The sequence below is a fragment of the Anolis sagrei genome, chromosome 4 (assembly GCF_037176765.1).
Source record: "Anolis sagrei isolate rAnoSag1 chromosome 4, rAnoSag1.mat, whole genome shotgun sequence".
Taxonomy (NCBI): Eukaryota; Metazoa; Chordata; class Lepidosauria; order Squamata; family Dactyloidae; genus Anolis; species Anolis sagrei.
Window position 1 is genome coordinate 218,785,240 of NC_090024.1, and position 72,089 is coordinate 218,857,328.

The window sequence follows — 72,089 nt, forward strand, 5'->3', positions numbered from 1 at the left end:
TGAAAAAGTTTTGGGCATCAACACTACAAGTCCTTGTTCCTGGTTGTCAATTGTATGGTAATGCCAGAACTCACAATGCTGAATTTCCCCAGTTCTCACTCTCTCTTTTTATCAGCAAAGATAATAACAAGTTGACTCCAGGGATCCCATGAATCATATTAGTTAGCTTTTGAGCCGATGACTTTGCTGTAGCTGTACCTACTTCACAGGATTTTGTGAAAATCAAAGAGATCAGATGAAGATACTAGCTATGCACAATATATTTAGTTCCTTCATAGAAAAGTCAGGATACAAATATAATCAAGAAGCAGCAACATTTTGCAAATAAGAAGCATGCTTCACTTTAATACAGTACTGTCAATGTTCATGTTACTGCCATCATTGCAACAAGAGACAATGTGTGCATATAGGCATACACTATAACCACACCAATTGCAAATATTTACAAGCTATTTACAAGATATGTATTATGGAGCCAATTTAACCACCCATGGTGTAGTTACCCATACAAAAAGACTAGCAGTCAATTGCAACCCTGGAGACACAGCAATACCAAACAATGCACAGCAGGACAGAAGCAAAACGGTGTGTATTCCCCAGGCAATTCACAGTGGGGAGTCATAACATGATTCAAACTGCAGTTCAGCAAATAACAATGAGGATAGTAGTCATGCTGATCTTGAAAGCTGTCAGGGAACATCTTTAGTTTGGCTGTTGAGCTATTTAAGCCATGGTTCGTGGTATATCCCACGTTGTCATCTGGGTAAGTACTTGTGAGTTGCGCTGTTTTATCCATATAATTCATTAAGGTAGTTGCTACATGTCATAATTATATGCACCCCAGATTGATGGCACAAATTTGGTTAGTTTCTCATTTTCACAACAAAGTCCACTAGGAATGGTCATAGCTCAGGGGAAGAGCCCATCCTTTGCATTCAGAAGGGTCCATGTTGAATACTGGTGGTATCTCCAGCTAACATAATTTTCTAGTAGAAGAACAAGGAGAGAGCTCTACCCAAAGGGCTTGCAAACTAACTGGAAAATTCTTGAAGACATGCCCCAAAAATAACACTTTCAGTGTGTGCTGAAGAAATTATCAGTTGAAGAAGATATGGGGTGGAAAGAATATTCTTAACTATTTGTCCCAAAGGAGGAGAACTATTTACTCAACTGCGAGGAAGAATAATATGTGAGAATTTTTCATATTTTCTCCTGATATTCAAATATCCTGAAAAGAATACAAGTTTTTCTGTGCAGAAAACAGTTTCAGATGCAGGAAAACTGAAGAGAAAAAGAAACTTGTGATACATCTGTTCTCAGCCCATAAGGGATGAACCTCTTGAAAACTGGGTTTGCTTGTCTCACGTGATCTAGATAAGCAGTGAAAAGATTGACCTTTTAGTAGAATCTATTATATCCCGGTTCTAAATTATGGGGAGAGCCTAAGGTCCCTTCTATAGTGCTATATATCCCAGGATCTGATCCCAGATTATCTGATTTAAAATACATTATATGAGTCTCCACTGCCAGATAATTTGGGTTAAGAAGATTATCTGGAATCTGATCCTGGGATATAGGGGTACTGTGAAAGGGTCCTAAGTTTACAAACCTGACCTTTCCAGTAACATTTAGGCCCTTGCCCAATCTCCTAGCATGGAGAACCGTGATGCCCAGCCAACAAGAATGTAATGGGGGTGGTGGAGCCAAGCAAGAGCTGCCATATTCTCTACCCCTCGTGATTGTAATGACGTAAGGGGTGAACACTTAATGGAAATTACTTATGTGGCTGAGAGGAAATTCCATTGTTGTTAGGTTGCATGCACCCACAGGGGTGTTTCATGGCTCCAGAGGATGAGGGGAGGAGGAACCAGAAAAAGAAAAAAGAAAGATGGAAAGAAGAGTCGTTGTCCATTTTTCCTTGAGGCATTGGGAAAATGTTGTCATTTGTTCCCCCTTAGATATTTTAAATCTAGAAGAGATCTTAAAAAAAGAGTCATTTCCTGCTGAAAAAAATGTTTCTTCTAAGCCTAAAATGAGGCAAAACTGTGGCATGTTTAGAGGATGTTCAAGGGCAAAATTTGATATTTTTCTGGTGGTTATGGCCTTCCAAGATCCGCTATATTGCCCTCTAAATCCCAGGAGCTGCTAATCCCCTACTAAAACATGAAACAACATCTTGGCCACCATTGAAGCTAATTTAATGTTAAAGAAATCCAAAATCAAATATTGGATCCAGATGGCCAGAGGGTAACATTAGAAATACAACATGTTCTCTATTTATTTCTGAAATCGCCACATGACCTGTTTATTTCAAAGATTTACTTTTCCTTGCCACTGATGGATAACCATTGAGATCTTCTTGTTCTGTAATGTCATGCTCTGAGCTGTCATGGGAATAGTCTTTCATGGTACTATAAAAGACCGGGGCATTGAACTGAGTGGTACTTTCAGTTCTCTTCCTTTCACATTTACATAGCTTTTTGAAGGCAGCTCTAAATTTTTGAGACATCACATTGTAAATGATGGGATTAATGGCACTGTTCAGGTAGATGCAGAGCCTGCAGAAGAGAACAAACCAAATGTTCAGGTAAGGAGGGTCCATGAAGGAGTTGACCACCACCAAGGTGCGGTACGGCATCCACAAAAGGGCAAAGAGGATCACCACCACAGCCAGCATCTTTGTCACCTTGAAAATTGTAAACAGAGAAACAAAACAATTAATTTTATATTTCCTTCAACTGTTTGAAGATACATTAAATAGGCAAAGGTAAAGAGAGAAATTTCCTAAATTAACAATTAGAAGTTTTTTGAATGTTGGGCTATGACCCTGGGAAACCAGGGTTCAATTCTGTACTCAGCCATGGAAACCCAATGAATGACCTCCTTTGGCAAGGCATGCTCTTTCAGTCTAAAAAAAAGAGACAAACTGAACAAATTATGTCACAAAAACCCTATGAAATGTTTGCTTTAGAGTTTCCAGAAGTCAGAAATGACTTGAAGGCACACAACAACAATCAATAACACACCAAGCAGAATCACATGATAGAAAATTTAAGTACCCGTTATTTTTCTGTTGGGAATGGACAAACCAACGCTAATCATTCCAAATTGGGTGAGAAGTTCTAGTCTCCACCACCCAATTGCCCTAAAATGTATTCTCCTCTCCTCTCCTGGGTCACCACAAGTCAGAAATGATTTGAAGGCATAGAAAAACAACAACTAAGGTAGAGGAAAGAAAGCAATGAATACAGAGGATGTTTTCCCACCAGTGTTATAGAATAGAGGTTATTGTCTGCCAATTGTCTGAGTTGCTCCTACAGATTCTGGGGAAATGTAGTTCATGGCCTTTGAAATTCTCAGCTAGAGATGCTTTCTGCTTCTCTGAAATATATTTCCCAGCAGATTGGACGATTGGTCTCCATTCTATAACTCTGGTGGGAAAACACCTGGAGAGCACTACAGAAAGTTACTCTCAACAGAATTAGACTATTTGTATTTATAATTTAGTACACACACCATATGATTTTATAGAGATCAATAATCTAGCTGAAATTTGAGATAAATTTCTATATTACATCTTCAACTCCTGAAGGCACTAGATCTTGTTTAACCTTGGAAGTTAAGCAGCATCAGCTATGGTAGTATTTGAAAAGTAGACTTTCAGGAATTATCATATGTTGCAGGTTTGATTCAAAGGAAAGCAATGGGGAACCATCTCTGAATACTCCTTGTCTAAAAAAACATATGAAATGTATGGGTTCAGCTGGAGGCAAGAGGTGACTTGGAGGTTTATCCTATAAGCATCATTCACCATGGCCAGTGATGAGGAATGGGAGGACATTTGAAGTCCATATATCTGGAAAGCAATGGTTTATACACTGGGCGACAAGTATCAGATCATTTTGGGGGGGGGGGGGTACTAGTAAAAAAGGAACATAAACACAGGCAGATTTAAATGCAACAGAGAAGAAAAAAGGGAATCCACAATCTAAAACATGCTTGCTAATGATTAAGCACCATTGAGCTCAATGGGATTTAGTTCCAAGTGACAGTATAAAGGAAGATTCAAAAAATCATATTATGTTTTTGTCTTATTGGATCTGTGGGTTAAGGCCGGAGGCAGATACACGAGTAGAATCCTTTAAGGGAAATATGGGAGCTTAAAAACCCTGGAATGAGAGATTGATCTTTCCTCAGATTTGTTCCATTAATTATCAAGGCATTGTGGCTTCCTGTATAACACATGGACAAGGCAATTTCTAATCACAGAGATTTATAGTTGCAATATGAGTTATAGTTAGGGAAGTGCATGTCAAAACTATGGAGATACAGAATATAATTTAAGACCATCAGTAGTATAGTAGGACATTTTGACAAAAGAACAAAAGCTTTTCAGTGGCAACACTAAGGCTTTAAATTGGTTCCATTGGCAATCTTGTCTTGCTCCCTCTTTACTATTTTTTGGCACTGGTGAAATCTGTTTGCATTTAGAGTGTGCAGTGCCTTATGCAAGTTGTTTTCTCTTTCTGGAAACATATGCTCTCAATTGATTTCTGCTACAAAGATTTTCCTTTGTTTTATTATTTGATAATGTTCATCTTGTGGACTGCCTTGGGGATCTGTAACATGCCAATAAGTGGGACAGAGATATTCTTAATTAATTTTTTTAACTACCCAGAGCAACAACTACAAAGTTTGCCCAAGAGGTTAAAGTGATTTGTCTAATTTCATGCTGGCTGGAAGAACACAATGACTATCACTTTTTTCTAAATGCCAATTGTCAATTTTCTGCAGTGGGATTGTATCTCCCTTCTGATTAACTTTTCACTCAAGTTAATTGTGTTTCTTTTGTATCATGTAGTTGCAAGTTCTTTTTTCACTTCTCCTTATTAAAGCATCCTGAGCTTCACTAGGCCGTGGAGCAATGGCTTCAAAGTACAGAAAAGGAGATTCCACCTGAACATTAGGAAGAACTTCCTAACTGTGAGAGAGCTGTTTAGTAGTGGAACTCTATGCCCTAGAGTGTGGCGGAGGCTCCTTCATCGGAGGCTTTTAAACAGAGGCTGGATAGATATCAGTCGGGGGTGATTTGAATGCGATTTTCCTGCTTCTTGGCAGGGAGTTGGACTGGATGGCCCACGAGGTCTCTTCCAACTCTAGGATTCTATGATTTCTATGATCTCAAAGACCTGCCATTACTGTCATCATTAGTAACATCCACTCTGTCATTGGCAACTTTTAGATAACTAGAAAACATCTTTATCAACAAATCATCCTATGTCTCTTTGGGAGTGTCTATACTGTAGAATTAATGCAGATTGACACCTCTGTCTCCAACCATGAATTTATTGCATATTGATCAAGGACTTAACAATGTGTATTTTTTACAATACAGTCGTCCTGTTTCCACGCATTCTATATCCATAGATTCAACTCTCCCCCTCCCCAAAAAAATAATAATCCAAAAAGCAAACCTTGATTTTGCTATTTTATATAAGGAACACAATTGTACTATGCCATATCAAGTAGGCTTGAGCGTTCATCAATTTTTGGTATCCATTGTGTACTTTGGAACCAAATCCCAGCATACAGTATATGCCAAACATTGTGTTTTGTGAAACATATTTTATTTAAAAGTGAATTTTATGTGTCTTCACAGATGATGGGTAAACCAAGAGAGCAGTCTTCTTCTTATCTCTTTACTTTGTTTTTAGACAGCCTAAATTCAGACATAAGATCTCTCTTTCCTTCTAAGCTAGATTCTGGTAAATGCCTAAATAGGGTCCAATGATATGACCTGTGGCCACCAGTAAAGTAATTTCACTTGTAGTACCTTTGAAATATGATTTAATCGCACTTTGTTAGCCAACATTGATTAGTTAAAGCTTGTTGTCTCACTTGTAATTTTGTCTCCAAAGTTAGCTTCCAATTAATTCCCTTTTCTAATTATAATTGTATAACTATATTACATTAAGATTGTAACTTAAGATGTAATATAATGTCACTCTTCTATGCAATTTAATTGTAATTTTGTAGGTTTTTTATTACTCTCATTATATGATGGACAAGAAATTTCATATGGTTTCAATGCTGGCTCATTATTTACCTACTTATGCTGCAGGGGTTGGAGCAACAAGAATGTGAACACAGAAAATGGTTGTTTCATACCAGAGGGCAATGCCCTGTACACCTGAGATTTTTAAAAGTAACTAGCAGATGGAAAAGTGGAAAATTACCTTTAAAATGACAAGTAAAATTGTATGTTAATTACTTTTAAAAGGTAATTTCTCAAGCTTTGCCTCCTCCTGAAGCAAGAGTTCAGTGAAAAAAGATATTTTCAAGCTTTCCATTTTAAAAAAGACAAATTTGAAATAGTTTTTGCCCATCATTCATTCATTGCAATAGCTTCATGAAAATAAACATGGAGCCCCCGGTGTACGCAATGGGTTAAACCCTTGTGCTGGCAGGACTGAAGACTGACAGCTTGGAGGATCGAATCTGAGGAGAGCACAGATGAGCTCCCTCTGTCAGTGTCTGGGGAGCGGCTCCCCATGTGGGGACATGAGAGAAGCCTCCCACAAGGATGGTAAAACATCAAAACATCTGGGTGTCTCCTGGGCAAAGTCCTTGCAGATGGTTAATTCTCTCACTGAAAAGAAAAAAAAAATAGTGGATACTGGTCTTTTTAGGCCAATTCTCTCAAACCAGAAGCAACTTGCAGTTTCCCAAGTTGCTCTTGAGACAAAAACAAATAAAATGAAATAAACAGAATTTCTCTTATCATTTATCAACCTTCTTTTCGAGTACTTGCAACGTCTACATATTTTCCTTCTGAGTTGGAAACAATTTCCTACTTCATAAGATCTGCAGGATAGAATTCCATTTTCATGACATGGATTTTTCTTTACCTCTATAAGAGTGCAAGAAACTTCGGTTATGTCAAATAGTCCTGCCATCAAATTATAGCAACAGAAAGAGGTAGCAATTCTATTGTGCCTTCAGGGCACACACTGACAATTGTTTGAGTGGATCCCCCAACTTTCGATATCTTCAAGTAATTCAAGTGCAGCTTTTTAGACATAGTCAGAGAAAAGTTTCCAAAAAGTTAAAAGGAACTCATAAGACTCAGCAGCTTCCCATGGTCTGCTGCCCTTGATGTGTGTGCTCTCTTCTTGTTTTTACTGGTGACAGGTCTCTGTATTTTTCCAAAATGACGGGAAAAATAATTGTTGTGGAACAACCAAAAGAACAGTCTCTTAAACAATTTTCAGTGCTTCAGAAATGGATGCCTGAGTTGTTCTTGACCATTTTTCAATTACGTGAAGGTAATGCAGACTAGGATGGGGAACAAGAGAAACAGTCTGTATCCTTTCCAACTATCCTTTTTTTAAAAGCTGAGAAATTATTGTGGATCTCTGATGTTGTGCTCTCCTAAGCCAAAAATGGCCCAGGAAGGCCCAAAAATGCGGTGAGAATTTTCCCAACCTTTATAAAAACCACTTGGGACTACAAGATCACTGTCATGTCCAGATAAATTAAATTTACATCATGTCATTCAGACATCCTTCCTCAGGCAAGCATCCCGAGCTCTGAGGATTACCTCGGAAGAAATCCCACTGGAGCATTGCAGCGCACCCAAATACCTGGGAGTCACCCTGGACCATGCTCTGACCTACAAGAAGCACTGCCTGAATATCAAGCAAAAAGTGGGTGCTAGAAACAATATCATACGAAAGCTGACTGGCACAACCTGTTGAGTATGCATGCCCGGTGTGGAACACATCTCACCACCCTAAAACAGTAGATGTGGCTCTTAATGAGACATGCCACATTATCATGGGGTGTCTGCGCCCTACACCACTGCAGAAATTACACTGTTTAGCCGGTATTGCACCACCTGACATCCGCCAGGAAGTAGCAGCCAATAGTGAAAGGACCAAGGCAGTGACATCTCCAGCTCTTCCCTTGTTTGGGTATCAGCCAGCACATCAACGACTTAAATCAAGACATAGTTTTCTAAGATCTACAGAGACACTCGCTGGAACACCTCAGCAAGCCAGAGTCCAAAAGTGGCAGGCTCAAACCCAGAACCTCAACCAATGGCTGATACCAAATGAGAGACTCCCCCCTGGGCACACAGAAGACTGGGCAACTTGGAAGGGGCTGAACAGACTGCGCTCTGGCACCACAATAAGCAGAGCCAACCTTCAGAAATGGGGCTACAAAGTGGAATCCACGACATGCGAGTGTGGAGAAGAGCAAACCACTGACTACCTGCTGTAATGCAACCTGAGCCCTGCTACATGCACAATGGAGGACCTCCTTGCGGCAACACCAGAGGCCCTCCAAATGGCCAGATACTGGTCAAAGGACATTTAATCAACTACCAAGTTTGCAAATTTTGTGTTTTGTCTGTTTGTTTGTTTTGTTGTGTTATAAATGTAATACAATTGTCTGGCTGCCCCTGACACGATAAATAAATATCCTTCCTCAGACATGAGTATAATACCAACAAATTTACTTTGTAATTTTTTTTATGAAAGCAGGCATGGTGTGTGCAACCATTTAAGGTTTTTGTGAGGCTAAAACAATCTCCAATATTTCCATAGTTCCCAATGTAAGGGATCATGAACATTACCAGGCAACAATAGATAGAGATCCACTTGTTTCCACTTTTGTTGCTCTCCCTGAGGACTACACACACTTTTGTTATCCCACTATCTTTCCTATGTGCCTTTCCTATTTTTTTTGCAAATATATGGAAGAACATGCATCCCAAAAGCAATAAGTGCAGTGGAAAAGTTCGACAAGACTCCCTATGGAGGAAAAAAAAAGGGAAGCCCCTACTGCTCTGTGGATGACAGAAGGATTTGGTTTTTCAACATTGCAGTCAGAAACCTCCAGACAAAACTTTTGAAAGTCTTACCAAATGTACCTTGTGGCTGCTCAACACAAGCACAGGGATAGACAAAGTGATGGAGGAATGAATTCAGTTCAGTGCATTTATTGTTTACTATTTCAAATTAAATAGTGTCTTCCTCAAATACCCATTTTCTCCAAGGCTTCACAATAAATACACTTTTAACTAATTGCTCCTTTCTATTTGGAAATTATTTTTGGAATCTGGTGAAGTGAGTTAAGTAGACTAATTAAAACCAAGAAAGAAAAAGTATCCGCTTCAGAAAGCCTCTTATGTTGCTATGAATTTATCAGTGTAACAGCAGTAGCAAGTTGTTGTTGATGTTGTTGTTGTTGGGTGCCTTCAAGTTGTTTTTGACTTTTGGCAACCCAAAATGAATCTGTCATATAGTTTTCTTCTCAAGATTTGTTCAGCAGGAATTTGGTTTTCTGTCTAGTAGTTTGAAGCTGCAAGTCAGGGTGAGCTCCCACTGTTAGCTCTAACTCTTGTCAAACTAGCAGTTTGCAAACATACAAATGTGAATGTATCAATGAGTACCGCTTTGGTGGGAAGGTAGTAAAGGCGCCCATGTAGTCACGTCAGCAACATGACTAGGAGATATCTATTGACAACAGCCTCCTCGAGTTGGAAATGGAACAAGAGCATCTCTCCATGGCCAGAGTTGACTTCCTCCAGAAAGTTAGAGATGAAAGGGAAGTCTTTTCCTTTCCTTTGTGTATTTGTGAGTCATGTGTTATTTTCACTGTATTAAAGGCATTTGATGTTTGCTTATCGGTGTATGTTTTTATCTGTTCTAAGTCCCCTCCGGGAGATAGAGCAGACCATAAATAAAGTGTTGTTGTTGTTGTTGTTGTTGTTGTTGTAGTAAGGGTAAGAGCAAGTGATTTAACCATGGTTTGATACACACCTAGGTGCAAACAAGTAGCTAACCCCAGTGATTGCTATTGTCCTGTTCTTACTACAGTAGAGTCTCGCTTATCCAACATAAACAGGCCGGCAGAATGTTGGATAAGCGAAAGTGTTGGAAAATAAGGAGGGATTAAGAAAAAGCATATTAAATGTCAAATTACATTATGATTTTACAAATTAAGCACCAAAACATCATGTTTTACAACAAACTGACAGAAAAAGCAGTTCAATACACAGTAATGTTATTTAGTAAGTACTGTGTTTATGAATGCAGCACCAAAACATCGCAATGTATTAAAACAGCTGTGGATCTGGGAGAGAGGCAGATTGTGTTGGATAATACAAAACGTTGGATAAATGAAGGTTGGATAAGTGGGACATTACTGTACTTGTTTCCACTATGCTGCCTGGGGGATTTTGGACACTGGTTCAAAAAGTAATTTCCCAAGCTTTGAAAGAGGCAAGAGAGAGATGGGTTCTTTAGACATCTCTGTAAAGATCAGTGACCTCAATAAAGTGAGTGTATCAAAAGGATTTGCACAAAGGTATTACATTTCTTTCTTCTCTGACCTTGCTTATTTGCTATGAAAAAGTGACTTGATGTATTGCATGAGACTCAAACAGCCTTGTTCTTGGGTCTGCTGTTTCCAATGTGATAAGAGATTAAGAGAGCTGTCACTTGAAAAACGGAGTGGGCAAGATGAAGACCTTAAGAGAAACAAGGAATAATTTATGTTGTAGTGAATTTGTACTGGAGTGCAAAGACAGTGAAAAATGAAGCAAAATGAGGATCTAAGGTTAGAACGTCAAGCTTGTTCAGTGAAGCAAGCTGCAGAATGAAGAAGTAAATTAAAAGGACAAAGACTTCTTTAAAGAAATGACAGACTTCATTGTGATGAGAGGGACTACAAGATCATTGTCATGCCCAGATAAATTAAATTTACATCATGTCATTCAGACATCCTTTCTCAGACATGAGTAAAATACCAACAAATTTCAGGGAGGAATTGGACCGGACCCATCTTTTTATATGGAGGGGAGGAAGAGAAAATATCCCATATTATTTAGTCATATAAATTTCTATTTTGTGCAGCTTTGGACTTTTTCTCACCTAAATTAAATAACCCTAAGTATTTATTTATTTATTTATTTACAGTATTTATATTCCACCTTTCTCACCCTGCAAGGGACTTGGGGTGGATTACAATGCACATATACATGGCAAACATCCAATGCCAGTTAGACATACAACATATATAGACAACAGCAGAGGCAGTTTTAACATTCCAGCTGTGCCCAAGCTTTTTCCGGCTTCATGAGGGTATGCTGGGTTCTGGCTCGATTCCGGCCACAGGGGGAACTACTGCTTCACTCCATTGTGATACCAAGTGCTTTGATGGAGTACTTCCTCATTCTTCTGCATGCTGCTGGAAGGTTTTTATGGCATCATAAATTAGTTAAATTAGCCTCCCTGCATAAGCGGTACCTAAATTTCCTACTTGACAGATGCAACTGCCTTTCAGGCTGCATAGGTCAACAGCAAGCTAGAAAAATGGCAGGAAGCTCACTCCAACCAGGGCTGGCTTCGAACTCATGTCCTCTCGGTCAGTAGTGATTTCATGCAATAGCTCTCAGCTAACTGTGCCACAGCCCGGGGACAGAGTGACAGATTGGCACATAAAGTATGTAAATGAAAATCTAGGATCTCAAATTATTAGGGCTGGAGGCTGAGATAGTATCTCCTAAAAGTCATTATATATAATTTTGCTTAGTTGTTCCATGAGTGTCAAGTATGCTGTGGAAAAGCTATATAATCTGCTGCTTGGTGATTGCTCTTTCTTGCCTGAATGTCTTCCAGCTGATATATTGTTTAAAAGGTGTGATCTATTCTTTTAAGAAAGAATGAGGTTGCTTTCCTCTACACCTCCTTGTTCATGCCTTTAGTTCCTGACTTTCCCTCTCACATCTGAAGCTTCTTCCCACAAACAGAGCTCCAGGGATAGATCAGAACAACAACCACAAAAAGCAACACTGAAAGGTCAGATTTCTGAGGGAAATAAAAGCTTCCCTTGACATTTTCATGAGATATTGAAGAGACCTTTTCCTGGTTTTGAGGACAAGAAGGAGCAAAAAGGTAGTTGCCTTATCTACCCTACTCATAATTGTCAAAAATCCTAAAAGTCAAACAGTTGATCCAGAGGACCAGGGAAAGGCAGATATTCAAAGATAGTGTGTTAGAGAAGTAAAACAGGGGCGTAATCCATCTCAATGCAGGAAAAAAAGAGATTAAAACTTGTTTAAAAGCCACCAATGGAAAAGAGGATCTCTTCTGCTCATTGCTACCCGTTGCCATTTGATAGGCAAAATAGCAAAGATCAATGATAATGTGTTGTCGAAGACTTTCATGGCCGGAATCACTGGATTGCTGTGAGTTTTCCAGGCTGTATGGCCATGTTCCAGAAGCATTCTCTCCTGACATTTCATCCACATCTATGGCAGACATCCTCAGAGGTTGAGGGATCTGTTGGAAACTAGGCAAGTGGGGTTTATATATCTGAGGAATGTCCTGGGTGGGAGAAAAATGCTTGTCTGCTTGAGGCAAGTGTGAATATTGCAGTTGGCCACATTGATTAGCACTGAATGGCCTTGCAGCTTCAAAGCCTAGCTGGTTGCTGACCGGGGATCCTTTGTTGGGAGGTGTTAGCTGGCCCTAATTGATTCTTATCTGGAATTCCCCTGCTTTTTGAGTGTTGTCCTTTATGTACTGTCCTGATTTTAGAGTTTTTTTTTTAATACTGGTAGCCAGTTTTTGTTCATTTTTATGGTATATGGTAGACTCCTGCAGATGTGAGAGGATCCCTCTTGTCCTTTCTGAACATAGCATTTGCTGGATTTTCTTAGTGGCTCTGTAGATCATCTGTATGTTGTGTTTCTTCATCAGCTTCCCTATCTATGTGTTCAGTGTTTCCCTTGATGTAAGGTAATTACACTTTTCCTCTGTAAAAGAATCTGTGAACCCCACCTCCTCCAAGATGAACTGAACCACCTATACTGGGCTCTACAGGCCAATGGATACTCCACCACAGACATCAGAAGAGCTGCAAGAGCGAGAATAAGCCACGAGAGATAAGACAAAGATCCACCCAGAGGAAAAGTGTTCTGACCATACATCAAGGGAACCACTGGGCTGCATAGGGAAGCTGATGAAGAAACACAACATACAAACTATCTACAGACCCACTAAGAAAATCCAATAAATGCTATGTTCAACAAAGGACAAGAGGGATCCTCTCACCTCTGCAGGAGTCTACCATATGCCATGCAGCTGTGAAATTGGGACCCTAGATTTGAATTATGCTGATATAAGTCCACTGGCATAGGTTGCCAGAGGAAAAGGGATGCAATTGCTTGAAAGAAAGAAAGGAAGGAAGGAAGGAAGGAAGGAAGGAAGGAAGGAAGGAAGGAAGGAAGGAAGGAAGGGTGCATAATGATTATTTCTACTACTATTATTAATTATCAATTTCTCCTCAAGACTCGAACTGAATACCTTCAAGAAAAATAATAACTTAAGGATTTCTTCTCCGTCAAAGGTGCTATGAACTGCATACAAGAGACTCCAGCAGAAAAGTGTCTTGGTTTTGTGTGTTTTTAAATACCCCTCAGATTCCAAGATCTAAATTCTGACTCATTTAATTTCTCTGAATTTTACTTCTATCCTACTTCCATTTTTCTGTGCATCAATCAGGAGACTTTATGGACCTCACCACACTAGAGAATGAATCCACTTTAAATCTGGTTTCTGCCTCCTGCTGAATTCTAGGGTTTGTAGTTTAGTGAGGCTTTTAAAGTCTCCTCTCTAAACTACAAACCCCAGAATTCTATAGGAAGCAGCACCTGGATTTAAAGTGGATTCATTCTCTAGTGTGATGAGGTCCTATGTTTGGAACCCTGTTGGTGACATGTGTCTTTATAACTTGGGGTGCCACATATGGATATTGTATTGCAAACATTGTACAAAAAAGAATATTCAGTAACTCCTTGTACAACAACCCAAACCTTAAGGCAGCTGTCAAACTTCCAAGGTGTACTGCTATATTTGTTTACTGGCTTTCAGAAGAGAAAAGACAACTAGGCAGCATATGTATTAGCTATAGTTGCAGCCAGCTGCAGATGAGCTAATTCATCCCTTAAGTTTCAGCTGCTACACTGCTACATGTTTACTTCCTTTCTTTCATTTGCTAGTAAAAGGCTGCAGTAATGCCCACCAGTACTTGACACTGGTTTGATTCAGGAAGGAAGATGTATAATTTACTGGGTGGATTATTATGTCCCACATGCTCCATTGTAGGTTTTTGGCCTGTTTTCTTTCCAGAGTAAAATGCATTTCAAATGTATTGTCGAAGACTTTCATGGCTGGAATCACTGGGTTGTTTTTTTTCGGGCTGTATGGCCATGTTCCTGAGATTGTGCGGACCTCACAACCTCTGAGGATGCCTGCCATAGATGCAGGTGAAACAGTTGAGAATGCTTCTGGAACATGGCCATACAGTCTGAAAAACTTATAACAACCCATTTCAAATGGCAATTATTTTGTGCTGTCAACTTATTCAAACAACTTTCCCCATTACATATGGATTCATGAAGCACATTCTGGCATGCTGCATTTTAAAACAGACATGGGTTTTGTGTGCCTTTGCTTTTTAAAGAAATGCCCCATGTGTCTCTCAAAGGCTTGAGGAAATTTCATGATTTTATTGCAAGAGGTTTGATGAGATGCATGCACCCCACTTTCATTAGCTGCTGAATCCAATGTCATTTCTTTCCATCCCTATTCAAAAGTAGCATAGGAGGGCAGCGAGGACACCACAAGCACTGACTCACTGTGTCCTGGCTCATTGTGAAAAATGGCTGGGTCTAGTCTGCTTCTCCAATTGGAAGAACTCATTGTGAAACACAGATTGGACTGATAGACGACTCATTGGTATGTACTTGCTTCCCTTCTAATTTCCACCTTCAGCAATTACACGGGCTGTCAAGTGCGTTGTAAAGTTAATTAATCACCTGCTTTTAACAAATTCATTAAAATTAAGCAGTTTGTCAGAAATCAAAGCCTCAATAAGAGATGTCTATGGGAGTTCTGGAAAGTGGAGTACATATTCGCTTAAAAAAACCAGATCCAATTAATCATTCAGTCTTGGAAGGAAAATCTTTCAGTCCTTCATAGGGTAACCAATGAGAAGGATTTTTAAAAACAGAAAAGTATGTTCTTTAAAAGCAAGTTAAAGTTGAATCCTACTAAGTCATCAATTTGGTTGACTCCAAAAATATTATATAAATGGGAAATGGGAATGCCATAGCAATATATTTTGATCTTTGCGGACATGCTGTCTTGGATCTCTGAGCCTGTCCATGGATAAAGACAGACTGGAAAGAGAAGCTGTTGGTTTAGGCTGGATCTACTTTGCCCTATATCCCAGGATTTGATCCCAGATTATCTTCTTATCCCAGATTATGTGACATTGTAAACTCATATAATCCATTCAAAGCAAATAATCTGGAATCAGATCCTGGGATATAGGGCAGTGTAGATCGCGCCTTAGAATGTCTCCATAAACTCCAGACTTTGGCAGTGATTTGAACAAAGATCATGGTTGGAACTTCACTGCCATACAATGCAGTTTGAACTGCATTTAAATTGCATTGTATGGCAGTGTAGATCCAACCAATGGTTACTTGCCATATTGTATATATAGTAAAACACAACTTGATATCTCAGCAGTTCTTTTTCCTCTTTTATTCCCACACTTTACTGGGCCTGTAGTCATATCAATACACTAAACTAGATAATCACTTTCACCATTATTCACGTATACCTGCAAATCTTGGCTTGTATTTAAAATCTGTCTCCCACCTTTACCCTTTAACTACTCTTTGTAAGTATGATGATTGGAGGATTACAGGAATTGTCACCCTAAATATGCTAAAGGCACCAGTTCCTGTCTGATCTTACAAGCTAAAAAGGCTCAAGTCCTGGTTTTAGGACTTGGATGGGAGACTGCCAACAAATAACAGGTGCTATAGGCTATATTTCAGAGAAAGAAACAGGAAAACCATCTAAGCATTCCTTGTCCAAGAACTCCCTATAAAATTTGTGAGGTCACCAAAAGTCATCGGGCGACTTGAAGACAAATATATACACGGCTCAAAAAGGTACTTTTTTCCAAGCTATGGTCTGTGCTTTTTAGGCCAGAATCTCCCATGACCTTCTGGCAAACAAACTAGTTAAATGTGGACTAGGCAAAACTATGGTTAGGTGGATCTGTAATTGGTTAAGCAAACGAACCCAAAGGGTGCTTACCAATGCTTCCTGTTCATCCTGGAAAGAAGTGATGAGTGGAGTGCTGCAGGGTTCCGTCCTGGGCCCGGTCCTGTTCAACATCTTTATTAATGACTTAGATGAAGGCTTAGAAGGCATGATCATCAAGTTTGCAGATGACACCAAATTGGGAGGGATAGCCAATACTCCAGAAGACAGGAGCAGAATTCAAAACGATCTTAACAGATTAGAGAAATGGGCCAAAACTAACAAAATGAAGTTCAACAGTGACAAATGCAAGATACTCCACTTTGGCAGAAAAAATGAAATACAAAGATACAGAATGAGGGACGCGTGGCTCGACAGCAGTACATGTGAAAAAGATCTTGGAGTCCTCGTGGACAACAAGTTAAACATGAGCCAACAATGTCATGCGGTGGCAAAAAAAAAATCAATAGGATTTTGGGCTACATAAATAGGAGTCTAGTGTCTAGATCCAAGGAAGTCATGCTACCCCTCTATTCTGTTTTGGTTAGACCACATCTGGAATATTGTGTCCAGTTCTGGGCACCACAATTCAAGAGAGATATTGACAAGCTGAAATGTGTTCAGAGGAGGGCAACTAAAATGGTCAAGGTTCTAGAGAACAAGCCCTATGAGGAGCGGCTTAAAGATCTGGGCATGTGTAGACTTCAGAAGAGAAGGCTGAGAGGAGACATGATGGCCATGTATAGAGGGAAAGTCATAGGGAGGAGGGAGCAAGCTTGTTTTCTGATGCCCTGGAGACTAGGATGCGGAACAATGGCTTCAAACTACAAGAAAGGAGATTCCACCTGAACATTAGGAAGAACTTACTGACTGTGAGAGCTGTTCAGCAGTGGAACTCTCTGCCCCTGAGTGTTGTGGAGGCTCTGAAGGCTTTTAAACAGAGACTGGATGGCCATCTGTCGGGGGTGCTTTGAGTGTGATTTTCCTGCTTCTTGGCAGGAGCTTGGACTAGATGGCCCCTGAGGTCTCTTCCAACTCAATGATTCTATGAATCTTGCAACTTATAGCACTTCTGACTTTCCTGGTTCTGTTTCAATACATTCATCCAGCTCTTGCTGTTATGAACTTTCACATAATACAGAGCTGATATCTGCTTTCCATCGAGAGTATGTATCTAGCCATGCCTTTGGTCGTTGTCAGAAAGTCTGTTGTCTCTTTCTAATAAGCCCTCAAATATTTTAAGACAGCTTTCATGCCAGTTTTCTCTTCTCCAGACTAAATGTACCTTATAGTTCACCATTTGTTATATATGATTTCTAGAAATGTTTACTTCTTGACATGATTCTCTATCATTTGCATGGATCCAGGGTGCTTTTAGTTGAATGTGTCCATTGATTTCAGACCACGGAGTTTCAATCATGTCTGGTAAACAAAAACTGAGTCATTATTGTATCATTAAGTTTCATTATTCAACCCATTTTAAAAGCTTGGCATAGAAATTCTAAACTATTGCTAATGAAGTTAATTAAGACCAATTGTGGGTTCCCTTTTTAAGATGAGAGATGTAAAATTAGAACTGTCTGGTCTCTGCAGGATTTAAAGATCGTATTGTATTAGCACAGTTAACCTTATTATTTGGTTCCGCTTTTTTTCTTCCTCTTTTCAAATTAGATTGTTGCTGTTGTCCATTTAAATCAGCCCTTCTCAACCTTGTGTCCTCAGATATTATTGGGCTATAACCCTCATTGCCCTTGGCCATGAACTATGTTGGCTGGGGATTATGAGAACTGTTACTTAACATCTGGGAAGCCATCATTAAACAAGCTGATTTGTATGGATACTGAGTATTTATTTCCTTGTGCCCCCAGTCCTCAATATAATTTGCACAGCTTTGGGGCATTGGCTGCATGCTTAGATTCAGAGCTTTTGGGAAGGTTATTGATCCCAGGTTCATTATTTGCACAACTTTTTCTCACTTTCCAAACAATCAAATGCAAATTGGACAACTGCAGTTTTGAAGAGGTAGAAAAATATGGGGCTTGGGGATTTCACTGCACAGGAAAGGTCTGGACATAGTTAATGGCCAACTCCCTCAAATCTCCCAACTCCCTCATTTTATACCAGAATGTGAATCATTTTGCCCATTAAAAAGTGAAGTAGCTACAGGCATTGAAAAGTGTGGCTCTCTGTGTTTTGGCACTACAATTTCCAGCATTTCCCATTATTGTCTATATGTTGTTAGAGCTAATAGGTTTTACAATCATATATAATCCTGAGGTGTAAATTGTCCACACGTCATTTCTTCATTCTATAGAATGGTAATTTTCAGGCAAGCAACCATAGAAAGTTAACTTCTATGTTCTCTCCCTTTCAATGATTTGTCAACATTTTCTTCAATGACTTAGAACAGTGGCTCTCAACCTGTGGGTTCCTGGTGTTTTGGCCTACAACTGCCAGAAATCTCAGTTCATGTACCAGCTGTTAAGATTTTTGGGAGTTGGAGGCCAAAACATCTGGGGACCCACAAGTTGAGAACCAATGACTTAGAATGATGACAGAAATGAGTCAAATTTCAATAAAATTAAGAAAACCTCAATAGAGGCAAATGTCCCTGGTGGAACAGCGAGTTAACCCACTGAGCTGCTAAACTTGCTGACCAAAAGGTAGGCAGTTCGAATCTGAGGGGCGAGGTGAGCTCCCCCTATTAGGCCCAGCTAGGCCAACCTAGCAGTTTGAAAACATGCAAGTGTAAGTAGATCAATAGGTACCGCTTTTGCGGGATGGTAACGATGCTCCATGCAGTCATACTGGCCACGTGACCTTGGAGTTGTCTATGGACAACGCCAGCTCTTTGGCTTAGAAATGGAGATGAGCATGACCCCACAGAGTCAGGGACGACTAGACTTAATGTCAGCAAAATTCTACACAACAACCAAATTCACAGATACAGGCCGAGGATGCATGGCTCAGTAGTACTATGTGCAAAAAGCATCTTGAAATTTAATGTCATAAATTCAGTATGTACCAGCAGTGTGAGGCTTGCAGCAAAGAAGGTGAATGCCATTTTACCCTGCATTAATAGAAGCATCATTTCCAACTGAGGAACGTAGCAGTCTCACAATATTAAGTGCTGGTCTGGCTTCATCTGGAGTACTGTGTGCCGTTCTGGGTTCACTGTTTAAAAAGGATATAGACAAGTTGGAGCAAGTTCAGAGAATGGGAAAAAGGATGCTGAGACGTATGGAGAACAAACATATGAAAAAAGTTGAAGGATCCAGGCTTGTTCGGTTTTGAGGAGATAAAACTAAAGGGTGACATGATTGCACTCTTTACTTCACAACTGGCATGATTTCTGCTTCACCAGAGACCTCGTATAATGGTTTGAAATTAAAGGAGAGCACATTTTAATTGAACAGTAGTAAAAAGCAAAGTTCTTGATTCTGCAATGGAATGAGGACATCTTCAGAAAGAGGTTGGTCAGCTACCTGGTAGGAAAGGGATACTTTAACTGGTGATCTTCTATCAATCAGGGGTTATACTCAATGGCCCATTAAACCCTTTCCATGACATATTTCTATGCTTGTATAAATGCTGAACGGCTGGCAGTAAACAAGAATAGACAAGGCTGGAACTCTGAACAGGATCTAGAATATTTTGCTATATTTGTCTATATCTTCTTCGTTGTAAATCTGCTTCCTCATTTGGAGTTTGCACACAAGCAATAAGTCTCCCATACAGAATACACTTGTAGACACCATTATAACATTGAGATATATTAATTTTCATTTGTAAATGCTACTAAATATTTGTTAAACTATTTGCAGAGGACATTTTCTGCCATCACATAGTGGCATTTTCTTATCTCTCCCTGCTGTTCCAGAGCTTGGAAAGGTTACTTTCTTTGGGGAATGCCAATGTAAGTGGGACAACAGAAATGTAACAATGAGGGATATTTTTTCCACACCAGGAGTTACTTGAGAAACTGCAAGTCGCTTCTGGTATGAGAGACTTAGCCATCTGCAAGGACGTTGCCCAGGGGATGCCCAGATGTTTTGATGTTTTAACATCCTTGTGGGAAACTTCTCTCATGTCCCCGCATGGGGAGCCGGAGCTGACAGAAGGAGCTCATTCATCTGCGCTCTCCCCAGATTTGAACCTCCGACCTGTAATCTTGAGTCCTGCCAGCACAAGGGTTTAACCCATTATGCCACCGGGGTCTCCACAATGAGGGATAATGGAAATTTACAGAAACATTCTTTGCAAATTACAAGTTGCCATGTTTGAAAAATAACCCGTGAAAGTGAGCAAGAAAAAATATAGGAAAGCACAAAACATATTGTGTCAGGTTTTTAGAATAAATAAATAATGAGTATTAAGTGAGAAAAGAATATTTCGCTCCTTAAAGATTACTCTGATAAATGAACCTGTCTTTATTTGCCTCTACATGCTGGTTTACAATAACTATACATTGATCTAACCAATTTATCCTCGGAGCAAAATTCTATCCAATTCACCATTAAAGGCAAGCAATTCCAATAGATGTTTAGGATTGCTGGAGATCTTAATGAGCAAAGTATTGGACACTCAGATTATTACACTATTTCAAACAAAATGCAAGACAAACTGTATAGCTACAGCTGAACAGAAAGGGAGAATGACCAGAAAGACTTCTTCTAGTCCTCCCAGTTCTGGTCACTGGGTTGAAGGAAACAGGGGGGCAAGCAAATGGATTAGGTTGCTTATACTGAGGAAATTCCTTTATAAAGGAAAATACAAACTCTGTGGTAAAACCAGCCTCTCATTGTTGAAAGAATAGAAGAAGGTGACTTAACAAACTGAAAGCAGGGAACCTTCTTTCAAAAGAGAACAAGCACTCTGGTTACACCAACATGGTGTAACAACATAAAAAAACCTGTTGTATAAATCCGTTTACCCTGGGAGACACATTCTTACAATATGCCCTTCAAGGCTGCAGGAGCAGAGTTTGGAAAATGCTCTAGTGCCTTTGGGACATTTAGAGCAGTCCTAGAAACAAGTAGGCTAAATGACATGTTCCCTATTCCAACTCCCTAAGTAGGTGAGAAGGAATAATCCCCACCTTTGATTTTTCATATTTGTTTTAATTTCCCAAAAGGAAAATACACCTCTATGTGTGTTTGAATGAGATGTTGTGTGAGCATCCGTGTTTGGTATTTAATGACATCATCATCCCTAGGTCTAAGAGTTTTGCATCGAAACCTCATGTCCTGGAATAATTCTGAACTGGTACCCCTACTGGAGCAGATACCAGAGTAGTGTTTCCAAAATGCTGGTCTTCCTGTGTTTTGGGCTTCAACTCCTAGACTCCTTGATCATTGGCCAAAGTAGCTGAGGCTTCTGGGAGTTGTTCCAAAACACCTAGAGCTATCTGCCTGGAATGCAGACTTCCTCTTTTCCAGCTGCCTTCAACCTTGCCAAACATTATTGTCTGTTCTAGTGAGTCAAGTCTTATCATGATATGGCCAAAGTTTAGTCATCTTGGCTCTTGGATGAGATCACGCTTGATTTGCCCTAAGATCCATTTATTCATTCACACTATCACCAACACCACATTTCAAATGAGTTTACTTTCTTCTTATCAGCCTTCTTCACTCTCCGGAATTCACAACACAGAAACGGCAAATGTGATGGCGCAGGCAATTCTAACATTAGTATTCAATTATATATCTTTATACTACAGGATTTTGTCTAGTTAATTCACAGCTGACCTTAAAAGTCATGGTCTGCTTCTTATATCTTGACTGCATACTGTTTAATTACAGAAAAAGGCATGGAAAATCCTTAACTATTTTAATGTTTTCATCCTCTACTTTAAGTTATATAAATAATCTGTAGTCAACAATGTTGTTTTATTAATGTTCAGCTATAAACCTTTGCATTTTCCCCCTTAACTTTCTTTAGTAATTATTCCAGAACATTGTAATTTCCTGCTAGTAGTACGCTGTCATCTGCATACCTTAAGTTGTTGATTATTCTTCCTCTAATTTTGATGTCTCCTTCCTCCCAGTCTAACCCTGCATTTATCTGAAGAAACACATTGTCTTATATGAAACTATTCCCACCCATGTTTTCAGACCTGTAGAGAAGTCTCTGCCTCCCAAAATCTTCAATGGACTGTCTCATGGGAATGTGAGAGAGGAGATTCTTAGTTACTCTTGTCACACTAAAGTTCCCTTCCCAGAGAGAATGGGCTTCTTTCAGGGTAAGTTTCCAATGACAGATTAAGATTTTTTAAATATTATTCTGGTAGTGCTGGGACTTTAAAAATTAAGAGTGCACCTATACTTTAATTAATACACTATAATTAATGAAGTATGAAACCACTCATAGCTCACTACTAAGGCATCCTGAGTTGTAGTTTTCCAAGATCTTTAGCATTCTCTGCCAAATAGTGCTAATGCCTCCCTAAACTATAACTCTCAGGATTCCATAGTGTTGAGCCATGGTAGTTAAAATAGTGTCAAACTACATTCATTCTGGAGACCTGGGTGGTGCAGCATATTAAACTGCTGAGCTCCTGAACTTGCTGACCGAAAGGTTGGCAGTTCAAATCTGAGGAGCAGGGTGAGCTCCTGCTGTTGTCCCCAGCTTCTGTCAGCAAAGCAGTTCAAAAACATGCAAATGTGAGTAGGTCAATAGGTACTGCTGCGGCAGGAAGGTAACGGCGCTCCATGCTGGCCACATGACCTTGGAAGCATCTACGGACAATGCCGGCTCTTAGAAATGGAGATGAGCACCACTCCCCAGAGTCGGGCACAGCTAGACTTCATGTCAAGGGGAAATCTTTACCTTTACCTTTCACATTCATTCTACAGTGTAGTAGATGCACCTTAAGCGTTCAAGGGAAAGACCTTTGAATCAATGTGCTATACTCTTCATATTTCTTTCTGTTTAGTGGATACATTTTTATTTTATTTACAGAAATATTGACAGTTTTATTGTATTTTAATTTTTGAAAGTTTTTAGCCAGGAGACCATTTATTGGTATCTGTTTTAATTTATAAGCCATGTTGAGACCTAGGTTTGGGGGGAAGACAGAAAGCAAGCAAACAGGCAGAAAATATGAGTACAAGACTGTATAGTTTAAGCCACCAGTTCCAAGTTACTAAAAAGAAAAAGAAAAAAGCTGAAGATCCCCCCCTACTGGAAGCAAAATGCTATGGTGGCTCTTCTTAGATACATGCACATGCACACACCTCACCTACAATGTGGAGAGCAGAAGGTATTTTTAACCTTTTCTTTTTGCAGACTGTTTATGCCATTCAAAGCAATATGTTAACCTTTTCATCCAATACCCACAAGTTTTCTTTCACTATGGGAATAACTATACATTCCATTCGTATGGAGATTTCTATTGTAACATTTTTCAGACTGTGAAATGATGGGAACTTTGTTGTTTTAGGAGCCCCCGGTGACACAGTGGGTTAAAGTGCTGAGCTGTTGAACCTGCTGACCAAAAGGTCACAGGTTCGAGTCTGGGGAGCGACGTGAGCTCCCGTTGGTAGCCCCAGCTTCTGCCAACCTAGCAGTTCAAAAACATGCAAATGTGTGTAGATTAATAGGTACAATTCCAGCAGGAAGTTAAGGGACCTTGGAGGTGTCTACAGACAACACTGGCTCTTCGGCTTAGAAATGGAGATGAGCACCAACTCCCAAAGTCAGACACAACCAGACTTAATGTGAGGAGAAAACTTTTACCTACCTTAACCTTGTTGTTTTAAGCTGCAATAATTTTATGCTCCCAGGGTCTGGCTGAAATTCCATGAGTATGGTAGGTTTTCTCCTTAAAGATGCCCACAACTAACGTACAAATCTCAGAGATGGGGCTAACAGTTTGACTCCATTATCTCCTAATAGTGTGACAAATGTGTGAACAGGGTCACTCTTATTCATACCTGACCTTTATAGTATGTATCACTCAACATATGTCACTCAATGCATTGTCGGACTTCAACTCTCATGAGTCCTAGTCAAATGGGCAATTGTGAGCCAAGCTTAGAAAGCTCTTTTTGGACTACAAATCCCATGCAGTATGCTTAAAAAACTAATCTTCCCAAGCTATGATGGGGAGGGATGATTGTAACTGCCGCTCAACCAAACAAAACAAGCCATTCTTTGTTCGTATTATTGCTATGTTTTGATTTGTTTGCCTTTGGGAAGCATAACAGATGTACATTTTTGTGTTATTTTCCTGACATTTAAAATGTTGCTCTTTTGGTTTGTCTGACAACACAGAAGGCGATGATTGAAGAGACATGGAAATGAAAATGCAGCACACCAACTTAAACAGGAATCCCAGAATTGCTTTTACAGTGGATCTGCTTAAGACTGACACAGGTCATTATGAATTCTGTGTATTTGCACATATGTTTTTACAAAACAGTACAAATACAGCCTATAGTGAATGTTAAATAATAGGTGTGGAAGGGTTCTCATGGGCCAATCCCCTGCTGAGTTCAATATCTCCACCTAAAGCATCCTCATCAGGTAGCTGTCCAGCCTCTTTCTGAAGATGTTCACAAAAGAAATCCCTACTACCTTTCTAGGCAATTGCTAGCATTGCTGAACCACTGTTATTTTCAAGAAGCTTCTTCTAAATTCCAGTCCAAAGCTACTATCCTGTATTTTCAAAACAATAAAAATGGCCCTACCCTCTGAGGCAGCAAAGAATATGCTTTCACCGTCCACTCCGTAATAAGCCTTGAGGAATTCAAAGAGTGCAATCTTGTCACCACTCAGTCTTCTCTTCACCAAGTTCAACATGTCCAACTTCTTTTACCTTTCTTCATATATTTTGGTCTCCATTCCTAATGTAATCCTTCTTCCTCTACTCTGAACCTGCTGCAACTTGTTTAGGTTTTTCTTCAAATAAGGTGTCCAGAACTATGTATAGTACTCCAGATGTGGCCAGAAAACACTGAATATAGTTGGAATATTATTTCCCTCCACTTGGAAACTACATTTCTATTATTTTTTGCTGCAACATCACACTGCTGGCTCATAGTCAACTTATAATCAATAATATTTCCAAGATTTACTCTAAAATCAAGACAGTAAATACAGAACAACACTCAGAAAACGGGAATTCCACACAGAAACAATCAGGGACAGCTAACACCTCCCAACAAAGGATTCCCCCAGACAGGAAGCAGCCAGGCTTTGAAGATGCAAGGCTATTCAATGCTAATCAAGCTGGCTAATTGCAGCATTCACATTCGCCTCAAACAGACAAGAGTTCTCTCCCCCCCCCCCCCCCCCGGACATTCCACAGATATATAAATCCCACTTGCCTGTTTCCCAACAGACTTCACAACCTCTGAGGACGCCTGCCATACATGTGGGTGAAACGTCAGGAGAGAATGCTTCTGGGACATGGCCATACAGCCTGGAAAACTTACAGCAACCCATTCCCAAGATCCCTTTCACATGTAGTACTGCTGAGCCAAGTACCCTCCATCTTATGCCTATGCACTTTGTTTTAAGTGACCCAGCCTCTACATACTTTTGCATAATATACTAACCTAAATCCATTAACATTGCAGTTCAGTGAAGACGATGGCAAAATAATAAATTAAATAATATAACATTGTTTGAACTACAACATTAATATATCAAGGAAAATCCCAGTAAGTAAATGCAAAAATGGCTATAAACTAAGACACTTCAGTAGTTTTCCTAGTTCCAACAGACCTCATTACCTCTGAGGATGCTTGCCATAGATGCAGGCGAAACGTCAGGAGAAAAATTGCCTCCAGAACATGGCCATATAGTCCGGAAAAACCTACAACAACCCATGGATTCACGCCATGAAAGCCTTCGACAATACTTCAGTAGCTGTTCAGGAGGCCCAACCACACAGAAGATCCTTGATGCTTTATATATGTGTGAGAGGGAAGATTCAGCTCTCCTAAGGCAAGCCAAGGGGGGCTCGAATCTCTCTGCTCACTTTGTTCCATGGGCCAGTGACACAAGCACATTTATTACCCCCCAAAACCCCAATCTGAAAAGGCTCTTTCAAGAATGAAATTGGGAACCTTATTTATTTTATATGTGCATTTCTTAGGAAAGATATTGAGCTAAAGGCACTAATTAAACCTGAACAGATTTGGAGAGAGCCCAGTTGGTTCGCATCCTACAATCTAACACACTTCTAATCAGGCATGTAATTACAAATTATGCAGCAACCATAACTGCCTTTGCTCATACATTTCATGCACATACACAATTCTGTGTGTGGGGACAAAAGTACTTCTCTTTGATCACAAGCTGGAGAAGCTCAATGTCTGTTTTGGGCAATACTAGGTGTCTGTGGGGCATTCAACTATTGCAATTTTCATGCTGGAAAGGGTGGAGAAAAAGAGAAGACAATTATCTGGAAATCATCATTTCCCTTTTGTACTCTGTGCCCATATTTGTGTGGATTCATGCATAGCCACCAGATCCCATCTGATCTTGGAAGCAGGATCAGCTCTGGTTAGTACTTGGATTGGAGACTGACCAATGAAGACCAGGGGTTGTAGTCTATATTGCAAAAGAAGAAACTAGCAAAATGACCTCTGAGCATTCTTTGCTAAGAAATCTATGAGATTTGTGGGCAAAGTTCATTGTAAGAGCCACAGAGTGGCAGAACTTCAAAGGGCATAAAGGAGACTTTTTTTAGAAAGTGGAGTTGGGTAACAGAAGGGAAAATAGAGGTAGAATAGAAAAAAGGAAGAAAAGCATGCTATGCAATGAACTCAACTGGCTTTCAGATCTGCCCATTATTGGTCCCCCCTCCCCCACACAAACAAGTGTACTTATAAATTTTAAAGCATTCAGTGTTGTCTTTTTGATTGGCATGACTGAGGCCCTCATTGTTACAGTCCTTGTATAGTGTCCAAAAATCAGTTGGCTATAGTATTTAAAATACAGTTCATGCATTTGTCAACATCACCTTAAGCAGGTCTTTTGTAGTACTAGTAATTCAAGATTTAGCCTCTGTGAAATATTTTGGATTACAAGAGGACTATATCATAATACATGGATGCTGAGAAAAACCATTCCACTCCAACTACAGTGGGGATAGAAGCTAAACTATAGGGAAATAAAGAAATCCATGGTGGGCAGATACCATAGTGCCTGCTAATCAAAAAGTCCTAAGATTTTGATCCCTGGCTCTACTACACTTTGGATGTCTGCCATGAGATCTTGCTTTGTCCACTATTGGTTATAAACAACCTTTTCAATTGATCAGAAGCTCTTTCTGTAAAAAATAAAATTATATTTTTTCATATAAACAAAGTCTCTTAAAGGATCTAGTGACAGTTTGGTATGCTATATTCTTTCATTTTTTTGTAACATAACCTCCAATTTTAAAATAAATCTCCAGTTAAAAATTGATTATGGGTTGTTTATTTACAACAACAACTAAAATCACTCTGCATATCAGGAAATCCAGCTAAAAATCCCACTTCTACTTATTTGGTGGCTCTGGGCAATCCGCTCACTGAACTACAATTTGCAACAGGGAGATAATACAGAATAACCTACCTTACATTGTACTTGAGAGGCAATGTGGAACAATATTTACAATGTTGGTCAAATCTCCCATGAAAGCTCATTGAATAGCCTTGGGTAAGCCTTCCTTCCCTCCTTCCTACCTTCCTTCCTTCCTTCCTTCCTTCCTTCCTTCCTTCCTCTCTCTCTCTCTTCTCCTTCTTTCTAATTCCCACCATCTAGCCTACTTCAGAGTAGATCAAAACACCCAAAAGGGACCAGATCCTGCTGATCTTGGAAGCTAAGCAGAGTCAATGAATACCAAGTGCTGTGGGCTATATTTCAGAGAAATGAATCAATATAAACACCTATGAGTATTCCTTTGCCTAACAAAAGCCTATGAAGTTTCTGGGGTTGCCATGAGTCAGCGGGCTTCTCAATCTAGTTAGTTCAAGGGGTTGTGTAGCATGTTAGAGACTAACTAAGAGAACCAAATTGATAGACAAAGCTTTTCTAAACTGAGCCTAATTCTTCAGATGCAATACTGATATTTCAGGCTAATGTGGGAATGCTTTTAAATTCTAGTTTGTTGCCAGTACTTGGTAATTTTTCAAAAAGTGACAAAAACAGCCTCATTTGTTTTTTCTTAAGAATTCTGCATGGTTTCTCAGGAACACCATGAAACAGCACTTATGTGACATTTTCCTTTCATTCAGACCTCACACTCTAACTATGAAGCATAACTGTAAAGGCTATGAACTCTAAAAATAACATTATTTCCCATTAAGTTAAAATCATAAAGTGATGAAGTTGCACCTTTGTTGCCAGGGAAAAGAATTACAACTAGTTTATTTACAACTAGTTACTTCCAAGGTGACCTGAAGTGGATACAAACCATTGCTATCAAATATATAGCTTAGCTTCCTTGTTCAAAGGCAGCATGTGGTGGAGATAAATCTGCACTGGGAATAAAACCACAAGTTGGGTATTGACATAACTTTTCATTTAACATTTTTATAACACCTGTCTGGGCAGAATTTGGGTCTTATAGTGGATCTTAAAGCAGCAATGCAGTTTTTCACGGCTTTAGAAGGCAGGTCCAATTTTGTGCTGATGTGGAATGTAAGGGTCAAAAGTACTTGAAAACCTATCCCAAATGATTTTAACAGAGCTATTAAACATGGTGGACCAGATTCCCTAAATAGATCTAGCACCTTGGATAGCTTCTTTAAAACTCAGACTAAACACATATCTATACTGATGAAAAATATCTCATGGGCAACACATTTTCCCTCATTGGCAACATCATTTTGAGATTGCCATAACCACCCAGACATTTTCCCCTGTGGAACTAATCTTACTGTTAATGGGTGAGCCACATTTTGAGTCCTTTGCATAATTTTCAGCCACATGGCCGTTTACACTGTGCTCCCCTGGCCCCATCTTGCATGCACATATACATGTGCTAACACTGATATACTGATATGCAAGAACCTACACATATGCACCTTCTTTTTAAAAAATCAAACTTGGAAAGAACCATTTTGTGGTGGGAATGTTCATATGTGAATCGTTAAGAATGTCATGTGTCAGAATTGTGGGGCCTTCAAGGTTAGTATGATTTTTTTTTCAAAAGTATAAACCAGACCTAATACTTAAATTGGATTTTCCACCTTTTGTTAGGTACTTGCTCCCTGCTTATTTCCCTCCTGAATGAATGCTGGTCTTGCTTGAATGGGCGCATTCCTTCACTGGCACCCACAATCATTTGGGTTTTTTTTTTTTTAAAGCAGGCATGGTGTTTCATTTGGTAGGAAACAGACCTTCCCAAGGATGCTAGTAGTATCATTCATTACATCTTCCACTTTACCATCTGAGTCCATGCAAATCCTGGCTGCTTACCCTGATTTTCCCCTTATTTTCACCATCCTGAAATGACTAGCTTTAGCTCAGAGTGGAACATGCAGATATCCAGATTTTGTTGGACGGCATATTCCAGCTGGAATCACTGGGTTGCTGTGAGTTTTCTGGGTTATATGGCTATGTTCCAGAAGCAATCTCTCCTGATGTTTTGCCCATCCTCAGAGGTTGTAAGGTTAGTTGGAAACTAGGCAAGTGAGGTTTATATATCTGTGGAATGTGCAGGGTGGGAGGATGGACATTCCCTGGACATTCCATAGATATATAAACCTCACTTGCCTAGTTTCCAACAGACCTCACAACCTCTGAGGATGCCTGCCACTGATGTGGACAAAACGTCAGGAAAGAATGCTTCTGGAACATGGCCATACATCACTAAGCAACTCTGCTGAATCACTAGCTGAATATTAAACCAAACCAAACTGTAGGCAAACCTCACTGAATGAATGAGCATACTTTAATTTGGACAAGCAATCAGATTTAATTCTGCTCTGTCCCCTCCATTGATCTGTCCAGTTTTATTTTTCATTCAGTTCTCTCATCCCCAAGTTCTGCATGAGAGTAATCCGAGCATTTCTCATCACCCATCCCTGAACTATTGGCTAAGCTGGTGGACATGGTGAAAGCTGAGAAGGTAAAAAAATGGATCTTTGTAGCCTTTTCATCATTAGATAGAGAATATAAATCATCTTTAGATCATAATGCTCATTTGACTAAATGCATTGAAAACCCTTAACAAGGAAGAATGGTCTAGCACATAAAAGGAGACAGAAAAAATATGTCAAGATTCACAACAATGATGAAAAATCAATCCCTGAAGAAGTGTGAGGAAGCCCCTGCTTATGTGTTTCTAGCTGCTGAAAGTAAATCCAACATGACGCAAATAGGCAGATGCATGAACCTAACAGGGTGGCAGATGTTGGGAGGATGCAATAGCAAGATATGAGAAGGGGCCTTTCATGTGTGCCACTAGGGCTCCCAGATCTTAGGGCCTGGTCTCTCTGCTCTGCTATTCAGACTGAGGGAAAGAACTGTGTTTTCTTCATTTGTTAGATATGATGTTTTCTATTTCAATGAAATACTCTGTGCAGCTTGTGACTGGTGCTTATGGTTCTACACAGGCATCACCAGTGGCTTCCCCTTGTTACCTCATTATTATCATTTAGTCCTGCCCCTATGACATAACAAGGTATTGCTCAGAAGCCTCAATTTAGGCAATCCAGTCTCAGGACTTGAGATACTCCTAACCTGGCAAGCCTACACGCCACACAGACTATGTCTTACATCCATCCACAATAGCCAAGTGGCCTAGATGCATTGGAGGATGTTGTTCCATTGCTAACATTGAAATAAGATTTATATGCTAGTTCATTTGGGCTGTTGTCTATGCAGCAGATGGGATGCTATCTTGTTCTTCTCAAGCAGCAAAAATATCTTCAGTTGATCCATGCCAACTTTTTCAAGCTACCTTCCTATGACCCTTGCCCTATTCTCCATTATGATATTTGAACATGTGAACAGATCTTTGAAAGCTCAGCCTTCATCCTGATGGTACAACAAATGATGGCCATATGGCCATATAGGAACACTTATTTCTCTCCTTTTTTCCATCCATTAATCGACTGGCCTTTCCAAACCTGGGATGTTCTTGAGATTTTTTTCTAAAACTCCCATCAGCCCCAGTCAACTGATCTGGAAAGATCCTTTATTCGGAAAGGTTGATATACCCTTCCCATTCAAAATCATCCTTTTCATTTTGCTCCTTGCCCACACTTGGGAGAGTCAACTGGAGTTCAATCTCATAATTTCCCCATGACAGTGACTTTTTAAAAAAAATGAAAAAATGTACAATTTATAGATCTGTGGTTTTTAAAAAGCTGGCTTTGTTTTTATTCTGTTTTGCAAATTTAGTAGCAATTTATTTGTTGATGTTTTGTAGAACTGAGGGTTTTGTAGAACTGAAGAGTAAGGTGTGGTTCAGGAGAGGCAAACATGTAGAACTCCAGATCTTTTCAGATTGAAATTGCAGCCTTTCCACACCATTGGCTGTGAGGATGAGGGTTAATGGGGGTTGCCGTTCAACCACAATACCATTTCATTTCATTAAAAATCATTAACAGATAATAATCCTCAACTGATCTGATGCTCTGCTTACTGTCCCATTTATATTGTGGATCCATGAAACCAGTGTCAAATAATAGTCCCCTTTTTCTCTGTACTGAAATCTGCTATCATTGGGCATCTCCTGCATCAATGTCTGAGCAACTTGTAGATCACCCTCATTTGCTTACTTCTCCCTGTCCATATACCAGTAATTTAAACAAATTTCCCTATTAGATGAAGTCTTAATCCAGTGCCCCATATTCACTTATCTCTCTGCTGTTGCTTCTTCTTCTTCTTCTTCTTCTTCTTCTTCTTCTTCTTCTTCTTCTTCTTCTTCTTCTTCTTCTTCTTCTTCTTCAGGTTGTGTGTCTGCCTACCAATATGGACCAGACTAGGTGGACTAGATGGATAGGGCTCAAGGTCTGTTGACTACTGCTATAGTTACTTACATCATAGCAACCAGTGGCATGATGAAGAAGAATGGTGGGTTTTTCCTGGATTTTGGACAACTCACTAGAGAGCCAGGAGCACAACTTCATTCCTTTTTCCAGGTGCTGCTGGTTGCTCCCACCATTTTTTCACCTAAGTCACTAAACAACCACAGCAATGCCCCCAGCAACTGACAGCCATCAGTGAGTTGTGTTGGATGTTGCACAAGGAGCTAGTGAATAACTCCTTGCAAAATGTCAAAAAAGAGATGAATGTTTCTATAACTCCGATTTATCACCAACAGGACTCCAAACATGGTATAATGGTAGCCCCTGGTGCGTATCAATTTATGCACTTCAAAATCCCATAGGTTGGTCAAGAAACACAAGAAACAATTTTAACATTGAAGTAACCTCTTAGGGGTTAAAAGTGTCTTAGACTACAGTCCATATGAGAAATATAAACATACATATTTATGCTAACTCTTTGCTACATTGTTGCTTCAGACTCATGTTCAAGAGTGGCCTCTTTTCATCCACAAAAGCTATCAGCCCAAGCATTTGGCAAAGTGTGAGTGGAGCAGATTTTGAAGCTCTGTTAGAGAGAAAATCATATTTGATGCCTGAAGGGATATCATTTCCCCATTCCTATTGGGACAGTCAAATCTGGTAGACAGATGGTACAGGCAGATCTTGGGAATAATTTGTTTTTATGGGGAGGGAATACAACTCCCAGAATGCCATAATTAATTTGGTTGCTAGGGTAGTTTGAACCTTTCACTGCTTGTATCATTAACTGTTGGTTCTGGCAATTCTTCTTTCCCAATTTTTCCTCTTATAGAAACAAGTGATCTGTTTTCCTCTTTTTTACACATGGGATCTACAATCAAAATGTAGATATATATGGCTATAAAGACATTGAAGCATCTGTCTTACTGAATATAGAAGCAATAAGCAAGTGAAACAACCTGTTGTCTTCTTCAGGACTACTGCAAATTGCATATTCCTTACCAGATACAGGTGTACAATGTAAAAAAAAAAACCCAGAAGGTTTTATCATCTTATTTGCTCAGGGTGATGGATAAATGGCAACATGGATTGCTTTGGAGAAAAGAGGTGACTTTACAGCTCCCATAGTTCTATAGACCAACATGTCTAAAGCAAGAGTGAGAAATATATGGTCCTCCATATGTTAGTGGACTCCCATTCCCAGCATCCTTCATCATTGACTATCTTGACTAGGATGGCTAGGAACTTCAGTCCAACAACATTTTGAAGGGCTGCTTTACTCTCATGTTTGCTCTAGAGACAAATGTTCATCGTCCTTAGTTTAAATTTACCCTGAATCAGGCACCAAAGTGACTTGATGTGCATCTACTATAGTATAGCTCAGAAGCAAAGCATATAGCTTGCTTGTAGACACCCCAAAATCAATCCCAGGAATCACCAGTTAAATTGATTAGATGTTATGTGGGAAAGATTTCCATCTGATACCCTGAAGAGCTTCTAGGAATCAGAAAGGATAACACTAGATTAAATGGATAAGACCTGATATAAAGCATATTTCTAAGTTCACACATGTGTGCAATCCATACGATGCTATATACATAACCACCACATACCCCCATTTGTGCACACTTCCTTCTTATTACCACCCCTGAAAAGTTGCCAGAAAAAAAGCACCTGTTTCCTGGAGCTCAGGGCACTCTTGTTCCCCCGGCAGGAGAGCTTCATGGAGCTGGAGGTGCTAATGGAGCTGTTATGTTTGCTCAGCTGGCCTGCATGTTGCGGGGAGGCAGGCAGCGGGTTCATGAAGAGGATGCGTGCGATGAGGCCATAAAGGACAGTGGCCAAGACAAGGGGGATGACATAGAAGACGGTGAAGTCCAGGAAGTAGATTGGCATATAGAGGTTCCTAGAGACACGGTAGCCACAGCTGACTTTCATTCCATCAGCGAATACAGCTTGGGAGATGTCCACCAGGAAGAACCACATGAGGCAGTACACAGCAGTGAAGAACCACACACAGGCAATGATGCGCTTGGCCCGGGCCACGGTGCAAAGCAGCTGTGCTTTGATAGAATGGCAAATGGCGATATAGCGCTCCACAGTGAAGGCAGTGATGGAGCATGCGGAGATGTTAATGCCCAGGTACTGCAGGTAGGTAATGAACAGGCAGCCAGCATAGCCGTACACCCAGGATGCCACCACTTCGGAAATGTTGGGCAGTCCTGCTGCAAGCAGCACAATCAGGTCAGCCACAGCCAGGCTTACGAGGTAGCAGTTGGTAGGAGTCACCATGTGCTTGGTGCGAAGGACCACCAAGACCACCATGATGTTGCCTGCAATTCCTACCCCACAGATCAGCAGCACCAGCAAGATGGTTACTACCTGCACCTCCAGAGGCAACTGGGGCATTTTTTCTAGAAGAGTTTGGTTGGTGCTAGAATTGCCCAAGGGTGTCCCAAAGAAGTCCCAGGACTGGTTCTCCATTGGTGGAACACAAGTGGATTTACTTCTTTGACAGGAATATTAACTGAAGTTGACTCCTGAGAGCTCCTGAATTGAGAATAATGTCAGACAGTACCCTGTGCCAGGAGAAAAGAAGAAAAAAGTTAACTATTGGCTTGGCTCAGACAAACCAAGATAAGTCATTGTACATGGAATTAGTAACTATGGTCTCGTTTATAGAATTGCTGTAAATTTATTGTGATAGGTAAAGTTTTCCCCTTGACATTAAGTCTAGTTGAATCCAACTCTTGGGGGGGGGGGTGCTCATCTCCATTTCTAAACAGGAGAGCCAGTGTGGTCCATAGATGCCTCCAAGGTCATGTGGCCGGCATGACTGCATGGAGTGCTGTTACCTTCCCACCAAAGTGTTTCCTATTGATCTACTCACATTAGCATGTTTTCAAACTGCTATGTTGGCAGGAGCTGGGACTGTCATCGTGAGCTCACCCCATCCCACGGATTCGAACTACCAACCTTCTGGTCAGCAAATTCAACGGCTCAGTGGTTTAACCTGCTGCACCACTACAGCCCCGTAACCCTACAATAGTATTATTGTTATACGGTACAAGTATTTCTTTGAGTCTGTATTTCTTGCTAACTTCCCTCACTCAGGTTTTGAGAAGATAGCCTCAGAAGTGTTTCTAAAAACAATACTCTCTCTGTGTGTAAGGGGCATTATGTATTTATTTTCCCCATTAGTCTACTTAAAGATAGCATGACTAAGGTGCAGCTGGGTATGTGCAGACTACTTTTACCTTATTACAAAATAAGTCCCAGCTGTCCCATATCTTGAATAGAAGTAAAGAACTCCCATGTCACAGTCAGTGGTCCTGGTTGAAGGTCCGAAAGCAATATACGTCTCATTTCAATAGTAGCTAGCTACTTCATGAGGTCTGACATCTCTGTTGTCTCTTATTAAATGCTGGCTGCTGAAGCCTTCTACTGCTACAAGTTAGTTCAGGGTCTCCTGCAAACTGGAATGGATTCTTCCCAACAAGTCCCAAATAACAATAACAAACATTAAAAATGTAGATACATTATTCTACTAAACTCTCCCAGAAAGAAATGCTTAAACATGGCTTCCCACCCTCTAACTTCTCTTTGATATTAAACTACTTTTCTTCTAAGACAAAAAAATCTATCCATCTATATAAATGTTCAAATCTTTCCCTCTTTCCTTTGTATATAAATAAAAAACAACCCAGCCTTTTTAAATGGTTCAATGACTTCTCACTTACTACGATAGATATAATTTCAAAGATCTTCTTGTTGTCGATTTCAACAGATCTGCCCAAGGTGCTGAACTCCAAAATAGTTTCAGACTTTAAGCAATCTATTCAAGTTGTTAAGCCTATTTGGGAGATCCGATTCCACACCTTAATACTATAGTGAACCAGCATGATGTGTAGAAGTTGGAGTGTTGGACTATGATTCTGGAGAATGGGGTGAGAGTTGGAAGAGACCTCATGGGCCATCCAGTCCAACCTCCTGCCATGAAGCAGGAAAATCACATTCAAAGCACCCCTGACAGATGGTCATCCAGAATCTGCTTTAAAGCTTCCAAAGAAGGAGCCTCCACCACACTCCAGGGCAGAGAGTTCCAATGCTAAACAGCTCTCACAGTTAGGAAATTCTTCCTAATGTTCAGGTGGAATCTCCTTTCCTGTACATTGAAGCCATTATTCTGCATCCTAGTCTCTAGGGCAGCAGAAAACAAGCTTGTTTCCTCCTCCCTATGACTTCCCCTCACATATTTATACACGGCCCTCATCATGTCTCCTCTCAGTCTTCTCTTCTGCAGGCTAAACATGCTCAGCTCTTTAAGCCGTTCCTCATAGGGCTTGTTCTTCCAGACCCTTGATCATTTTAATCGTCCACCTCTGGACACATTCTATCTTGACAACATCTCCCTTAAATTGTGGTGCCCAGAATTGGACATCGTGTGATTCCAGGTGTGGTTTGACCAAGGCAGAATAGAGGGTCCAATTCCCCACACACCTATGGAAGCCCACTGACTGGTCTGGGGCAAGTCACAATCTCAGAACTGACCAGATCTCCAGAGTGATCCAGCACTCAGCACCTTCTTTGCTGCTTTTCCTCAGGACCCTCACTCAAATTTTAACTACCTCACATTAACCTGGGAATAGGCGAGATGCCACCCAATTAGGCACAACATGAAAAGTAATCTCTCATCACTAGCCAACATGTATGACTGCACTTTCAAGGCAACTTTTCCACACAGCTCTCCATCCTTATTAATGGAAAACTTTAACACAGACTCCCTCGTGGTCCCAATCTACCTTTTCTTCTTCTGCTTTGATCCCTGGGTTTTGGTGGTGACTCCAAGAGGAAGGAAAAGTCGAGGAAAAGCGAGTGAGTGAAGAAAGAAGCAATCTACAAAAAGGAGGAAGCAAGAGCTATAGACGGAGGAATGGAAGGAAGCAAAGAGACAAGAACTGAATGGGATGAGGCTCCAGCACCGGTTCTCTCACGCCCCCCAATCGACATTCCTCCCTCCCTCCTGCTTTCCTTTGAGTCCCTTGTGATGCTTCATCTGACCCAGCCCTGGTTCTTGGTAATGACTCCAAGAAAGGAAAGGAAGAAGAAGAAAAAGGAGTGGAGAAACTAAGAAGAGAGGAAAAAGGAAGGAATGATCTACAAAGAGGAGGAGGAGGAGGAGAGAAACAGAGATGGAGAAACGGAAGGAAGGAAAGAGTAAGGACTGAATGGGATGAGACAAGAGAAATGGAGATGGGGAAGAAATGTCGAGGGAGAGGAAGGGATGAAAGGAATGGTGTGCAAAAAGGAGGAAGGAGGGAGGGAGGGAAGGGAGAAAGGAAGAAAGGAAAGAGGGAAGGAGGGAGGAAAGGAAGGAAGGAAGGAAGGAAGGAAGGAAGGAAGGAAGGAAGGAAGGAAGGAAGGAAGGAAGAGAAGCTGAAAGAAGGAAAGAGATAGGGACTGAATGGGATGAGACAAGAGGAGTGGAGATGGGGAAGAAACGTCGAGGGAGAGGCAGGGATGAAAGGAATGGTGTGCAAAAAGGAGAAAGAAAGAAAGAAAGAAAGAAAGAAAGAAAGAAAGGGAGAGAAGCTGAAAGAAGGAAAGAGATAGGGACTGAATGGGATGAGACAAGAGGAGTAGTGACGGGGAAGAAACTCCGAGAGAGAGGAAGGAGTGGTGTACAAAAAAGGAGGAGGGAGAAAGAAAGAGAGAGGGAGAAACGGAAAGAAGGAAAAGAGTAAGGGCTGAATGAGGTGAAGATTCAGCACTAACTCTGTCAGGCACCCAATCTTCCCTCTTTCCTGTTTTCCTTTGTCTCGGCTTTGATCGTTTGGCTGACCTCTGGGTCTTGTTTGGTGACTCCAAAAGAAAGGGGAGGAAAAGGAGAAAGAGGAGCGGAGGAACCGAAAGAGAAGAATATATTTTTTTTCGTGTCAGGAGCAACTTGAGAAACTGCAAGTCGCTTCTGGTGTGAGAGAATTGGCCGTCTGCTGGACGTTGGTCATGGGTTTTGATGTTTTTAACCATCCTTGTGGGAGGCTTCTCTTATGTCCCCGCATGGGGAGCTGGAGCTGATAGAGGGAGCTCATCCGCGCTCTTCCCAGATTCGAACCTCCGACCTGTCAGTCTTCAGTCCTGCCGGCACAAGGGTTTAACCCACTGTGTCACCGGGAGCTCCTCCGGAGAAGAAAAGAAGGAAGGAATGAAGGAAGGAAGGACTGCATGGATAAGTAAGAGAGAAAAGCGGAGGGAATGGAGGAAGGGGAGAGAAACTTTACCATGGCCAGCCAAGCGGCTCTGAAGGGCGAATGCCTGCTTTCTCTCTTCAGTCCGGTCCGCCCATCCGTTGAGATTTCCGCTTGCCGCTCTCCTTGCCGTCGGTTCCGTCGGGGCTGAATGAATGGCTTGGCAAGGGCTGCCTTCCTCTCTCTTGCAGCCGCAGTCTGCCCGATCCGCCCCTACAGAGCCCCCTCCCCTCCTGTGGGGAGCAGCGGGGTCCTAGCGCCCCCTCTTGCGTGGCAGGGCAGAGTGGGCGAGAGGGGATCCCCTCCTCCTCCTCTCCGTCGCAAGCCGCTTTCCTCTCTGGCAGCCTCCAGTTGTACCCAAGGGTACACTAGGCATAGGCAAACGTGGGCCCTCCAGGTTGTACACCAAGTCTGTAGGCTGTTAAGAATGGTGGTAGTTGAAGTCCAAAACACTTGGAGGGCCCAAGTTTGCCCATGCCTGGTGTACCCAAGGGGTCATGGCAGTCATGGGAGTTTGAGTTTGGTGAGATATCAGTATTCTTTGGCAAACTACAACTTCCATGATTCCCAAGCTTTGAGCCATGGCACTTGAAGTGGTATCCATTGCATTATATGACTTCAGTGTGTACAACCAAAGCTAGATCTCAGGAGGGAAGGGCTGCCATTGGGAGGTGGAGGTGGTGAGTGTCCCCAATTGACCATCAACAGTCAAAACCACAGGTTTTGGGTGCAGTGGTAAACTTTCCCCATGAAATCTCAGAAATGCTCTTTTGACAATTGATTTTGTGCTATTGATTTTAGTGCCACTTGCTTCTAAGAAAGCTGACATTAAAAACCCAGGCAAATTGCTATAAAAATGACAATATGCTTTAGGGTGTGCATCTATATAAATAAAAATGTAATGATCGTTTGTGGGATTAACATAACTCAAAACCAAAATTTGGCCACAAGACACCTACTCACCCAAGGAGTGACCATCACTTATGACCATCACGTGTGTGTGCGGGGGGGGGGGGGGTTGATTTTGTCATTTGGGAGTTGTAGTTGCTGGGATTTATAGTTAACCTACAATCAAAGAGCATTCTGAACTCCACCAATGATGGAATTGAGCCAAACGTAGCACACAGGACTCCCATGGCAACAACAAACAGTAGAAGGGTTTGGTGGGCATTGACCTTGAGTTTGGGAGTTGTAGTTCACCTATATCCAGAAAGCACTACAGACTGAAATAATGATGGAACAGGACCAAACTTGGCACCAATATTCCATATGCCCAAATATGAACACAGATGGAGTTGGGAGGAAATCGACCTTGACATTTGGGACTTGTAGTTGCTGGGATTTGTAGTTCACTTACAATCAAAGAGCATTCTGAACCCCACCAACGACAGAATTGGGGTAAACTTCCCACACAGAACCCCCTCCCCTCATGACCAACAGAAAATTCTTAAGGCCATCCAGTCCAATTCCCTTCACCAGGGCAAAAAAAAAAATAACCAAAGCCCTCCTGACAAAGAACCATCCAGCCATAGATATAGATAGATATATATGATTCACACACAGAGAGATGTCAGGATCCAGTTTCCGGAGCCTGGGCTTTGGCGCCGAAAACTAGAGTCCTGACGCTTCGCCCTGATAAGGACCGTGCAGCTGGTGGCCTTGGGGGAAGGCAGTTGCCTGGTGGCGGGAAGCTTTACGCGGGGTTTTTGGGTTCGGCGGGAATCTACTCTTCAAATGAGTGGGTGTATATATAAGGGGCTGCCAGCCGTGGCCAGTCAATCTCGGCTTTTTCCATGTCTATGCATCCACCAGTAAAGTTCTTTGTTTGATAACGATGGAAGTCTCATGTCATCATTGAGCCCGGCTGCTGTGAGCTGACAGAGAGATATAGTATCATAGATTTGAAAGGGACCCCTACAGAAGGACAATGATATGTTGCATGTTCCAGAGTAGGCAAACCAGAAAATCTCCACATCAGCACTGACAAAGAAATAGCAAGAAACACTCTTTACCCACAAGCATAAATAAATTATATATATTAGAAACCAAAACTTTCTCATTACTTAATTTTCCAGATCACCAAACTGCGCCACAGCAACGTGTGGCAGGGGACAGCTAGTTATATATAATAATAGAATTGTAGAGTTGGAAGAGACCACAAGGGTCATCCAATCCAACTCCCTGCCATGCAAAAACATGGCAGGGAGCACTCCTGATAGATGGCCCTCCTGCCTCGGCTTTAAAAACCCAAAGAAGGAGACTCCACCACACTGCTGAAGTGCTCTTACCAACAGGAAGTTCTTCCTAATGTCTAGGTGGAATCTCTTCTCCAGCAATTTGCTCAGTCTACAGAGCAGCAGAAAACAAGTTTGCCCCTCTTCAATGTAATATCCCTGCAAATATTTAAAAGTTTAAATATTTAAACATGGCTATAATTACTCCTTTTTTCCTTGAGTTAAACATACTCTCTTCCTCAAGATCCAAAAAATCAGGAGAAAATGTACACCAAGAATAGGGAACACATTATATGACCAAATAAAAATAAAAAGATGATGGAAATAATATACCGAACAAGAGACGAGAGCCTGACATGTTCATTAAAGAATGAATCATATGAAGATGATCCTCCAGTTTTTGAAAGTGAAGTGGATACTGCACTCAGATCATTTGGAAGACATAAATTGCCAGAAACAGATGGTATACAAATGGAGCTGCTTCAAACTACAGAGACAGAATCTACTCCAGTTCTAAATAAAATCTGTCAACAAATATGGAAAAAAACCAACAACCCAATAACCCACAAACCCAATAACCCAATATACATGCCAATCTCTTAAAAGGGGAACCAAAAATTTGCAAAACCCACAAGGTCATTTTATTAATTTCTCATGGAAGCAAACTCATGCTCAGAATTCTACAATGAAGACTTTTCTTTTGCCATATACAGAGCAAGAAATATGCATGTCCAAGCTGGGTTCAGGAAAGAAAGAGGAACTAGGGATCATATTGAAATATAAAGATATATCATTGAATTATAAAACTAGGATTGTCTATGCCATTGTATTTTCCATTTCTATGTATGGTTTTGAAGGCTGGGCAGTGAAGAAAACTGTCAGAAAGAAAATCAGTTCATTAGATATACGGTGCTGGAGAAGAGTCCTACGGGTACTGTGGACTGCCAAAAAGGACAGTAAATGGGTCCAAGAGCAAATCTAGCCTAAACCCTTCCTAGAAGCAATGATGACTACAAGATGGTCATATATGAGAAGTCATGACTCACTACAAAAGGCAATCATGCTTGTGGGAAAAATGGCATTCCAGATGGATAGCCTCAATCAAGGAATCCACAGATCTGAGTCTGCAAGACTTGAGAATGGCTGTGGAGGATAGGGTGACTTAAAAGAATCTCATTCATGGGGTCACAAAACGCTGGAGTCAGTTTGATGATAGTTAACAACAAATACACTTCTCTCCTCTATAGACTTCAATTGAGAACCAAGCCTATCATTAGGCAGAAGAAAGCATTTACTGTGTTGACATATTTTGAAGATCACGAGAAGGCAGTAAAATGTTAGCTATAAATTGATATTGCATTTTTACACAAAAAAGATGGTGAGAAAGACATTTGTGGACTTTTCTCCCTCAAATAGCAGAAGGTAGGGAGCAGAGAGATGGTATCATTTGCTTCTCTGCCTTAGACAGCAAAATCCCCTGGACTAGCTTTGATTGGATTACTTTCCCCATCACCATTAAGGTGATATAGGATGAGTATACCTCAAGACCACCAGATTCAAAAGATCAAATTTTATTGGAGACTGACATCATGCTTTTTTGGGGGGAGATCGATATTAGGTCTGGATTTGCTTGTTTGCTCTCATCCTGTCTAAAAGGTTTCAAAGTTTCATTAAGTAGCGAATGACTGTCATGGATAACAAGTACCATGGATAAAAGGTTCCATGCCTGGTGATCACAAGCTAAACCAAATAGGCTAGGACAGAGAAACACTCACTAGGTTAAAGACAAGCTACAGAGGTTTATTCAATTTGGCCAAAGGGGATGCAATTACAACTGGATGCTTCAAAGTGTGCAAGCATAAAGCTACAGAGAAAGCAGGACATCTTATACAGTTTGACAGCTCCGGTTGCCTTCCCTGATTGGTTGAGACAGTGGCTGGTTTGGATCCAAGCCCTGCTTGGTTGAGAGTGCTGTTTGTGTCACAGCCTTCAGGTGGGAATTACTTTTCATGAGGAAATGACAGTTAAGGGTTGGCTAACTGAAGAACCAATTGGCTGATGGGACATCCTCTGGGAGGATAAATAATTTGTAAAGACATTTTTTTAAGAAATCATAATGAACTCTTGATCAGTTCAGTTGTTTAGTTCCACATTTGACAAAGACAGGAACTTCCATGGGCACCTAAAACAAAAGGTTTGAGGAAATCAAAGGCTGGTTTGTCAAGAAAGAGGTTTAACAAATGTACATATTCTGAGTTTGTTTCTGTGGTCAGCAATATCTCAGCTTCATTTAACTAGGCAAATAATCCAGAGTTTATCTAGGCTGACAATGGAAATTATCTATTTCTGCATACATGAACAATTGATTTTTGATGATTTCCTGGCTGGGAAACAGCCAGAGGAATTTGCCCAACCTTCCTGCCCAGGAAATCACTCAGCGGGGTTAACTGTCTCTTGTTACATTTTATAAAGAAGTTTATACATTTTCTATAAGAGAGATAAATACAGGGCACAAAAATACAATTTACACAGAAAGTCAGGGAAGAACAGGTACAATTTATTAAAGGTTTGGAACAATAAATTATTTGTGGGGGTGTAGCTGCCATCGGTCCATTCCCAATCTCTGCTGCTTCAGATCTGAAAAAGTTTGAAAATGTTTTCAAAAAATCTTGATAAACAATACATTGAAGGGGGGATAGTCATTATGGCTCAAAAACATGACCATTACATAGTGTTTTTAAAGATAAACAAACAGGGGTTTTCTGAAATAAATCCTTACAGTCCTTTTTTAAATGCAAAAAGTACCAGCATGAAAATTAAATTGGAAATTCATTTTAGTCACAAAATAGCATTGTTATGCAACCATCTAAATAATCCAAGGTAAATGAAATGGAAAACACCTCAGATTCATTGTTCTTTATTGCTTTTCTTCTGAAGGTTACAAGGATAAAAGGATTTTCGAATGTTTTCCTTTCTTTGAGTTAAACAGATATAATTGGTTTTCATTATCCAACTTTGAATGTGCATACCACTTCACACCAACTGTCATTTATGCTGCTTGAATTCAATGTGGAAAACAACTTGCAGCCATTTGAGTTTTGTCTTTCCTATTCTTCTTCATTTTTCTTTGAGTTGACCATAAAGGACACAGGCATTCTCAAAAGATGAGGAAATGCTAACAAAAGCCATCTGTACCATTTGGCAAAGTGATGCAATGCAATGTGTTTGCTATACAACCTGTCTGGGGCCATTTCAACTGAGAGAAGAGATGAAATGATGACATGAGCGTCAAGGCTCTTCATCTTTCCAGCCCATAACTCCTTAATCGCATTTGATGTCCCAAAGGGTATGCCTTGCAATACCAATGCTTCCACATGGACCAAAAGGAAGGGGTAAAGGTCTGTGGGCTTGACAAGCCTTGTCAGCCTCTCTGTTCAGTCTTGGATTTTTGCACCTGGGAGACAGTGCACCTCTCAAGTCACCTTGTCAAATCTGCAAACTACTGCTTCCATACCCACACAGCAGGGAATCCCATATCATCACTATACATCTTCTTGGAGGTTTGGCAGGGAGTATTCCATGCGCTAACTGTTCCAAAGTGAGTGTTCTTGGTGGTAGCACACTTACACAGGGCTTAAACAGGTAGCCATCATAATTTCTAGTGTCAAAGAGCTGGAATTACCATAAAAACAATGAATGCTGCATTTCTATCCTCAGGAAAACCGATGATTTATAAAATTGACATCTCTCGGCGATTCTAAACTGGGACAACATATGTTGGGTGGCCTTATATACAAGCCTGCCAGTGGCTCTGTGCACTTTCAATTGTCATGTTGGGGTTTTTTTTTACCATTTCCGTGAGTCCTATTAAGCTGAGGGCACCTCCACAAATCCTGTTTTACTGGAGCTCCTGAAACACTTTAAATTAGGGTAAATGCGATGCTTTGTCTTTTAGATGTTCTTGGGACCATTTCACATTAACACAGACTTAATTCTGATAAGTGAGTCCCAGTATTTGTCAAAGTCAAAAAGGGGTAGCTTATACACTTAATTTTGCCATTATTTATGTGTAAATAATAACCCTTGGGACACTCAAAATCCATTTACAGTTGTTCGTTGTGGGATTATTACTAGGGCTGGGCGGTTTCGTTTCATTAATTCGTAATTCGTTAATAATTCGTTAATTTTGTTGATTACGAAGCGATAACGAACCATTCTGGAGCAATTTTTTTAAAAAACGAATTTTTAAAGATGTTTTGTAAATGCTTCGTATTTCGTTATTGTATTCGTTTCGTTATTGTTCCGAGGTCGTTTCGTTATTATTTCCGCATGTCTGGGCCAGTTTTATGGTTTAATTAGTGAAAAAAAATTATAATATCACACCAACAGTCAACAACAGAGGGAGAGGGAAGCTTCAGAAGTTTTTGGAGGTTTTTTAGCGTATTTCGCGGTCGCGTCCACCATTAACGAATCGATTCGTTATTGTTTCGGAAATCGATTCGTTATTTTTTTACCATTTACGAAATTTCGTAAATATCGAACTTTTTAAAAGGAAAATTTTGTAATTATTTTAAATATCGAAACGCAAAAACCCCCAAAAAACGAATCGATTTTAGAAACAAATTTTTCCGTTGTTACCCAGGCCTAATTATTACATATGGGGGCCCTTCAGTTACTGTAAACATGTAACTATTACTCATGGAAGTCTCCTATTCAGTGATTTGTTTCCCTCACACCCACCTTTCCCAGCTTTGAGAAGCACATTCTTAGAAGAAAGATTAAAGACTTGAGCTGATTCCATTCTCTCTCTTTCATTCTGATATTATTGTCTCCAAATGTGAATCATGCCATTGGGAATCGTTCCCACTGACCTTTGCTGGTGAGAGGAGCACTCGGCCTTTCTGTTTACATGCCAGAAAAGTTCAGTGATAATTGAAAGGACTATCCTACTACTTGCCTTTCTGCCTCTGAGTGCTGGCTGTTTTTAGCCGTTTTCTCTACCACTGAATGGGCGTAGAGAGATGAGACACATTTCAGAAGCTTGCTTCCATTTTTAAGAACAATTTCCTTAGGCACATAATGTGTTTACAAAAAGGAATTGCTATCAGGGCTCATCAAAACCCAAGTGGAAGTGAAAAGGGCAAAGGAGGAAAAGAGATTGGTTGCAATTATATGTTTGAATATATTCTTAGGAATGCATTATTAAACAGAATGGCCACCCAAACATATTCCCCCCCCCCCCCCCCAAATACAATGGATGTTTTTGAAGTTCAACATTATTTCAGTGCTGTCAATTTAGGAGTTCTTGTCCAATCATTTGTATTTATCTCTTGGGAATGCAAATGATTGAAAAACTATCTGTGGGATTATGGCACTGTGATCCAAAAATGGTGTTTTTCAAACACTATAAGTGTCCCTATTGGACTGACTGAGACTTATCTTAGAATTACAGTGGTCCCTCACTATTTCATGGTTCACTTTTCACAGACTCGCTGTTTTGTGGTTTTTCAATAAATATTAATGTACAACACCAAGCACAAATAGGCACGTCCAGCAAGGCCTGGTCCATCTGCCAAAGTCGCAATGCTAAACCCAGACAGGAGAAAAGTGTCCTCTTGCCTGCCCTGAGGGGAAGGGAGGGAAACAAGGCCTGGCCAGGCACTGGGAGGCAGCGAAGGGAGGTGATGCCACTGGTGTTCCTGGCTGCCTTCAAACAGCTTCAGTGGCTTCTGAGGGTTTGTTGGTATCTCTGCAGCCCTCTCCTCCTCCTTCTGTGGTCCCCTCCTCCTGGACTGAGTCAAGCACCGTCCCGGGGGGAGGGGAGTCATAATACCCCCCCCCCCTCCCAAATGAGGGCAGAAATAGAATTTTTTTTTTGGAAAAAATGAAGCTTTTTTTTTAAAAAAGACATCTTCACAGACATGCTGTGGACAAAACCCCCCCCCCTTTTTTTTCTTCTGTCTCTTCATTCCTTAAAATAACTTAACCACTACTCCCCTCAATTTCCATCCTGAATGGATCATTCCAATTCTGGTGGGAAACGTTTGCCTGTTATGGACTGAACTAACTTCAGTAGAAAGTAGGGGAGGAAACTATGTGTCCCTACTTTGCAGATTTTCACTTTTCACAGGTGGCCCTGGAACGTAACACCCGCAATAAGTGAGGGGACACTGTAATATTGATATGATAGCATTGGTTACATTTATGTTTACAATAATTATTTACAGTATTATTAAGTATTTTCATTGCATGGTGTTTACCTGTTTGGGCAGATTGTACAACATGGGTGGAAATTCCACAGCTCTGCAGGTGCTGAACTGAACTTCTGGCAATATTACTAGTGAAGATGAATGCTGAGAGCTGCAGGCCAACATCTGAAGTCAGTATTATTCCCATCTCACTATAGAGCAGAGGTTCTTCTGATGAGCTTACAATCTGAAATTCAACACAGGGAAAGAAGAGGGAAAGAGCAGAGCAAAGAGGTTAAATAAGAAACAGAAACTGCACTGTGAAGTTAGAAGGATCCTGTAGAACATTCAGTCCAACTTTTCTGACCAGTGAAGGAAATCCACAAGTAAAGTATCTCCAACAGACTCTACAGATCTTCAGCAAGGGGGAGGACCAATCCAGTATTTGATTATCTTAACAGATTTTCATGTTGATAGACAATTTCTACTAATGTTCTATTGATACCGATCTTCTTATAATCGGGCAGCAGAGAATAAATCAACTTTGTCAGACTCTTAGGGGGAAGATGTCTGGAAAACTGTAGTACTGACCAGTTGAAATACCCTCTAGAACTTGTTCTGCCTTTAAAAAAAAAAGCAATCTTCATGTTTAGTATGTACCTGTAAGAGGTTGCCTTAAAGCTAAAAGGAAAGAAAGAAATGCAAGTCAAGATGGTCAAAGCAATTTGTGCATTGTCAACACATCCTGAAAAAAGAAAGCTATGAAAATATTTCAGATCATAGAGTTCTACTATTATGTATTCCACCAAGTAGATTACCAAGTACAACAGAATAGCTATCATAAAGTGTGGCTTGCACAAACCACTGGAGACATCCAAGCTTGATGTGAGTCGTTCTCCTCCCATTTTATCATCAGAATAACACTGTGAGGTAGGTTACGCTGTAAAAGAAGGACTGCCCAAAGTAAAGTACATTCACTGAGCTTTGTAGATGAAAAAATATTTTAGATGGATTTCCCAAGACATAATTTGATATGGATTCAGATAGATATTAGGCTTGGGCGGTTTCATTTGTTAATTTCGTAATTCATTATTAATTCATATTTTAATTAGCTTACGATCCAATATTGAGCCATGCAGGAATAGTGTGAGGAGTAAATTAGATTTGAAACAATTTTTTTCAATTTATTTCGTAATTATTTTGTAATTATTTCGTAACTATTTTGTAATTATTTTGTAATTATTTTGTAATTATTTTGTAATTATTTCGTAATTATTTTGGCATGTCTGGTACAAGTTTTTTAGTTGCTGTTTGTTTTATCACACCAACAGTCAACAACAGAGGGAGAGGGAAGCTTCAGAAGTTCCCCCTGTCCCATTTGGAGGTTTTTTTTTTAGCATATTGCGCAATTGCGTCTGCCATTAACGAATCAATTCGTAATTATACGAAATTTCGTATATTTCGAAATTTTTAAAAGGAAAATTTCAGAATTATTTAAAAAAACGAAACACAAGGGCCCCCTAAAAACAAAACGAGTTTAGAACCAAATTTTTCCGTGGTTACCCAAGCCTAATAGATATCCCAAGACTATGTGTGCCGTCTTTGGGATCTCCACTTCCAACTTCTCCTTCTTACCTATTCCACACTGTAATCACTGGGCAAAGTTGTACTGGTATATACTTTAAGGACCCTTCCAGACAGGCCCTATATGCCAGGTTTTCTCTTTATCCCAGTTTATCTAACAGCGTGTACTCATATAATCCAGTTTAAAGTAGAAAACCTGGGATCAGATCCTGGGATATAGGGCCTGTCTTGAAGGGCCCAAAGATAAACAGTTCCACATTTTCTCCAGTGTTGTGTTGTAATTGCATAGAGCCATCTCTTTCTCCAGTGACCTGTTTCCTTTATGACCACTATACCTGGGGTCTGCCACCACCACTATAATCATTGACATATGGACATAGTGCAGCAGTAGGATTCCAGGCATGTTATTTTGTGCTTCAAAATATAAATTGTTAACACTAAAAAAATGTGGGGCTTATTTAAACATAACCCAGAGCCTGACTCTCAGTGTGGAAGCTATAGGGAATTGCAACAATGCTTTTATTACTTTTCTGAAGAATACGTTTTACTTCACCAAAGCTTTGGGGGGACAGCATCCCATAGTACACATCAAGTGTTTCAGTCTTTAAAAGTGTTTGCTGAAAATGCTCTCTCACAAAAACATGGAACAAACTTATTTTGTGCTGCTGTAGATAATAGAAGCTGAACCAATGGTTTCAAATAACAGGAAAAATGGTTCTAACTAAACATTAGGGAGACCTTCCTGATGTAGAGAGCTGCTAAGCAGTGGAAAGTGGAAGTTTTTAAATGCAGGTTAGATCAGGGATTTTCAATTTTTTTAAACTGAGGGGCCGTTTCACAGTTCCTCACACTGTTGAGGGGGCAAACTATAGTTTGGGGGGGGGGATGAACTGATTCCTATACACCAGGGGTCCTCAAACTAAGGCCCGGGGCCCGGATACGGCCCTCCAAGGTCATTTACCTGGCCCTCGCTCAGGGTCAACCTAAGTCTGAAATGACTTGAAAGCACGCAACAACAACAACAACCCTATCTCATCAGCCAGTAATGTCAGTAAATTCATTTTGGGCTGAGTCAGAACTGCTTTAGTTCTCCAGAGTGCCCCACAACTGCAAGGTACTCTAGAATTTCCCCTAACTTTTCCCAAAACTATGCAAAGCTAGTTTAAACCCCCTAAACCTAGAGTATATTATTCACTGGACATAGCTGTCAATTGTAGAGACTGCCAGCCTTCCATTCAAGGTGAGTCCAGAGAGCTGGTCTAGTTTAGTCCTTAAGTGTCAGGGGTTCAACTAGATGACCCTAAAGATAACTTCTATGTCTATGTTTGTAAAACTCTGTTTTTACTACAACAGATTAACAAATCTAACACAATACATGTGTTTGCCTATTATTCACCCTTTATATTTTTAACAGGGCTCTTGAAACATCTCTGGCACATACTTTGAAAAGCAGAAGCTATGCCGTGCTGTTTATAAAATCTACTATGAATGAATTTGTATTTGTTGCCACGTCACTGCTGTCTGTGTCTAAAACTGAACAACTCTTTGCTAATCTCTTTGGGCAGATTGTCCACTGAACATTCAATTTTTGTATCAGGGCAGTGGAAATATCCGAGTAAATGTGATCCTTCCTTTCCCCTTGATTGAGGCAATTCAGCAGGGCAAGCCAAGTGAATAAAAATTAATTGGAGTTGTGTTGTATCTGCCAAACATTGCCTGTATCATTACTCGTAATAGCCTGTCATTGGCCTTGTCTCTCGGAGGCCAATGAATGACACATAAGAGAAAAGCATGTGGCAGACACAGAGACACTTTTATGATCATGTACAATCCAGTCTATATAATTATAAAGATATAGTGAGAACGATTATGGATGAAACAAGCTAGTGGTTTCTGTGCTGATGGGGTATTGAATCTATGCCGAAATATAAAGGAACTACCTAAAGCACTCTACCCCTCAAATTAGTTCAGGATCCATTTTGGAGAAAAGCCCAGAATGTATTCACTGGTCTACTGGTCCAACTACCATGGATTAATTACTGTACATCTCCCAATTAAAAACCAGAAATGAGGAGGCCAGTAATTGCTACAGTAAGATACAGTATTTTACTGCTTGGGGAAAGCAAAGAGAAAACTGGATTGAAACAATCTCATGGGGAAAATCATCCATTGTCTTGGATCAGTAGCTAATTCAGAAGGTCATAAACAGGTCATGTGGAATACTGAGCTCTTACATCCAGAATACAGAGGTGATGGAAATTTAAAAGGGGAAAGTCAGGAGAATGGAGCTGTTCACAAAAATCTGCTGTGTGAAGAAATCACTTCATTTGGCAGGCTATTACTGGGTATACATAGGCAATCGCTCAATTGTTGGTTTTTTTCCAAAGTTGAGAGTATAGCAAGAAGGGACATTTCTGTACTTTGAAACAGAAAGCATAGCTTGTTGATTAGAGTTTTCAGACTTGATGCCTTGAGGTCTGGTATGTTTTGCTTGGGTATGCATAAATGCATATAGATATCATTGCATTGCTACAGACCTTGCAATAATTGAACTTTATCAGAAGATTATCGACACAGTTTAGTACAGAATGCCAAAATCCTATGCTTAGAAACCTCCATGTTTTATTTTTTCATGCTGTTATATTATATCATTACTTCATGTTTGGTATATGTTATGTAGTTTACTATAGAATGTTATGTTATTGGATTGCCTTGAGTTTTCCAGGCTGTGTGGCCATGTTCCAGAAGCATTCTCTCCTGAAGTTTCACCCATATCTATGGCAGGCATCCTCAGAGGTTGAAAGATCTGTTGGAAACTAAGCAAGTGAGGTTTATATATCTGTGGAATGTTCAGGGATCAGAGAAATAACACTTGTCTGCTTGAGGCAAATATGAATGTTGCAATTGTTCAACTTGATTAGCATTTAATGGCCTTGTAGCTTCAAAGCTTGGCTGGTTGCTCCCAACCCTTTGTTGGGAGGTGTTAGCAGAGGTGGCCCTAGGTAATTTTCAATGGTAAGCAAACAGTATTTTGCCCCCCCCCCCCCCCCACAACCAATCACTGATATATATTTTCTGTTCGCCATGGGAGTTCTGTGTGCCATATTTGGTTCAATTCCATCATTGGTGGAGTTCAGAATGCTCTTTGACTATAGGTGAACTATACATCCCAGTAACTACAACTCGCATATGTCAAGGTCTATTTTCCCCCAAGAGTGCCTCAAGAACACCCCTGGGCAAAACCAACTATACTGTGAATGCTTACTTTGCGTAATCGGTTGAGCCGCCCCTGGGTGTTAGCTCACCCTGATTTATTCTTGTCTGGAATTCCCCTGCTTTTTTGAGTGTTGCTATTTATTCACTGCCCTGATTTTAGAGTTTTCTTTAATACTGGCAGCCAGATTTTGTTCATTTTCATGATTTCCTCCTTTTTGTTGAAATTGTCCTCATGCTTGTGGATTTCAATGGCTTCTCTATGTGGTCTGAAATAGTAGTTGTTAGAGTGGTCCAGAATTTCTGTGTTCTCAAATAATATGCAACCAGCCAGGCTTTGAAGTCGCAAGGCCATTAAATGCTAAATGTCAGGAAACAATGCTTCTGGAACATGGGCATACAGCACAGAAAACTCACAGCAATCCAGTTATTCCAGCCATGAAAGCCTTGAAAAACACATTCTTATGTTATTTACCAATAGTTGTATTGCTATGCATTTTTAACATCATTGCTAATGGGAATTTAAGGAGATTCTAGAAGCTGCCAGCCAAAGCTAATGTCCCAGCCAGAGGCTGGTACAGTCTATTGCATTTACTAGACATCTGCTGATAATGGGCAGGATTTGTTGTAGGTTTGGTTTGAGAACAAACCATTGCCCAAGGTTTCTCTCATGAGAAAGGTGGAGATGGATGAATGAGATGATGCTTTGACTGCTTGAACAATGAATGAAAAGACCATGAAGAGTGTTATGGACAAGGTCTTTGGATGAATAGAGATAATGCAAATGAAATATTCAAATGTACAACATATAAATCGTGTTACTTTTCAGAACCTGTCAGATTCAGTAATAACTTGCTGTGGAAGTACCTAAGAACACTGTATGTGAAAGTGACCTGAAGAAGCATACACAACAACAACAACAACACACTGTGGCAGAGGAGGTGTTATGTGTGCAATTTTGAGGTGCTCAAGTTTGGGGCACCTTCTCAGTCTGTGAGTTACCAGCAGCTGAATTCCAAGACCTTTTGTGAACAACCCACCCCACATTAATTTTTCCAAGCTCTATAGCTCACAACTTTGGAGGTTCCTCATTTCCCTTCTGTTGAAGGATTGCAACCTTAGATGGAAATACAATGTCACTGACAAACCTACAGCATTGCAATTTAGTCTTCCTTCGTTGCATTTTCCTAAACTGGATCAAAATGTATGTCTCTACCTGCAAGTGCCTAATGTAGGAGTCTAGCTACTGGAATTATGCCAAAAATAACATAAGCCTGGCCCAATTTGAATCCCCATATACATTACATGTTTACAATCTGTCCATGCATAGCCAGTGTCATTGTTGGATCTTTGTACATCTTAGATGGAATAAGGAACACAGTCACATCTACTGCAATATTGCTACTCTTTTTACTGGAAATTAACATGTATATAACACAATGACCACACTCCAAGGTAATATGCAAAAATTCATATTCAGTGCAAATAGATATTGGTCCTTTGTGTGTGGAAAATGCATTTTCTTCTGTCCCTTTATTGCTTTGCTTTATAATTAGATACTTCTGCTCTTTTCTTGGGAATTGTTCTATTTGGCTGATTATTTCAAATATTGTTAAGCAACTCCCTGTCTCTTCCTTCTTCCACCTCAAACCGCCTGCCTCTTTGACCTAGGTCTTTACCTGCACCTCCCATATGCCTATAATGTGCCTTTTCCTTATTCTGAAATAGCATCCAATGGCCAGTCATTTCTTCAGCATTCAGTATGCTTTCTGCCTGTCAGATGAAAAGACAGTGCCTACCCCATCTCCAAATCTTTTGTCCAGCCAGTAATGAACATTTTGCCCTAAATTCTCCTGCTTGTGTTGGTTAAAGCAGACTCATGGAATCAGGTGGATGTGTTGATTCACTGTTCAAAAATTGATTTAATCAGTGTTGAAGGGGAGTTTCCTGTAAGGCTGCCTCAGCATTGTAGAATTAATACAATGTATTGTTGAAGTCTTTCATGGGCGGAATCATTGGGTTGTTGTAGATTTTTTTGGCTATATGGCCATGTTATAGAAGCATTCTCTCCTGACATTTCACCTGCATCTATGGCAGGCATCTTCAGACCTCATGACCTCTGAGGATGCCTACCATAGATGCAGGCAAAACATCAGGAGAGAATGCTTCTAGGACATGGCCATATAGCCCGAAAAACCTACAACAACCCAGAATTAATATAGTTTGACAGCACTTTAACTGCCATGGCTCAACATTATGGGATTTGTAGTTTGGTGAGGCACCAACACTCTTTGGCAGAGAAGGCTAAAGACCTCGTAAAACTACAACTCCCATTATTCCATAAAATTGAGAAATGGCAGTTATAGTGGCGTCAAATTGCATTAATTCTAAATTGCACATGCACCTTAACTCTTTAAGATTCATGAAGGAAGTATCAAAATAGATTGAACTCAGCAGTTTATGGGTACCAAGCCAGGTGAACTCTGGCTTAGTAGCCCATGATTCTACCCTGAACAAACTATTCAAGCAACTTTATATTGAATTCTTACCAAATATACAGTGGGAGCAAATGAGCAACTGAAGATTATGACATTAGAGAAAATTCACCAATAAAGAGCAAACACTATTTCCAAGCTATGTACATCACACTTGCATTTTTTTTCATTTTTTTGATGTGCCAGTTATTACCACATCAGAAGAATATGTCCAAATGTTGTGGAATATAACTCATTTGCAGGTATTCTCTGCCCCTAGTGCCCCTCCCCTCCCCCGGTCATGTTAACCAAGTTCAATACTGCTCAATTTGTAATTGAAATAATGGCTATTTTATTTTTACTAGAAACATTTTCAGCAGTACAATCTTTCAGGTCATTGATTAGCTGGGGTTTTTGTCTAGTTAGCTCAACTATGATCAATTGTATTAGCAAAAGACACTCACATCAATACTACAAAGCTGTGTGTGCACCAATACATACATATTTTCTTCCATCAACACCACCTTTATTCATATGTTTTGTAAGAACAGTCAGGCGATCCACAGATTATGGAAGACAGACCTGGGCTATGGCCAAAAGTTTCTCTGGAGCTGTTAAAGTTACAAACAAGGGTGGTCCATTATATTCTGTCATTTGAATTTAGTATTATGCGGAAAAGAAAGACAGGTGCACTATTGCAAAGTAAAGAAGTGAGGTCAGGAGTGCAGAGAAAATATTCTACACTGTTTTTTCTGTATTCAACGAATGTACTGTTTCAACTATCCTCAAGTTCAAGAGAAGGCACAAACCATAGCAATAAATGAATGCAAACCTCGTAAGCAATGCACAACACAATGGAGTCTTTTTAAGAATGCAGCCCACTCCCATGAAAATCAGCATTGCCATTTTGCCACAGGGATGTAGACCACGTACAGGAAAGAGCAATAGAGCCAGTCCCTTTCAAACATGGGAATATATTGAGATGAGTTTGCTTTGTGTGCCTGATTCCTCTCTTCTCCTATGCATTCAAATAAGTTTCAAAATGGATGTAACAGAATAAAAGATGGGAAACTATTAAACAGAGCCTAAGAGCCCAAACCCTCCAAGATTTCATAGGGTGATCTAAATCCTATTCTTTGTCCAAGTTAGTGTAGAAACATTACATCTATAAGATTTATTTATATGTAGTGCCAAGTACATTAATTCAATTGAGCTTATTCTAGTTGGGATTAACCCAAGAGAGTCCATCTGAAATGGGATGTAGGTAATTGTGTGCCTCTAATTGATTCTGATATACAGTTAGTTATCATAGGGTTTTCTTGTAATTATTTGTTTACAGGACGCTTGCCAATGACTTTCTCTGGTATTCCCTAGAGTTCTGTTTTCCAAAAATTAACAGATTCAGCACTGCTTAGGTGAATACAGCACTAAATGAGACATCACAGGATGTCTTAAATCTACTCCTGTTGATTGACTCTGTAAGCTGTACCGGACCCAATTCAAGGTGCTGGTTTTGGCCTACAAAGCCCTAAACGGTTCCGGCCCAAAATACCTTTCCGACCGCATCTTGGCCTACGAGCCCACGAGGACCTTGAGATCGTCTGGGGAGGCCCTTCTCTCGATCCCGCCTGCGTCACAGGCACGGCTGGCGGGGACGAGGGAGAGGGCCTTCTCGGTGGTGGCCCCCCGGCTGTGGAACACTCTCCCTGCTCACATCAGACAGGCGCCCTCCCTCATGTCCTTTCGGAGAAGCCTTAAGACATGGCTGTTCGAGAGGGCATTTAATTAAGTGCTAAATAACAAAGCAATACGGTAATGAGAACTGGAATGGAACAAGGAATATGAGATTGGCTATGATTCCACTAAGAGACGAAGCGGATTTTTAGTGTAGTCTGTAATCTGTGTATTGTTTATATGTTGTTGAAAATGGCTTTTGTAATTGTCTTCTATGTGTACTGTACACCGCCATGAGTCGCCCTTATGGGCTGAGAATGGCGGTTAATAAGTGCATCAAATAAATAAATAAATAAATAAGCTAGCTGGAATTCCCCCCCGCCCCTCAATGTGTGATGAGAAGTTGCTGCCAATTGCGAGATAAATAAGGTTGAACACTGTGAAAGCCACGCACTATATGGCTCCAAGTAGACTTAAATCCAAGTCCTCCAAATAGACTTAAATCAAGGAAAAGTTTCATGAGAACCACCACTCCTCTAAATGTTCCACCAGCAACAGCAAGAATATCCCTGTGGGTAGCAAAATCAGACAATTGCAACTGGATGGCCCCCCACAAGGGTTTACCTCTAAGGCAAACCGAGAACGAGCAACTGGGAAGTCCCTGAACAAGCTCAGAAGCAAAGTTGGCAGATCAAAAGACAACCTGACAAAATGGTACTACCTAGAAGAATCCTCCACCCTGTGCAATTGTGGAGCAGAACAAACAACTCAGCATCTGTGTGCTTGCCCACAATGCCCTGCCTCATGTACAGAGGAAAAATTGTTTAAAGCTACATAAAATGCAGTTGGTGTTACCTGTTTTTTGTCTAAAACTATCTAGCAGTTTGTGATACCTTAATTTTATCAGTTTTAGATAAACTATTTTATGCAGTAGATTCTTGTGGGTTTTTTCGGGCTATAGGGCCATGTTCTAGAGGCATTTCTCCTGACGTTTCGCCTGCATCCATGGCAAGCATCCTCAGAGGTAGTGAGGATGCTTGCCATAGATGCAGGCGAAACGTCAGGAGAAATGCCTCTAGAACATGGCCCTATAGCCCGAAAAAACCCACAAGAACCTATTTTATGCAGTGCTTTTGACACAAAATAAATAAAACTGGTTAGCTTCTAAGATTGGACAGGATCTTGTGCCTTCAGAGTACTTGCCATAATATGTTGCTTTCAAAAAACAAACTAATTTTTTTGAAGCATTCTTCCAGACCACTTAATGCCACAGGCAATCCTGCTAGGAAGATCAGGGTGAGAAGGATCACTGCCAGCATAGTAAATATTCAGGACTGAACTCAACCTTGAGAGGTTGGTCAGAGAGAGAGAGAAATGTCAACATGAAAGGTGCTGAGCTATAACTTTTATGCTAATGGGAATTGCTGTGCAAATGCAATTTTCTCAACCTCTGAGACCATGCAATAGGAGTTTTTTTTAATAAAAAAGTTGGGCACTGCTTAAAAACAGATCAATGCAAAATCTCAATTTGGATTACCGGTCACCCCTGCCCTTTCTTCCTTTAACCATACATTGTGAATTGGAATAATACAAATATTGCAAAGGGAGCTGTAATCCAACAAAAGTAATTTTTGCAAGTCTTGGAAGTATGCAAAAAGTGAAAAGGGGTCCATCTACACTGTATAATTAATGCAGTCTGACAGGATTTCAATTGTCATGGCTCAGTGCTATGGAATCATGGGAACTGTAGTTTGTAATAAAAGGCACCCATAAGGACATGCAGCAATACGATCTGGAGGACGTCTACAGACAACATAGCTCCTCAGCATGGAAGATGGAGTGACAGCACCTCCCCATGGCCAGAGTCAAGCACAGCCTCAAGATGCTGGAGATGGAAAAAAGATGGGAAAGCCTATATCTATGTATTGTCTGTCCTTGTTAACTGTATAACAGCATTGAATGTTTGCCATATATGTGCTCTGTAATCCACCCTGAGTCCTCTCGGGGAGATAGAGTGGAATATAAATAATGAATATTATTATTATAAAGATAGTCTGGTTCAATTTATATTTTATATTTTCTGTTTCACTTTACCTTGGCTATTAGTTCTTCCAATTTTCCTTCCCATTTCCCCCGGGGTATCCACTGGTATATTTATTTTTCCTATCCATGATGCAATCTTGAAGCATATAGTCTGGTACATAATCGCATCATTTCTGTATATCTGACTTTTTATGTTTATTTATTTATTTACTGTACTGTACATCCCACCTTTCTCATCCCGAAGGGGAACTCAGGGTGGCTTACAAACTATGGCAATAATTCAATGCCAGATTCAGATAATAACCATATCAATAGAACATAACATTATAAAACTGTAAAAACACATACATATCAATTAAAATAGTCTTTCAAATGATTAAAACATATTAAAACATTTCAAACATATCAAACTTACATTGCATTGAAGCATGATTACAGGTCTTACAGTGGCTTAAACGGCCAAAACCCTGATAAATAACAGCTCAACACCCTTGAAACATTGTCACACACTCTGACCCCTACCTGAAATTAGTCCAATCCACCCCACACCCAATTGTCTTTAAGGAATGCCCAATGGGCTGATGAAAGATTCCTGAAAAGGCATCCAGCTGGTCCAGTCTATTTAGCCCAGACCAGTCCTTTTGGTCTGAGGTGGAGGTGGAGGTGGAGGTGGAGGTGGAGGTGGATGGAGGGAGGGAGGGAGGGAGGGGGGGGGGTCAAGGGGATGGTAAGCCACAACATCTCCTCCAAGGGCAACAATGACAATGGTGATAGAACAAGCCAGTGGTGGAACACAGCAGCCAAGGGAGTGATGGTGGAGGAGGCCCCAAGGATGCCTGTCTGGTTTGAGCACTGCGGCAGAGACACCAGAGGGTCGACGATGGAAAAGGCCCAACATTAGAGGCAGCCCAATGTGGCCATTCACCAGAGGCTACTATCTCAGCTGTTCTTACTAGTCTGTGCTGCAAGGTTTTAATGTGGCCAGCAGCATAGTGGAGGGTTGTAGAAACTTCTCTCTCAGCTGTTCTTACCGGTCTGTGCTGCAAGGTTTAAATGTTCTTTAAATGTTCTTTCCATCCCAAGGTGACTGTAGCTTGAACCGTAGTTAACATATATTTAGTCAACTCAGCCCAATCTTTATTGCCCCATTTCCCTTCCAGTGTCAGGATGAAAAACTGTTTCTATTTCAACCTATTTTCCCCTAATAATTCCTTCATTTCCTCCTTTATTTTTCTATAGAATTCTTGTACCTTGGCACAGTCCCACCACATATCTATAGATGTTCTGGTTTCCTAATAATCATGGCAACAGAGTTTAAATGTTCTTTTTGTAACAAAGGCTATTTGCTGGGGGGGGGGGGGGGGGTCCTATACCATTTCGTCAATATTTCCCATTGTATTTCTTTAGAGAGAGAAAAAGAAATACACTTGCATAAGTCACTGGCAGGATTTTACCAACATTTTTTCTTCTTACTGCAGCCTCCTCCAACATCCTCAAAACCTGTCCTGGGTACAGCTACACTGTAGAATTAATACAGTTTGACACCACTTTAGTTGCCATGGCAAAATGTTATGAAATAAAGGGAGTTGTCGTTTTATAAGGTGTATTAGCCTTCTTGGCCAAGGAATGCTAATGCCTCCCAAACCAAACATACCAGGACCCATAGTATTGCGTCATGGCAGTTAAAGTGGTGTCAAACTGCATTACCTCTGCAGGGTAGATGTGTGCCTACAAGGTTGGGAAGCCATCCAGATCCAATATTCATCCAGGCCCGAAGGTTGCAAGGGGAAAAGAAAGAAGAGGAAGTTGTGCTCTATTAGCACACTCGAACTGGAGCTTAGTCTCTATCAATGCTTTTTAACTTTTCCCATCACTGGATATTCCTCCAGCTGACATTTCTTTAGTGATTTCTGTCGAAGTGCAGTCACCAAATATATTTCTTTCTTTATTACTTTTCCTCCAACTTATTTGCTCTGCCTGAAAATTTTCCACCAAAGGGAACATTTATCATCCAAATTCACCTGAGAAAACCAAAGTGCTAAAATTATAATCATCAGTTTGGAGCTTCTTGCCGACGCTCAGGTCTTGACACTGCTCATGACTGTTAATGCGAGGGCAGCCCAGGGGTCATTGGCTCATTTCCCCTTTCTTGCTTCAAAATTGATCTGGTCAGTTAATGCTTAGAGCATAAATATATTTGCAAACTTTTTAAAAAAGACAAAAGATAAAACCTGTGTCAAATCCTCCTCATCCCTCTAAGTTTCCTCTTACTTCACCTAAAATTAGTATTAGCTGTGATGGGTTCATCAGTTACACTTATTATCTAAATATGCAAAAAGTAAATGTTACACATTCAGGTATTAGGGAGCTGCAATGCATTTAGAATGGCCAAGAGCAAAAACACAGTTGCATGCCTGTCATATACACAGCAGACAGTCTGTCACATTTTATTTCTCTCATTTTCTTCCTTCTCCAACTTTATATATGATTCCTCCTCGACTATGAGAATTTCTCTTGTCTTAAATTGAGTTTCTTCTTGGTTTTAAGGCCCAAACCCAATTGTGACATACTTTCTAACTCTTCCATTAATTCTCAGGGACAGTCCCAGTTTATCCACTATTATGCCACTTCTCCCAAATGCTTTTAAAATGCCCCACTCACTTCCTCCCACATTTCCCCACATTTCAGTTTACTTCAGAGAAGGCTAAAGACCTTGTAAAACTAGAGCTCTCCTGATTCCATAGCATTGAGTGATTGCATAAAAAGTGGCACCAAACTGCACTAATTCTACAGTGTACACCAGTGGTTCTCAACTTGTGGGTCCCCAGATGCTTTGGCCTTCAACTTCCAGAACTCCAACAGCTGATAAATTGGCTGGAATTTCTGAGAGTTGTAGGTCAAAACACCTGGGGAGCCACAGGTTGAGAACCACTGGTGTACATGTACCATCAATCTAGAAAGCCAGCACCCTGAGCTTGCAAGATCTGAGCAGACAGTTGAGGATTGGAGCAGACAGTTGAGGCCTATCATTCATGGAGTCACCATAAGCCCAAGTTTTGTTTTGTTTTTTTGTTTTGTTTTTGTCGTGTCAGGAGTGACTCCTGGTGTGAGAGAATTGGCCGTCTGCAAGAACATTGCCCAGGGGATGCCTGGATGATTTGATGTTTTTATCATCCTTGTGGGAGGCTTCTCTCATGTCCTCGCAAGAGGAGCTGGAGCTGATAGAGGGAGCTCATCCGCCTCTCCCTGGATTCAAACCTGTGACAGGTCTTCAGTCCTGCCGGCACAGGGGTTTAACCCACTGCACCACCAGGGGCTCCAAATTGACAGCTACTAACAACAGCTACTAACAACAGCAAAGGCTAGGCTGGCTCCTCTGCACAATATATTTGATGTACTATATACTTTTGACTCCAGAAAACAAGCTTCCTAAATTATGTACTGGTACTTCTCGAACTGAATTACTTGGGGCTTTCCTCCCAGGTTGATACAAGCATCAAAACAACTTTAGAAATATGCATAATCCAGATCATATCTGAATAAGAATGAATGGGTTGGTAAGCAAAAGTATTTCTGCCTTGCTCTACATCAGAAGGTCTCAGATTGAGGACAATATCAAGAAAATTCAAAGCATGTAAAATACTTCCACATTGCTCTCTCTCTCTCGAACACTCATAAAAGTGAAAATGTATGATGTATTTATCTATGTATGATGTTTTTATCTGTCTATGTTTGTACGTATTTTCCAAAATAGGTTCCACTTACAGTGTGCCCTGTGACTCCTACTTATAATGGCTCTGGACCAAACTTGGCAAACAGATTTCCCCCATGACCACCAGAAGATACTGGAGGGGTTGACCCTGGAAGATAGGAGCTATAGTTCACCCACAATCAAAGAGCACTCTGAACCCAACTGACGATGGATCTGCACCAAACCAGGTACACATGTCCAACATGACCAACTTTAAATACTGGTGGGTTTAGGGGAAATTGACACTTGGTTTTGGGAATTGCAGTTCACTCACAATCAAAGAGCACTCTGAACCTAATCAATCTGGACCAAGCATGGCACATATCATGACCAATATTAATTACTGGTGCACTTTAAGGGTGATGTCAGATGATGATGGGAGTTGTAGTTTATTTAAATTCCTTATGCATTTTCTAATGGGTCAATTAAAAAATCCAAGGTTAAACAGTGACCAATTCTACAAAATGCCTAACCTGGGCATTGATGGGAACCTAAACTAGTAAACAAATAAAGCCCATAATTATAAGAAAGGTAGAATATAAACTAAGCACACATATATACCCATAATGGAACTCTAATACATGGTGATTTTTGTATCCTGGAAACCATAGGCATTATTATGATGCACTATAATGGTGCTAACTTCTGCTCTTTGAAGTCAGTAATTTCCATAACCATTATGACAGAGATAAGCAATAATAAATACCAGATTTTACAGCCTATTTAAGCAAGGATTTGATAAAAAGCAAAGCTTTCAGCAAACAATTCTGCTACTAAATTAAATGTATTCATTTGCACGATAATTTTGCCCTGCACAATTTATCCCCACAGTGTGAGGTCATGAGGGGAAGAGCTTAAGTCTTTAAAGCTTAAGCTCTTGTATAAAAAGAGCAGGAAGACCAGCAGAAATGGCAAGGTTTTGCTTCATTTATGGAGTCATCAGGAAAGCATGAATTATTGGTAAGAAACCCTATAGCTTTAATGTAGAGAATTCTAAGTACCCCACTAAACAAGAAAACCAAGGATTCCTCACAACAACAACAACAACACCTGCCTCTCTCTGTGATGGCTTGAGGTGAGGTAGAAAAAGGTAAAGGTTTCCCCTTGGCATTAAGTCTAATTATGTCCGACTCTGGGGGGTGGTGCTCATCTCCATTTCTAAGCCAAAGAGTTGGCATTATTCATAGACATCTCCAAGGTCATGTGACCGGCATGATTGCAAGGAGTGCTGTTACCTTCCTGCTGGAGTGGTACCTATTGATCTATTCACATTTGCATGTTTTTGAACTGCTAGGTTGGTAGAAGCTGGGGCTAACAGCATGAACTCAGGCCACTCCCTGGATTCAAACCACTAGCCTTTCGGTCAGAAAGTTCAGCAGCTCAGCAATTTAACCAGCTGAACCACTGGGGATGTGGGACACAACATCATTAAGGTGGGTTTACAGCATCATTAAAGCCATGATGATTAATATAATAGTAGAATGTTTGTAAAATATAATAAAATCTGAAACAAATCACCTTGTAGTATTGCTGCTACTGGGTCAACCAACAGACACGGGATACATTATACAAACTTTCAAACCTTGCATCTTTTGCTTGGCCTAGTAAAGGTGTCACCACAGTTGGTTTTAATTTTTTTCTATTAATTTGCTGTATGGTCAGTACAATTGCCACCATTTATTCCTGTAGTAATATATCCCATGTCAGGGGGCATAACAGTAAACACTTTGCTTGACTGAGTTTATCCATCTATTATGAGGTCTTCCTTTTTTCCTACTGCCTTATACCTTGCCAAGCACAGTGCTCTTTTCTAGTAAATCATGTCTTCACATCATATATCCAAAAGTGTGATAGTTTGTTATTAGTTTATTATTATTCAGCCTTGATTTGCTCTGCTACCACATCTATACTGGTCACTTACACTGACTAGTGACACTGATGTCAGTGTAAACTCAAATCAGCCCCGCAGTGTCAAAATGACTACCTATTAATGTCATTAATACCAAGTGACAATGATACCTTAAATCATGTCATTTCATTTGTTATCTTTTATTTTTTAAAATCCCTGTAGTTAGTTACAATCATAGAAACATTTTTCTTAAGCCTAGTACTACATCAATATACTTACAAAGCTAAAACTATACGCTATTTTACTTTTTGAGCCTTTTAATGTTCATGTAATCTGATCAAAACTGTCATTAATACCAAGTGACAATGATGCCTTAAATCATGTCATTTCATATACATGCACAGTAGTTTTCATTGCTACTGTTTCCTTTTTTATATCTACTGATTTTATCCTTGCACTCAATAACTATAATAATACTAATGGTCTGTATGGTCTGGGATGGTAGGAGATACAAAAGGATGACACCATGAATTATCACACTGGGTGACAGCGACCACAGTGAAATCGCTGTCTGTGAGTGACATTATTGTTCTTCATCCAGCTATAGGATATTTCCCAATGAAGGATCATCTCCTGATAACAGCCAGCATTTGGCTCTGTTACCATTATTTTTATTGTCTAACTTCAGATGAATTGTACTTTATTTACAAGATATCAGTGGCTATGATCAGAGCATGCTGAGAAAATGGCTATTTTCTCAGTAGGTGAGATATCTTTTAATGGGGTAACCTGCACTGGAAACCAGGCATGATTTTTTGTTTGCAAATTCCTGCGACACCTCAATAAAATTTTCTCAAGGAGAAAGATATATGTGTTAAAATAAAACACAAAAACATATATAACATCCTGGGTTACCATAGGAATTTGCAGGTGTCAGATTCTAGACTCAATAAGACTTTGGGAAATAATGAGTTACATTTTTATGGGAATTGAATGTTCCTAGATATATGAGCAATTCAAGTGGTGAGAATCTGTCTGCTTTTTCATATTACACTTCTTGGCCTTAAATCATACTATTTTATATTGAAGTGAAAAAGGAATAGGAAATTAGAATAAGACATATTTTATTTCATACCCCTGCCTTAACTTTAATTTCCTAGGGAAGACTCTGTTTTGGGAGTTTCAGTGAAATCTGTAGTAGAAATGCTTTGGACTGGCCCCAGAGATATTCAGATGTTCTTTCTTCTACTTGTGGCAGTGGTGGGGCAGAGTCTTCATGGTCCAGTTGGGCCTGAACTGGTTCAGCCCCACTGGATCATCACCTTCCCTTTCCTGTGACTGTGGCCATTCCCAGATGACCACAGAGCTCTGGGAGAGTTCCTGGCCAGTGCTGGGTTCCTTTGCTGATGTCAACAAAGGTACACGGCAATGGCCAAGAGCCCTCCTGGAGCTCTCTGGCCATCTGCCATGCTGAGGGGGATGACATGACCCAATTCATCCCTTTTGATGAGTGCAGGGAAAAGTGAATGGTGATGTCAGCCTGTGCGGACAACAGTTTGTTTCTCATTGGAGCCAGTCCTTTATCCACACTCTGCTTAAAGTGCAGGAGTGCTTCAGAGTTTCAGCAAAACTCTGAAGTATAGGTGTTTTAGTCCAAGGTAGTTTGCAAGATTTCCAGTCATTACAAGTAAACAAGTATTGATTGCCCTCTCAAATACAACAATGAGACTATTTCCTTGTCAACAGGAGGGAGGGCCTTTGAAGGAAAGTTAAATGAGGCTTGACTGCCGAAAATGACCAGAGACCTAGGATAGCATTTTCTACTCTGCTTCTTGTTGTAGACTTTTTGGAGTTAAGCTTGTAACCCGAAAGTATTCCACACCAGAGTATGTCCCTTTTGAGAGCTGACATGGTGTAATTTCCTTTATTTAAATTATATACTTTCTGGGTTGCTGTGAGTTTTCCGGGCTGTATGGCCATGTTCCAGAAGCATTGTCTTCTGATGTTTCACTCGCATCTGTGGCAGACATCCTCAGAGGTTGAGGGGTCTGTTGGAAACTAAGTAAGTGAGGTTTATACATCTGTGGAATGTCCCGTGTAGGGGAAAGATCCCTTGTCTGCTTGAGGTACGTGTGAATGTTGCAATTTGCCACCTTGATTAGCATTAATGGCCTGCAGTTGTTTTCCCCTATTATGGGATCAAGGTGGTTTTACAACTGAGTTTAGGAGTCCAGCTGGAGTCTCAGGAGTTCAGGAGACCAGGATCTCCTAAACTCCTTGCTCAACCACGAAAGTCCACTGAGTGATCTTGGAAAAGTAATATTTTCTCAGCCTCAGAGGAAAGCAATGACAAACCACCTGTGGCCAAGAAAAGCCCACAATAAGGTCACTATTAGTCAGAGAGGCGCATAACAAAATGTCCCTTTACATAAGTTCTTGGAATACCACATAATGTGTGGCCAGTCAGTTTCTGGCTGTTATTTGGTAGCCAGGCACTCAGAAAAAGCAAAATCTTCCTTCTCAAGAATTCAGTAAAAAAAAAAAATCTCCCAGCCTTACAGCCAAAAAGAACTTTAACACAACACAAATTGCCTTATTCTGCATTAATATTTCTAGACTCCTTTAATAGTTATCCAGGTTAGTAGCCATTGCTACATTCTGCAAATTCCAAAGTTTAATTCGCTATTGTATTAAGTAGCACTTCTTTTTAAGCATCTACCAAAGAGAATGGTTATAAACGCAAGTCAGGCAATTGTTTAGAACAGACAATGCTTCCACTCTTAAAGGTAACAGTTGAAGTACATCAAAATATAGTGGATAGGGAAATTTGGCTCCTGAAAATAGTTCCCTGTGTGGTTAAGCTATTGCACCAAATGTTCCTGAAGAGATAATGATAGGGCTAATTTCAAGAGGAGACATAAGGTTCAAATACATGATTAGGAGGGCAGAGATCCCTGGCAGAATAATGGGATTGTAATTACGGTCGATTTCAATGCCTACAATACCTAAGTGTCAACTTTTAACACTGCAGTAATAAAATGCTTCAGCTGTAAAACCACATCACTCTGGTTTATTATACCCCTTGGGGAAAATGAAGCTACAGACATTTCTTCACATTGCTTTCTGTTAGTATGTACAGAAAGGTTAAGAGCATGCTTTTGGCTTCTCCTAATGGAAGGCAGTACTTGCTTCTAAATGGAAATGGCAAAGGTGTCTGGTTCTTTCTTAATAGGCCTGGGGGCTGGGAATATACACATTTCTATGTAAATTTTCTGGTGTCCTTTTGTTTGCAACTTTTCTGCAACAAAAAAAGAAAAAGAAAAAAGAACCTTGTATATTTGCCTCTTTGGAGGAACGAGTCAAAGGTTGATCTGGCCTCCAAGTTGGTGAGTTAGGAGAGTCTGAAAAGGGGGTATTGGGAAACATATGGCCCCACAGTTGTCTTTGGATTGCAGCTCCCATCACCCTCTAACCAGTAATGTAGGTACTGAAGAATCTAACAACACTTAAAGGCAACAGGTAGTTTACAGCTGTATGCAGAGATTGGTATCATTTTAGAAAGCTTGTCAGAGATAAGCAAACATGTTCGGAAAAATATTCCAAGGAAGAGACATTTGAAATGGCATTTGGGGGATTTCAAATAGCATTTGAATCTTGTTTCTCACCCTCATATCTCCATGAAACTGTTATGTGAAATTCTCTAGAGACGTAAAGTGAGATGCCATCAGCATAGTCATGACAACTAGTTCTCCTTTTTATAAAGTCTTTCTATGCCTAGCCAGTTCCCCTTACCTTCCTCCTCTTCTATATAGTGAAAATTTGTTTATTTGTTTAGCACCATCTGAACTGGGAGGGTGGTGGAGAAGCACAGCCATTTGATGCTAAAGGGTGAATAGCCCTTCAATTGATTCATTGATTTTCGTCCCAACATCAACATCACAAAGGTCTGATACTTCTTCAGCTATATCCACACCTCAGAATTATAGATATTCAACACCACATTAACTGCCATGGCTCAATGCTATGGAATTCTGGGATTTCTGGCTTGGTGAGATATTTCTCCTTCTCTGTCAGTATGCTTTGGTGTCTGTCCAAAAGCTTTGAAGCCTGGCCACCTCATCACACTGGGGGTTTTCTGGCACCTCTTTAGGATAGGGCTTGCCAAGCACCATCAGACAATGCTGGTTTGGCCCAGCCCCAATTCTTCCCAAAGTGGCAAAGAAAGCATAACAAGATGCTTTCTTATCTATGATGGAGAGGTAAGAGAGTTTTGGAGCCAGCCACATTTTTGGTGCTTTCCCCCCATCTGATGGGAAAAGGCCAATGGAGCAAGGAGTGTTGCTGCCCTTTCTCCCATCTGATGGGCACAGGGCACCAACATTCTTTGTCCTGTTGTCTCCATCTGATGGGGGAAGGAGGAGGGGTGAACAAGGTGCTACAAGTTGTCCACATGCCTGCTGTTTTGCCAGCGATTGATGGTGAAACTGAACAATGTGCAAAGAGGTCCATGGCATTTAAAGTGGCATCAAACTGTTATAATTCTTCAGCATGAATAGTCTCTCCATGTGTCCCTTGCCTCTTGGTTGCAGCAAAAGATAGATTGAACACAAGCTTAAAACAGATTTAATTATTTTTCAAAATATTTTTTGATATTATGTTTTTATCTCCTTCCTTCTCCAAAAGCCAGAGTACAGAAGGTTCTTCTTTTGCTAATGTCCTCACAACAACCTTTTGAGTTAAGTGGCCGAAAGAGGGGATCATTTACATTGCAAAAGCATTATATTCCATAATAACTGCTATAGCAATATCCTATCTAATCCTGGGATTGGCAGTTTAGGGAGGGGCATTCAAGATTTTCAGCCATACGAATCTAAAGCCCCACTAATCTAAAAATCTCAGCACCATCTGAGGACATTGCCACAGTGGTTAAACTACAATATAGCACTATATTTGTATGATATGAATGACCCCATGGAAATAAATCTGTGAGGAAGACAAAATGCAAAAATTTATGCCTCTTTGGAAGAAGGGTATTGGATTAATGAAAGGTTATTGTATTTTTTTATTCCCTGTTATCATTAACAACAAAATTGTTTGAAAAATACATACTAGTTAATTTGTCATTTCCATAGTGGTTCTCAGCCTGTTGGTCCCCAGATATGTTGGCCTTCAACTCCCAGAAATCCTAACAGCTGGTAAACCGGTTGGGATTTTTGGGAATAGGCCAAAAAACCCGGGGACCCACAGGTTGAGAACCACTGCATTAAAGGGTGCCAGTGTATCTACACTTATTAACAAATAAATCATTTTGAACTCAGTGAAGGCTATTTCATACCTGAAAAAGATTAAGATTGCAAAGTTGTAAATGTCAATGTATGCATATAAGATTGTATGCACTATATTGGATGTAATGTCTAAATAGAAATTCCTCAATCCAGGACACAACTTGAAAGCATTCAACAACAAAAATGGATGCACATTTTGTTTTCTTAGTCTAGCAATCCACTGTTCATGAATATGTGTGAGTTTTCCTTTTCTCTCAAGTACTTAGATGTAAGCACAGTAGACAAAATATGGCATCTGCTGTTTACAGATCTATTCAGATATGTTGTTATCTTTGGCTCGGCATGTGAAAACCCATGGTTAGGCTCTTTCTACATCAGACACATTGCCATTCTCATGGGGTTATGATCCGTTTCCTAGAGTGACCCCTGAATCCCAACTTAAAACCCAGCCAGTCACAACAAAGGATTGATTTCTGCATCATTGGAGAGCCTGGTGCTGAGAAATTGTACATCCTCTCCCTTCCTATCTTTTGGGGAGGGGAATCATAGACACTTCTGACTTCAGTGGTGCACCATGTCTCAAAGACAATCCCCTCTAAACATATCTTGCCAAGAAAGCCTTGAGATATGATCACTTTACATCAGAAACAAATTGAGAACACACAAAACCACAAGTGTTAGGGATGTGCTCACAGAGATTTAACTTCAAGATTTCTCATTTTATGGCTATACTTGAGAGACTGGAAGAGTTTAACAACAATACCCACTTGGACAGAACACTTAACTGACTCAAAAAGGTAAAGTTACAGAAGGACAAACCAACAAAAATAATGAGATGGTCTGGTGCCAAAAACAAGACAAGGCAGCAGAAGAGCACAACAGGAGAGGGAAATTCAAGAAATACAAATAATTATCCCTCACCTTACAAGTCAAGAGTAATACGTAGCAAGGTTCTTGCTCTGGATGAGAAACTGGAAAACTGAATCTCTCTGGGGAGATAGGGCAGGATAAAAATAATTTTATTTTATTATTATTTATTATATCAGCCAGCAAAATCTAGCCTTTTTCACCAACTTCTTATTTCCTTATTTAGTGCTGTGGAGACACATTGTCTGCCTTTTTCTCTTAATGTGGTTGCCAGATTGAATTGTTGACACAGAGTAATCAATCCAAATCCTAATCTGGATTATTCTACCTGCTTTGGGTAAACACAAGTCACTCCAATTTGAATTTGGATTCAGCCAAAGAGGCTCTATGGCATCTTGTGTGTGACTGTCAACTGCATGCATGTGACATCTTAATGCACACCACACACAAGAATACAAAACAAACAAAGAAAAGCAAGCTATATTTCAAGTTCAGTTTTTCAGTCCCATTTTACTTTGAAATCTTTGCTCTTCAGAGCAACACCTTAATTTTGGCCATAACAACCTTTTGTTTTGGCAGAACTTCAGCTCTGAACTTTATAAACACTAGTATGGAAGGGTTTTGGAGAGGGCACCCAGTGCCAAAGGAATTCTGCTGAAACAATAAAGTACAAGTTTGTAGCATAAGGCATTCAACTGTGTTCTCATTAATTTTAAATACTGCAAGTTCATTTCTGAAATGAATAAACATTACAAGATGCTTGCATGCAAACCTCTTACATTTCTGTGCTTTGTTTTTGTTAGTTTCTGCCATGTTGGATTTGACTAATGGGGAGCCTGTCGATGAGAGAACTTGGACCTCATCCCGTTGATCCCGAGATGCATGTTCTCCTCACTTCTCTGTACTGTCAGCACTATTTGATCACTCCATCATAAAAATGTAAATAATATTAAAAATGTTAATTCCCTCCGTGAAAAGGTATGTTTTGTTGTGATAAACCATCAACTACTCTGAGATTTTTCATTGCTATGGAAAGGGGTGAACAACAGCAATCTTATGATTTTGTACAGAAATAAAATGCTTGATGCAAAACAAAAGAGAAGTGAAGAATTAAAAAGAGAAGGGAAAGAAAGATTTACATATAAAATGCCATAAAAATTACTGAATGTAAGAAACAAAAGCTTGAAAAATGAGGAAAAAAACTCTTCTCACCCAGCAGGTCAAAATGCTTTGAAATAGTTATTTCCCCTATGCAAAAAATAAATAAGCTATAATGTATTGGTTTTTTTTTTTAAATATATATTTTATTGAGTTTCCTTTGAATTGTGACATCGAAAGAGGGAGAACAATGCGTTTATAGGAAAGCTTGAAAGGTGAGAAAGGTATAGGGTTATGGGGATGGTATACGGGGTGGGGATGGAGCAGGAAGGGGTGTGTGGGAGAAGCTGTGGGGGGGAAAGAAAGGTTGGGAAAGAGGTTAAAGGGAAGGGATAGTTCCTGACACTTCCGTTTGGTCCACAGATGGGTGACTTACTAAATAGTACCCTTTATCTTTATTTTGTTCTGTTTTACTTATTTAATTTTTCTTTTCTTTCTTTCATTCTTGTTTTTCCATTGTTAGCATTATCTATTGGTTGCTGTTTTTACACTTTTAATTCTTGATTTCCTTAATATATTCTTTGCAACTGTTCCAATTTGTTTGGCTTTCTTTGTTCTGGTTCACCATTAGGCTTGATAGCCTTTCCAGGTCCATAAATTCGATCACCTTTTTTATCCATTCCTCGGCCGTGGGAATTTCTTGTGATCTCCATTTTTGGGCTATAAGTATCCTCGCCGCCGATGCAAGATAAAAGAAGATTTTTTCTTCGTTTTTCTTCTTGATGGGGACAGACATGTTCAGGAGATAGTATTCCGGCTTCATTGCAAATTTTGTTTTGCTTATTTTTTGTGAGTGTTTGTGTACCTTCGACCAGAATTGTTGGATTTTCTTACATTCCCAAAACATATGATAGTATGATCCTATCACTTTCTGGCACTTCCAGCACAAATTGTTATGATTTTTATTTAACCTAGATAGTAGGGCCGGCGTTAAGTGCCATCTGTAGAACATCTTATGGCAGTTTTCTATGATACATGTGGCTTTAGTTAGTTGAGTTTTCTTCTTCCAAGTTAGTTCCCATTCCTTAAGCCATATAGTCCTTCCAATGTCCCTCAACCATTTATTCATGCATTCTTTTATCAGGTCTTTTTCGTTATTCCATTCTAGTAAATTACTGTATATTGTCGATATTACTTTCTTTTCTTTTTTCATTATCTTTTCCCAAGTTGATTCGGTCTCTGAGAATCCTTTTTTTACAGTCCTCTTTATAGCATTCCTTTGTTTGTAGGTAGTGAAACCAATCCAGTTCTTCTTCTGCCTCGCGAAGTTCAAGTTTTGATGATTCCCCATGTCTTTTCGTAATTGTCTTTATATAGGTTCGCATTTGATCCCGAAATGTTTATCCCTAGATATTTAACCTTTTTGGCTATCTCTAGTCCTGTTTCTTCACTGATCTTGCTTTTCTTTTCTGCG

The 72,089-nt window shown here is 40.2% G+C and overlaps 1 protein-coding gene across 1 annotated transcript; it reads right to left on the bottom strand.

Moving 5' to 3' along the window:
* Positions 1-316: 316 nt before the first annotated feature.
* Positions 317-38,630, bottom strand: LOC132773169 (thyrotropin-releasing hormone receptor-like). Its single transcript, XM_060772174.2, has 3 exons — positions 38,389-38,630; positions 33,782-34,686; positions 317-2,686 (listed from the first exon to the last, which is right to left on the bottom strand). Exons 2-3 carry the CDS (start codon positions 34,589-34,591, stop codon positions 2,306-2,308), a joined length of 1,191 nt encoding a protein of 396 aa, XP_060628157.2. The 5' UTR covers positions 34,592-34,686; positions 38,389-38,630; the 3' UTR covers positions 317-2,305.
* Positions 38,631-72,089: the final 33,459 nt, after the last annotated feature.

What these genes read in the sequence shown, in the direction of transcription:
- LOC132773169 (XM_060772174.2), bottom strand. Translation starts at nt 34,591, where the DNA reads ATGGAGAACCAGTCCTGGGACTTCTTTGGGACACCCTTGGGCAATTCT. An exon ending in CCCTGAGCTCCAGGAAACAG is followed by an intron (nt 2,687 to 33,781) that starts GTGCTTTTTTTC and finishes ACAATTTTCAAG; the next exon opens with GTGACAAAGATGCTGGCTGT.